Source organism: Ailuropoda melanoleuca, chromosome 7, assembly GCF_002007445.2.
Source record: "Ailuropoda melanoleuca isolate Jingjing chromosome 7, ASM200744v2, whole genome shotgun sequence".
NCBI lineage: Eukaryota > Metazoa > Chordata > Mammalia > Carnivora > Ursidae > Ailuropoda > Ailuropoda melanoleuca.
In genome coordinates, this window is record NC_048224.1 from 139,049,598 (window position 1) to 139,105,713 (window position 56,116).

At 49.6% G+C, this 56,116-nt stretch overlaps 1 protein-coding gene across 1 annotated transcript; it reads right to left on the minus strand.

Moving 5' to 3' along the window:
- Positions 1-24,554: 24,554 nt before the first annotated feature.
- ANKRD10 (ankyrin repeat domain 10) lies at positions 24,555-53,584 on the minus strand (the record flags this gene model as incomplete). The annotated part of the gene is made up of 5 exons (XM_034665483.1): positions 24,555-26,130; positions 29,441-29,536; positions 37,801-38,036; positions 49,066-49,157; positions 53,375-53,584. Coding segments are annotated over 5 exons (1,110 nt in total), but the record flags the coding sequence as incomplete, so codon positions are not given.
- Between the last annotated feature and the right edge of the window lie 2,532 nt (positions 53,585-56,116).

Genomic DNA, 56,116 nt, shown 5'->3' on the forward strand with positions numbered 1-56,116 from the left:
AGCACAGATGACCGGCGCACGGATGGATGATGAAGGAGCCAACTTTTCTTCATGTATTTACCACAAGTTAGAGGGAGGATTGCGTCCTGACGCCCCAAATCCAGATTGCTTACCCCTTGGACTGAAGGGTGTTCTAGCAATCACACCCCCCCAGCCCCAGCAAGGTGGACAGAGCTGAAAGAAGGGGTCGGGCAAGCTCGCATCCCCTGAGGCCCTGAGCCAGGACCTCGCCTGCACGAGCACACCCAAGTTTCACGGCACACCTGGGACGGGCTCAGCAGCTGTGCGGGCGAGCACACCAGCAGGGCTGGGATGACAGAGAGCGTGCTTCATGCTGGCCTGTGGGTGCTGTGACAGGTCAGTGTCCCATTTGTGCACGGTGCCTGAGGTCCACCAGTGGTAGTCATCCAGTGTCAGGACCCCAGGCCGTGGGGTCCAAACCCATCCCATTACCTAAAATGGGGTGATGTTGGGCAAATTCCTCTTCTCTACATTCCTGATCTCTGAGGCCACTGCCTGCAGTCGCTGTAAGAACTGAGTTCGTACGGTGACGCTGGAGAACACAGCGCGCCCATAATTGCACGATAAACAGTGGCCGCCGATGTGTCCGTCTCCCCAGGTGAGCGAACGCGGAGGCTGACAAGGTCAGAGATCTACCCAAGGCGACACCTACGTGCAAGGAAGCAGCCCCATGGAGTTAGACCGAACTCTGGGACCGGTCAGACTGCACAGACCTCCCCAGCCCCCGCCCAGGAAACAGCCCACCGCCGCGGCCCGGACACAGTGCCCGACGCTGCTGTGCGTCGTGCCCGTGCTACGGCGGGGCTGGCGGCTGACAAGCGCCCAGTCGGGAACACATGAGGCCGTGGGTCCAGCTGGAATCTTAACAATATTTAGGCCAGGGACTGGCTGGATTGCCTCAATCCAAAATTAGGTTGTTTCCGGATGAGAGCATTATTCTAGGATGTCTTCCTACAGGTCACATAGACACAAAACAGAGGGTTTTTTCTTTATACTTCTGCTATGTTTCTGTCTCCCAAACTTTATGACATCACCCACCATAGCGGGTGGAATAGTCTTCCCCTCCAGTCATGTCTCCCCAGAATCTCAGGATGTGACTTCATTTGAAAATAGGGTTTTTATAGGTATAATTCGTTAAGAAGAGGTCATACTGCATAGGATTGGCCCTAGATTCAATGACGGCTGTCCCTAGGAGAAGAGGAGAGGACGCAGAGGGGAGATGGCCACGGGACAGTGGAGGCAGAGACTGGGTGGTGTGTCTGCAAGCCGAGGACATCCAGGAGCGCCGGGGCCACCAGGAGCTGCAGAGGCAGGAAGGAACCCCTGACCCTTCAGGCGGAGCTCGGCCCTGCAACACCGTGGTCTCAGTACCTCTGGCCACAGGGCCGTGAGAGCGTAAACCCCAGTTGTCTGAGCCGCCCGCTGTGTGGTGCTTTGCTACGTGCCCAGGGCACCTGGACACCCACATGCACCTGTCAGTGGGTCGTGAAGGACCCGAGACACCTGTGTGGGCTGTTTCCCCGAATCGCCTCCTCAGGCCGCCACAGGGCTGCGTCAGACAGGATGGAGGCCACCGGCTTCTAAGTGTCTCTCTCCTGCTGGGACCACGTGGCAGCCACCACAGCAGCCCTGCCATTTGTCAAACCCTGAAATGCTGGACAGTTTTATCTCTTTCAAAGAAAGAGTGAGTGAACCTAGTGTTTGAGGCCCACAGCCAACCTCCTGGCAGGTGCACGTTGCCCAAGGGGGATTTATGTCATTGTAGGCAAACCTGTCCATCCTGGGACACTTGCTCCGTGTCTCCTGCTGGGAGTGAGAGAGCGGGAGGCACAAGGATACAGGACGCTCAGAGCCCCGCCAGGCTCCTGGCCATCCCGGGCCTGCTGTAGGAAGGGACCTTCCCCAGGACAGAGAGCCTTGCTTGTTCCCCTGGTGGACACCCCTCTCTCCATGACCCAGCACCAGGTACTAACTACACACTGACCTGGATACAGAAAGCTTTAGGCCAGTCCTGAACTGCACCCCGCACACACATGGGGAGAGTGTCCTGCTTCCCTCACTCCTGGTGGGGCCCCGGTGCACCCCCCACCCCCCACCCCATCCCCGCTATGGCTCCTTTTCGGGTCTCCCTCACTGCGAAGCCCAGCCCGGCCCGGCCCGCAGCCCGACTCCAGCACCCGCCCGTGCCATCCCCCCACCACCATGGGAGGCTCTGCGTCCCCTCCACCTGGGCAGCAGGTGCTCCCGCTGTGCCCCTTTCCCATGACCTCAGGTGCTCCCAGACTCCGCGAGGTGCCTCCTGTGACCCCATCCTCCTGGTTTGCAGCAACAGCAGCCATGCACAGCCAGCTTCTCTCGGGCTCATAGACGTGGAGGAGAGCCTGGGGTCCTGGCCCTGCACGGCTGGACCACCTTAGCACCAGGCCTCCCTGGCACCTGGAGCCCCAGATGGGCCGCAGGAGGCGAGGTGGCAGGGTTGAGCCACTGCGGACACAGTGAGGGCGTCATCCAGAGGCAGTGAGGCCTGGCCTCCCCGAGGGGCTGTCATGTCTTCATTCTCTGTATTAACCCAGCTGGAATTTGGCTCTGGGGCTTGCGTAGTGTCCTGACCACGCAGAAAATCTCTTCCCACCCCAGGGCCCCAGGTGCAAGGGGGTGACAGAGGGCCGGGTTGGAGGAGCAGAGCAGAGCATTTACGTGAACCAGCCCGACAGCCCTGAGACAAGAACGCGGAGTGGCTTCTGAGGGAGCAAAGACGGGGCAGACATGGCAAAGGTGTGGGGTTTGGGGGAGAGAAGAGAGGTTTCTGTCCGAGTGAGGCTGTGAACGCAGGAAGCTTCTGCTGCGATGGAGAAAGAGCTCCCCTCTGGCGTTCTCCGGCCCTGCGAAGGCACTGTTGCCAAGAGGAACCAGACCCCGCCAGGAAGCGCAGGATGCAACAGCTGGGCTCGGGGAGCTTGCACGTGCAACCCGCAAAGGCCCAGAGTTGGTACGTGTTATGGGCGAATTGTGTCCCCAAAAGGATATGTTGAAGTCCTAACCCCTGGAACCTGTGGGCATGACCTTATTTGGAGACGGGGTCTTTACAGATGCGACGAAGAAAAGATGGATCAGCGGGATGGGCCCTAATGCAACGTGACTCGTCCTTGGAAGAGGGAAAGGTTGCGTGAAGACAGAGCCACGGGGAGAATGCCCTGGGAAGATGGAGGAAGACGTCGGGGTGATGGATCTACAAGCCAAGGAACTGTAAGAGCGCTGGTCACCCCCAGAAGCCAGGAGGTGACGGATTCTACGGAGTCTCAGAGGGAGCTCGGCCCCACGATGCCTTGGTTTTGCCCCTCGGCCTGCAGCCCTGAACCAGTGGGTGGGGGCGGGGGAGGGGCACCGCGATGTGCAGGAGCCCTGGGAAACCAGCGCAGCACCAGCTGGGCGGGAAGGGGTGCTTAGCAGAAGCGCAGGAATCGAGGCCTCCGGCGGGCTGGGGCGAGGGACACCCGCCAGGCCCTGCAGCCCCCAAGGCAGAGGGCTCAGTTCCTCTCAGGCACCAATGCGGCCAGCTGAGCCGTGAGCACCTGCTTCCCCGCTGTGCTTCCAGCTTGGCTCTGCAGTCCCCTGGGGGCCGCGGCGGGGCCGGGGCCTGGAAGGGATCTTCCAGTTACCCCCATCCTGTGCCCGCGGTAGCTGTTTGGTTAGGTACGACGCACAAGCACAGGGATTTGGCCCGTGTTTCTCTCGTTTAGGTGAGATGATCGCCCTGACACGAGAGCCCCTGCCCTTGCTGCTTAACCGCGGGAGGAGCGGTGTGGAGCAGCGGGTCCAATGGGGATCCGCACAAATCGATGCCTGATTCCATGGCCCTCACAGGACTCAAACCCAGACTTGCGGCAGTGGGGGAGTTGGGGTGCCCCGAAGCCCTGCTCACGCTCCCACACCTTCCACAGGACTGCCGTGCCGGTGCTTGGAGACGCAGCCGAGCCCTGCTCCCCGGGCACATGCATAGTCCTGTGGCAGCCGAGTGCCTGTCCTGCAGGGAGTCTACCGGAACACGGGGGGCACCGGGTGGCTGCCTCCACTCGTCCCTCACGGGAGGTGGGTCAGCGGACAGCAATGTGCCCGCAATCGAGGGCAGGCACTCACACCAGCCAAGGGAGTCTCACGCTGCTGAGGATGCCGTCAGCCGGCCAGCGCTGGAGGGGAGGCCGACAATTTGACTGGTTGTTAGTCCCCACGGACGGTGTCACGGCCCCGGGGGGGGGAACAGACCCAGCGCCTCCCACGGGTCCCATCAGAGGACATTTGAGTAGCTCTGATGTCAAAAGTGTTCAACAGTATTTCCCACAGAAGTGTTACAGGCAAAATGACTCTACGTGGCGTCTGGAAGCAGTGTAGCATAAAGTGGGTCTTTCGGGCACACTGAGCTCTAACGGATACAGAGAGACGGCTATTTACCAAGCGACTTTGTCTACACCTACATAAGGTTCCTGAATCGTTTGATAAAGGATCCAAGAACCGAAACGATGGGAAAAAGGCAAGAACACTTATTTGAACAGGATTTTCATCTCAGGTCCAAGTGCAGATACATAGCTCGGGCGACACGACGCTTCGGGGCCAAGCCCCACGGCGACTGCGCTTTCCAAGCAGCTTCTCCACCAACGTGCGCAGCATTTTGCCAGAAACATCTATAACCCAAGATCCAACGACGACAGCTCAATGTGTGATTAGCCTCACAGTGAAGAACAGAGATGATGATTCGGAGAAATTGTTCCAATTACAGACCCTCCGTTGGTGGATCAAAAGCTTATCAGACATTTTCTTTCAAAGACAATGTAATTCAAGATAACGGGGGAGCTGCTTCCACTGATCGTGCTGGGGGCTCTCAGAAACCTCCAGGCCAGGGAGAGGCCGTGTGGTGCAGCCAGAAAACACGGCGTCCTTGTTGTGTGTGTGGTCTTGTGTGTATGTGTGTGCTGTGTTGTATGTCTTCTGTGTTGTACGTGTGCTTTACGTGTGTTGTGAATCCGGTGTGTGTGTTGTGTGTGTACATGTGCGCACACGCATCTCAGTCCAGCTGGGTTACAGGCACAAAGGCTGCCTGGGAAGAAAGGGCAGAAACTGGAGGTTTTTAATCATCGTAGACCAGTGCTAGTTGTGGCCAGCGAGGCCCGCCATGCACCCCACGCCCCACGCTGCAGCGGTGCCCACGTGAGCCCAAACACGGGCCACGCCGGAGCCGACGCCCTCCGTCCCCAGCCTCCCCATGGCCTCTTCCTGGTGGCGGAGTTTGGGGGCACAAGGAGGCTAAGCAGAGACTGAGGACGCCTATTTCCCGTCACCAAGAGTCAACCTTTGATGGAAAGTCACACATGATAAACAGCTGCAAAGACAGAGCTGGAATCCCACGACTCGTCTTTCAATGACAACTACTTTGGTTTCTACAAACGATAACAGGCTCTGTGTTAGCCCCTCATATTTCAATCCACCCACCCATCCATCCATCCATCCTTCAGCTTCACGGCAGAATGGGACCTCTAGAGCCAGACAGGATTTGGGTTATAAAGTAACAGCAAGTTCCATTCGGGGCTCCCGTCTGTAACTGTGGGCCTGCTGCTCGCCACACAGGGGCAGGTGCTTCTGAAGGACCAGCCGGGAGCCCGGCCCCCGGTCCCGGTGCTGAGGCTCTGTCCTCCACCCACCAGCCCCAACACCGTGCCGCTGGCTACTCCGGTGACCTGCCTTGAATTGATTACGAGCAGAATGAAAGAAGAGGTAAGCTGGCCGGCAGTCTGACCAGGGGATGCCTGAGGGGGCCACGGCCCACGCACGTCTGCCCAACCGCACGGGCCCCAAATCTCTCTTAGCTCTTTCTTTATATCAAACGTCAGCCCGATCACTGACAACAGCAGATACTGCACTTAGATGTATGTCTGATTTCCCTAGTTCTGTCTTGTTTCAAGATTTTACTTTTAGGTAATCTCCATACCCCATGTGGGGCTCGAACTCACAACCCTGATATCAAGAGTCACACGCTCCCCTGACTGAGCCAGCCAGACACCCCTGATTTCCCTAGTTTTTAAGACCTTTGATCTGTGGGGCATCCCTTCTGTCTCCTGTGCCTTGGAGTCCTTCCCCCTGCTAACCTCTCTCCCCTCGAGTTGTCGGCATGCCCCACATCCCAAACGCCCCAGGGACACACAGTCGTACGCACACGCGCACACTACGTCATCATTCTGGCCACCGTCCCACCCACCTCTGGAGAGCTGGCGGTGATGGGCGTGGCCTAAAGTCACAATTCCCTTTACCTTCGCTGCTCGTCAGCCGCACCCCCTGGCGTTGGTCCCCTCGCTCCACTAACCCACATTCGCGACGCCCCCTTTGCTGCCAGGCTGGGCGGACACTTTTCCAGTTCTTACCCTCCTCCGTGTCTCCGCAGTCTGAGCTCTGGTGAGCACGCCTTCCTTCCCGAAACCCCTCTCACGGTGTTCCACCTGCTCCCGCCCCCAGCTCCCCCCACCCCCTGACACGTCTGCTCCTGTCTTCCCACTGGACCCCCCACCCTGCCACCTTCCTCTGGCTGTCCTTCAAGTGACACTCCTCTCCTCCTTTCTGTCCACACCAGCTCCCTGGGTGAAAGCGCCCGTGCCCAGCACCATCCAGAGCGGACAACATCTACATCTATATGCCTTCTTAGGCCATCTCGAGTCCCAGACCAAATACTCCTGTATTCAGTGGCCAACCAGACATTTTCGTGTGGGTGTGTTATTATGGGTTAAATTGTGTCTCCCCTGAAAGATGCTGCTGCCCTGACCCCTGGAACCCCCCAGAGAAGGGACAGGCTGGCCTGCCGCCTCAGCTTGGCAAGGATCTCCCCAGCATCTGGGGCTCTGGGGTGCCCCACTTCTTCCATAGGGAAAAGGCGGGAGGCGAGTGTGAGGCATCTCTGGTCCGCAGGTGGACTGCCGGGTTCTTAACAGGGAGCACGTGTCTCCTGCGTGCAGGGTGATCTGCCTCAGGATTCAGAACCACGGAGGCTCCCTGCATTCCAAACGGGCCCCCCTGCCCTCGGGTTCACGCCCCGCTCCACAGGGGCCCCACCGGTCTCTCAGCAACTCCACCCTCCCTTCTGGAAAGGTCCGCGGAGACACTGGCAGTTCCTTGGACCCTCCTTGCCACATGCCGTTTCTTGGAGCCTCAGGCTTCCCGTGGACAGAGCCTGTGGCCCCTGAAGGTTTCCCTGCAGCCCCAGGCACAGGAGGGGTGGGGGTGAGGCCGGGCCCGGGAGCCCAGAGAACACAGGGTCCCCCTCCCGCTCTGCTCTTCTAGCCAGCAAGGGCAAGGGCCCAGTGGCTCCTTCATTGCGGGGGGGCTAAGCCCACGTATCTCTCAAACACTATTTGAACCTTCACGGAAGAAAGAACAGCCCTCGCGGGTCCTTCCGTGCCCTGTCCTCTCGCTGAGTAAACGACGGGACGCTCCCGCAGCACCGAGGGGCCGGGTTTTCGCCGCTCTGCTGGGGGAACTGGCACGTGCATCACAGGAGCCCTGTGCCAGCTTTGAGCTGGTGTTACCTTTCCATCGGTCGTGACACATTCACGGCAACACGCACGAGGCGTGAGAACAATCAGAGTGAGCACTCTAGAAACCACTGTCCTGGTCAGGAAACAGCATCGCCCCAGAAGCACCCGCCTTCCCTCCCAACCACTCAGCTTAGATCAGACAAGACAAAACAAAATCATTTTTATGAGACAGCCAAAAATATATAAAAGAAATAAAAGAACAGGCAGATGCAAAACAGAAAAGCAGGCAAAGTGGAATTTGGGGCCTGGAGGAGAGTTAACAGGAAGCAGAAGGCACCCTCAAATCCAGGTAGTTTGAGGGGGGCGCAGTGGCAGGACTGTTCACAAAGGCAGGTGGTGTCCCGGCTCCCGGGCACGAGACTCGGGGGCTGGTGACCACAGGGCTGTTCTTCCTCCAAGATCTGAATATGTCGGGAGGGAGTGGTTCCTGGACCCAGAGGGAGAGAGTCGGCGGAAGGGCCATCATGAGAGGCAAAGCCCGGGACAGGAATAAAGGCGGGGCTTCCCGGTCCAATCTGCTTGGCCCTCCACTGGCTGGGACTGACCTGAGGCCATCCCTGGTGGGTCTGCCTTCCAGAGAGCCGCCAGGGGGCCTGGAGGGACCAAGGTAGCTATCTAGGCATCGGCTGTGCAAAGGGACGTGTTGCAAAATGAAAATGAACAGTCCACATAAAAACATCAACAGTCAATGTACCAAACCACACACAAGGCAAATACATCAAAAATACAAGAAGAGATTGTTAGAATCCCAATCCCAGGGGGAAGCTTTAAAATCCCTCTCTCGGAATCTGACCAGTCAAGAAGGAAATGAAGAAACAGACATTCAGAATTCAAGTAAGAATTAAGTGCGTGCATTACACATTCTATCCTTCTGAAGACGGACATTTCCCCAAATTTCGTCATGTTCTTGCCACTCCCGGGTTAAACTGTAAACAGTAGAGTTCTTACAGATCATACTGCTTGGTCTGGAAATTAACAATAAGCAGCCAAAACATCTCTCCACTTGGAAATCTGAAAACACTTTTAAAAATGGCTCTGAGATCAAAAGACATGTAACTTGTACGTGACCAGTTACGTACAAGTCAACAAAAGAAGCAGGCTTCATCTTAAAGCCTGTAAGACGGAGTTTAAGTCACAGCCAGAGGGAAATTTGTACTTTTACCCATAATTACTTTCATCGTTGAGCAAGAAAGTCTGAAACAAACAAGTGAAGCGTTCAATAGAAGAAACCGGAAGAATACACAAAGGAGAACGAGGGATAAAATTAAGAGTGATACAACTGAAACTAATGAAGTAAAATACAAAGACATTAAACCAAAAATAATGCCAAAAGCTGGATATTGAAAAAATAAATTTAGGAAAGCCAGGTTCCTGGCAAGGCTTTTTAGGAAAAGTGAGGGGAGATAGGGACACCCAGATTTCCGCAGGAGATAGGAGATGGAAGTCATCGTAAAAACTGGCTGCACAACTTCCGTCAATCGATGTGAAACTATGGATGAAATTCATGACTTTATAGAAACATCCACCCCCAGGTGAGCGTGGCCTGAACAGCCCGGCAGCCACTGAGTCGTGTGACGAGGACGGCAATTCTCACCCCTACGAGAAAGATGCAACCTGCCAAAGCCAGACAGCTTTTCAAGTGATTTTACCAAATCAGCAGGGAACATGTAATCCCTATGTACACAAACTGTCCTAGAACAGAGAAAAATAGAGACAAACCACCCGTGGTTTCATAAAACCTTCGCAAAAGCCCCAGTAAAATCCCTCCCCACGTGCAGCCAGTTACAGACGTTCCTTCTGGATGAGCGGAGATGCGAGGGCACCGGGGAAGAGACAAACCCAGCCTCACAAGAGACACGTAAGCTGTGGTCAAGCCAGGTGTACCCCGAGCACGTGGAGATGCCGCGTCAGTGAGAGGTCCATGCACACCATTCGTTTCATCCCGCGTGCCAAAGGAGAAGGTCATGGGACCGTATCACCCCGTGACCAAAAGGCACTGGGTAAACTCCAGCACGAGCTCGCTGTAAACAGAAATGGAAGAGAGCTGTAAAGAACATAACGCAGGTTGTTTTCCAGAACCCGGCAACAGAAATGCCCGTTCTGTAATATTGCCTCCGACAGTTCAATCAAAGCAAGAAACCCACAGAACAGAGTGTTTAAATATTGCCAAAGAAAAGCCAAACTAGCATTAGTTTTCATTTTTTAAGTAATCTGAATAGAATGTTGAAGCCAGGCAGGCCGGACGGCGGTGGGCATCTGGGGTAAGGAAGAGAAGCCCCAGTTGCCCCAAGGCTTTCTGGGTGGCGCCCTTCATCATGACGGCGAGGACACCCCCACTGCTGGGTCTTGCCCTTGACTCCGCTCCCGGAAGCAAATTCTCTTGGCTCCATCGGGCCCCAGACTTCCTATGAAATGCTATCCTTCCGTCATCCTTTTCCCTCCCCTGTGCCGGTTTTCCGCATCGCTTCCATGACTTGGCTACACATTTTTCATTAGATGAGCCTATCGTGTTTGGGGAGGAACAAGAGAATCTCAGCCTCTCTTTAAACCCCACATATCTGTAATATGCCCATTCCCCGAGTCACCTCATTTCAACCACAGACACCCCGTGGGCGCGTGGTGGGAGGCGCTGGGCTCCCGGTACCTGAGAGAGGACCCAGAGAACCTGTGAGCACAAAACTAGCCTTTGCCTAAAACCTCCTTCTATGCTTCCCACTGAAGTTACCTGCCCGACGCCTCTGTCCCCGGTCCCTTCCCCGCACGAGCATGCAAGGTGCTGAGTGTGCCGGAACGGATGTGCCGTCTTCCTTCCTTCTGGACATGGAGCCCGGCAGACATTCATCAACTGCGATCTAATTACTTTTCCCTGGGATCCTATCTTAAGGAGGCGATACAGAATCTGCAAGAAGCCACACACTCTAAAATATAAATGCTTCACTATTTATGCAGCAAGAGGGGACTGTCCAACCTCCTTCCCTGTCTACGGCAGTGCACGCGCCCACGCGGCTACCAGAGATCCGGGTCACACTCCGAGAGAGTAAGACGGCCTCCGACCCGGGATGGTTCTGCTGTGCGATGGTGCGTCCACGAGAGGCCGTCCTGGGCCTGAATTTAGCTCTTGTCCTGGGCTGGCGGGTGGCGGTTCATCTTCTCTGGTGATGCTGGGCAGCGGCCAAGCTCCCAGGCAGCCACGCAGTCACGGGGACAAACAGCTCTTCTCTCCCACAGGACCATTCCCAGCACAGAATTCAGTGCGTCACACGAGCTGTCCCACACCCTACTGTCAAATAGGCTTTCTGTGGGATGATGGGCCCGAAGGCTGGCTGATGTCGGCGTCCTGAGCACGCATGGCGTGGGGCTGGTGAGTGTGTGAAATGTGTTTGTGACTTTCCGACTTTCCCCATCAGGATGTGATGTCCACGAACCATTAAATCATCTCCGCGGCACTGCTGGGCTCGTGAGCCTGTTGCTTTTCTCTCTTTTTTGAAAGACCCCGTTTTACTCCACAGATCTTCCTTGGCTTACAATATGGTTACGTTCAACGTTCACGACAAAAAATATCTCCACGACCACTGTCGTTTGTACGTCTTGTACGCACGAGGGAATACTTCGCAGAAATCTCCTGGAAAGGGGTTGTGGTTCAAGGCTCTGAGCATCGTAGCTGGCCACAGACGCTGACACTCTGTTGTCAAAGCAATTAACTTCGCAGCTCCTCCCCTCTGTAGCGTCCGCTTCCCACACCCGAGATGCCGTGCTGCCGAACGTCTAAACATGCATCTCACAATTTTTAACATTTAACAAATTCACACGCGCAACTGGTGGTAAAGAGCACAGACGCCTCCACCCTTCCTTGGACTTTCCAGGCATCTTATCGTCGTTCCTGCTTCTTACTTCCATCAAAAAAATAGGGGTTTTGGGTCTTTTACGGTCTTTATCTCTGTTCCTTGATTTGTCAAAGTCAGACATCATCTCTTCACGCTCAGTGAGGAAGATGAGGATCTCCCCCATTCCTGCCACTCGGTGGCCCCTCCCCTGCCAGACCACGTCGTCCCTTCTGTCAGTCACTCTGGCGGACACGGCTAGTGCTTTCTCAACAACCCTCCCACCTCCCACCCCGCTCAGCGGGCACCCACAGGGACTCTGGACAGGACGGCAGGCATGTGCACAGGCAGTGAGGTGACTGAGGACCTGGACCCCATCACACCAGGGAGCATTCGTGCCTGTCCCGTGCCACCTTCTCTCAGACTGGTTTTACAGGAGAGAGAAACAAACATCTGTTTTAAGATTTATTTATTTATTTGGGAGGGAAGGGCAGAGGGCGAGAGAATCTCAGGCAGACTCCCCCATGGGCACTAAGCGTGGAGCCCAGTGCGGGGCTCGATCTCACGACCCTGAGATCACGACCTGAGCTGAAACCAAGAGTCAGACACTTGACCGACGGCACCACCTCAGGTGCCCCCAGACGTCTATTTTAAATCGCTCTAATTTGGTGGGGTTTGTTACATTTCCCCAAATCGAACCCTACCTGACATACTGCCATGGTCACTTCAAGCCGTAGACTTCGATTTCTACGGTTCTCTGCTCCATTCCTCCTCCTCAAGACGGCACCATTCCTCTGCTTCTGTCAAGCACCCACAGCCCCTCCATGTCCTGCCATTCTCCTTACAACTACAGCTCAGTCGTCCATGCTCTGTCCACAAGCCGAGTCCAAAAACATAGGGACACCACATGCATCATTTTAACCTTGTTTTTCTACCCATGTCTGGAGAGCTAGCACCCCCCGCCAACCCCCCAGGTAAGAAAGTCAGCGGGAAGGAACGCTTATGACACTCGTTATAAATTAATGGGAGATTTTGGTCACACAGCCATAGACTGATGAACCATATTTACACAAACAACAATTACAGGGACCACATCAAATGTCCCTTGTTTCTTCACTCATACTGTTGCTATTATGGATTTTTTGGGGGGTACAGTGTCTGGCTGAAATGAGACTAAACAATTCACCCCAGTTTGACTGGGATTCTCCTTGTTTTAGCATTAAAATCTTGTTAGCTTGGTCGGTTAACAGGATTCTAGGTGAAACATGACTTTCCTTTCAAACCTTTGGAATAATTCATTAGTGGGAGTGTCCGTTACCTGCTGGCAGGTGTTCCTGACTGCCCCCCAGTACGAGGGTCCACAGGGTGGATTCCTACACCTCCCTCTCGGGAACCTCAGGGTCAGTCCCGATGCCCACCTGGGTCACATCCTGCAGACGTTGGCAATCTTTACAGAACCCACTTTATTTGTTTGAACAGTTTTGCATTCACAGGAAACTTGCAACAATAGTACAGAGTTCCCATATAACACTTCTTTTTTTTTCTTTGAGATTTTATTTATTTATTTGAGAGAGAGAACACGAGCAGGGGGGAGGAGGAGAGGGAGAGGGAGAAGAACAATCCCCACTGAGCCGGGAGCTGGATATGGGAGTTGATCTCAGGACCCTGAGATCATGACCTGAGCTGAAGGCAGACGCTTAATGACTCAGCCACCCAGGCACCCATCTCAGACTTTGTTTTGACCACGGTGACAACCCTGTGTCCACTGACGCACCTCTTGGGATGCCCTCCTGTTAGGTCAGTGAGGTCAGAACGCTTTTGTGTCACCCAAGCCACAAAACTAAGTCTCTTAGCAAGCATGACTCAACCAGGTAAATTTGGGTAAAACCATGATTTCCCTGGATCAGGACAAAATAAACCCCCCCCCCCAGAGATGCTTTACATCTCTGCCACACGTTCCTCTGTCTGTCGTGCGGAGTGCCAGCCCACCGGCGACGGCTAGCGCTGAACCCTTCTGCCTTGAAACCATCGTCTGGTGCCGCTCGCAGTTCTGTCTTCTTCCTCTTCCTGCTGCTGCCCTCACCTGGAGCTTCAGGTGTGACGGTGTGACCTCCCTGCCCGGGGCCCAAAGAGAAAGGCTGTGCAGCAGCCATGACCTCAGGTTCAGGGCCCCCGACCGTGGGCACGGAGGCCGGCGTGCATTGGGCACGGCGCTCGACCGATGTCACATCAGCAAACCTGCGTCTTGGTTCGAAGCTGCCATTCCACATGGAACTGAAGGCAGCCTGTCGTAGCCTGACAGGCCGGGGGCTCGGGGGATGCCACGTTTCTGGAAGGCCAGCCTCCAACGCGGGTGACAGCAACCTCGCCCGCTTTATCAGTCAGGGCCCGCCGGGAGACAGAGAGCACGGAGGAGCTTCACGGAAGGAACGAGCGCAAAGGACGCTCGCCAGGTGGGAGCTGTCTAGACAGCAGGCGGCGCCCGCGGAGGACTCTCCGGCCGGGTCTCCCTCTGGCAGTCACCAGCCTGGCGTGCCTTCCTTTACGTTCCTGCCATGGGCACCTGCGGCTGCCCACTCGCCCCACACGGCGAGCCTCGCTGCAGCACGAGCGAGCGGCGTCCGCTCTGCTCGCCCGACCCTCCGCCTGTCTTCCCTCCCCACGCAGGCGCTCAGTCCCCTTGGCTACAGGATCTTGCCGTCCTCCCTCGCCCGGCTGCCCGCGGGACGTAAAGAAGGCAGTGGGCATGGTCAGCGGCCCATTACGCGAATCCTCTAGAGCACGTCAAACACTGTGGTTTGCATCCTGTTCTCCCGCCTCCCGGCAGAGGCCCCGGGCTGCCTGGGACGGGAGCCGTTCCCACTTCCCTCCTCCTCCTCTTCTGGAGAGAATTTCAAAACTACTCAAAGAAATCAAGTGTCACTGTTCTGTATGGAAACGTCATGTGCTATTGGATGCAGCGGTCCACGTTGTTTAGCTCACAGAATCGGCTTCGATTGTCTTGAATTGTATGAACTGTCAGAAAAGCCGTAGCAGCAAACGACGTGATGGAAAGCTATCTTTTAGCAGAAAGGGAATGGGACTGACTCACGGATACATGGGAGCCTGCGATTTTGTAGCTGTTTCTAAACACATGTTAATTAAATTCACTGGTGAGAGCCCTGTGGCAGTCATAAATGGTAAACAGCAAAACCTAAGCTGTGTTCCCGCGGTGCCGGAGCCCGAGGTTCGGGGGCCACGGGGGAGTGCAGCCAGAGAAAGCCAGGGCCCTCCGCTTCCCCACACAGGCTCGTTCTCCTCCCATCTTCCCTAGTGTGTCCTTACAATGTTTTCACTTCAACGTGTTTCAGATCTACCCTCCAACAAACACACAACGGGGCAGACGGAGAAGCTGACGTCTTGGGGGCACCCTCCCCGTGCCCCTCCCGAAGGGGGTGCCGTGGCTCCTGGCCACGCGGTTCTGCGGTTCCGCCACATCTGCACAGACAGCACCCACTCTGCAGCCGGGGCCGCCCTCCCTGACGCTCAGAGGCCTTGCGTGTCTGCTGGCGGCTCTACGGCCCAGCATTCAGGACCACGCACGCATGGTCGCACCGGCCCCACTGGCTGCGCATACATCCCGAGTCCGCTCCTTGCTGCCACGAGGCTTAGCCCCGGACGTGGCCGTGGGGGGCCGTGTCTGAGACGCCCGAGGACCCAACTCCTTCGTTCACACCCCTGCACTCAGGATGGGCTCGATTTAGCCACTGGCTTCCCAGAGTGGGACAAATACCGTGACTCCTGACTTGGGGCCCCTCCGGCATACCCCCTTTACCCATCTAGAGGGGAGGCAGCTCCGTGGAGGGAGGAGCGCGGGGACCCCCGGCCAACAGCCCTGGGGGAGCGGGAACTCCCCCACACGGTGAACGGACCTGGAGGCACGTGGCTGACGGCGCCCCGCAGGCCACACGGCCCTGGTGCTTGTTCTCGGATGGCTCTGAGCTTGGGGGCGCCATGTCATGCGGAGCAGGTAACTACCGGACGTCACAGTGGAAACGCGGGAGCTTCCCAGAGCCTGGCCTACCCCGCTCCTGCTCTGGGCACGCGCACTGTCTCCAGGTCACGGTCAGGAAACTGCGCGGAAACATCACAGTTACAAACGCGGCCAGGGGCTAGGACTAGGGGGTCAGTCTCGTACCAGGAACCTTGTTTTCACCTGTGCACAGACAACAGTAACTAGTATCACTCCCTGCATTCCCGGTGCCCCTCGATGCTGCGTTCGTGCGTGCTTGCGGGTCCCCAGCGCGTCCCTCTGGTGAGACGGGGACTCCCGCTGCTTGCAGTGCTCCGCTCCAGCCGAACCAGCCAAGGCTGAGCCGCTGCTCGGCGGGGAGACCGAGTCAGGTGCCTGCAGGCCTCTCTCTGCTCACCACGTTCTCCCCAACGACAATCCATAAGCTTGTTCTAGGTCTGTCTCTGCCTAATAAACAGCGTCGGCTCGTTATCGTGACCTCACGACACAAGCGGTTTCCTTCGTCACGGCCTCCCCGCACTAGGGGCGTGGGATGAGAGTCAGCCCGACACCTGTGGGCCACTTAGTGAAACCACCAACGAGCAGTCCAGACGTGGGAAAAACGTGGCACTAAAGAGGAGGACCCCTGTCAGAGTCTGAGAGCTGGGACTGGGGCGGGGGCGTCTCCGCCACCTCAGCCAGCAGTGTGCGCGCCACCATGGGACCAAATGCACCACCGCCACGGCGCCATGCGTGGCGATCTGGGGGCTACAGATAAACGTCAGCAAGGGGGTGAATTCACAGATACGGAGCCTGCACGTAAGAGGGCTGACTGTCTACGTAGGGCCCTGATTCTGAGTTCCAACATAACACGGTGCCCCAACCGAACCACTTCCCGACTTGGGCTAGGGGCGAGTCTCCTATGGCCTTGTCCTCCAGAGAGGGTGCCGTGCCAGCTCTTGCCCAGGGGCTTCTCAAGCCCACGCCATCCTTCCGCACCGTGGGGGATAACCAGCTGGGCCCCGAGCGTCCCCCCTTCACCGTGGGCACGGCTGAAGCTTTGTCAGGGCAGGCGCTGGGGGACGCCGCAGGGGAGGGCTCTCTGCCTGGTTGGGCTGTGCTGCTCCATGTGGTCCAGCCCCGTGGCACACCCCCAACAGTGCGCGTGGGGAGGCCGGAGGCACACGCGGGGGTCTCTGACCCACATCAGCCCCTCAGTGACACTGCGAGCTTGCCAGGGCCTGGTGACCACCTCGCCGTGACCCTTCTGGGGTCTGTGGCCCCCCGGGGGCCCCGCCAGCCTCGACCTGCCTTCATCACAGGGACGCGTCCCTGCGCACCGGGTCCAGGCCCCCGGACACGTCTTCATTGGGGGGGGGTTGTGACCATCGCTCCCCCGTGAGGCCCTAATCGCAAAGGTCTCCCTCGGCCCTGAAGCCCCGTCATTATCCTCCTACCCAGTTTTGGGGTTTTTAGAGCAAGTGTCCTTCTAAGTTTCGGCGGCCTCTGCCGAGCCCCAGTGGGCCATGGTCCTCGCATCGCCCGGGCGGCCTCCTGACCCCTTCAGCCTAGCAGCTTCTCTGTTTCTAATCTCACGGTCACCTCTGAAATAACCCCCAAATCTCAAATCCCTAACTTCAGAATTATCCAACAAAGAGGTCTGTTTCAGGATGGTTTCGAAGACTTCATCAAATCTTAGTTCCCTACCCTACAAAACCTTTGAAGGAGTCGTAGAGGCTTGCGCAGAAATATGCGTTCCCCCATTACCTGTCACTGAGGACAACAGGACACCACAAACATCCCACTGACCTGAATCCATTTGTTTGAGTCCTTTCTCACCAGTCGGGTGATCTCAGGGCATCGTGACGAGGCCATCTGGTAAACACACATCTTTAGGCCTTAACATTCCCCCCGGTGTCTCCCGATGACCCCCCTTCCCCTCACACCCCACTTCGGTTCCACTGCCGTCTGCACGTCCCTTTCGCCCTCACCGCCCCTGCACCCTCTGCACCCCAGTGATCCCTTCCCACGTGCCCCAAGCGCACTGGCTGTCCTCCCAGTGCCACTGCCTTCCCTCCCGCAGGCCAACCTCTCCCGCCTCCACACTGCCGTGCGCCCTCACCGCCGATGCTGCCAGCCGTCCTCCGACCATACACCGCGCCCTGGGCCCTGGGGTTTGCGTGCCTCCCTCACTCTGGTGCTTCGTAGCTGGGGCCGTAGCTCGGGCCATGTCACCATTCAGAGCTCCGGTCCTTGAGCCCCTTCACTCCACTGCCTTGTCCTCCCCCCCGGCCTTCCACAGAGCTCCTATCGCCGTGACCGGCCACGTGTCCCTCACGGATCACAGCCCCGCTCTGGTGCTGCTCTCCCGCCTGCTGTGCCGGTGCTTCACTGTCACCTCCACCATCATCCCCGTCACCTCCACTGTCACCTCCACAGCTGCTCCATTACCTCCACTGTCACCTCCACTGCCACCTCCACAGCTGTTCCATCACCTCCACTGTCACCTCCACCATCACCTCTACCATCACCTCCACTGTCCCGTCACCTCCACCATCACCTCCACAGCTGCTCCATCGCCTCCACTGTCACCTCCACCATCATCCCCGTCACCTCCACTGTTACCTCCACCATCATCCCCGTCACCTCCACTGTCACCTCCATGGCTGCTCCATTACCTCCACAGTCACCTCCACTGTCACCTCCACCATCATCCCCGTCACCTCCACTGTCACCTCCACAGCTGCTCCATCACCTCCACTGCCACCTCCACAGCTGCTCCATCACCTCCACTGTCACCTCCACTGCCACCTCCACAGCTGCTCCATCACCTCCACTGTCACCTCCACCATCACCTCCACTGTCCCGTCACCTCCACCGTCACCTCCACGGCTGTTCCATCACCTCCACGGCTGCTCCATCACCTCCACCATCACCTCCACAGCTGCTCCATCACCTCCACTATCACCTCCACCATCATCCCCGTCACCTCCACTGTCACCTCCATGGCTGCTCCATTACCTCCACCATCACCACCATCACCTCCACTGTCACCTCTACAGCTGCTCCATCACCTCCACTGTCACCTCCACCATCACCTCTACCATCACCTCCACTGTCCCGTCACCTCCACCGTCACCTCCACGGCTGCTCCATCGCCTCCACTGTCACCTCCATCGACACTCCACTTTCACCCCCACTGTCACCTCCACAGCTACTCCGTCACCTCCACGGCTGTTACATCCCCTCCATTTAGCTGCCATCTTCAGGGCCCCTAGGTTCTCTCCTTGGCTGCACACTAGCCCAGTCACCCCAGCAACCATCTTTGCTTTGCTGTCCCTGCTTCACGGAGCCGTGATGCAGTCCAACCTCTCCACCCTCTGCCCAGGATCACTTTGACTTGCAATTACTGAGGTCGGGATGCCAGGCCCTCCTCCTGGAACAGGTGTCCAGTTGCTCCCTCACCTTCCTCTCCCCCAACACCAACTTGTAGCTTCCAGCCCCCCAGCACTTACCCCTCAGGGTGGGAGGGACCTCACCTGGCTCACATCCTCACGAAGGCCCACTGTCCCCCACACTGGCAGGGTCCTTTCCTCCCAATCTACCATCCTCAGACTCTCGCTGGAAGACACGGCCCTTCTCCCTATTGCCTATCCCTTAGCTCGTTCAGGAAAACTCTTCGAAGTTTCTGGTTTCCATCTCTGAGTAGTCTACTTCCATTCTGTTTCCTCATTAAAACAAATTTCAGTCTATAAAAAGGTTAAGGGGAAAGCAAGGCACAGCTTTCTAGACTCCCCATGTTTACCATTTAGTCCCTGAGATCTCAGGGACTNTGTTTCCTCATTAAAACAAATTTCAGTCTATAAAAAGGTTAAGGGGAAAGCAAGGCACAGCTTTCTAGACTCCCCATGTTTACCATTTAGTCCCTGAGATCTCAGTGCCCCAAACACTAAAGGCATCGTTATTCCAACAGGTTTTTTTGAAAATAACCTCTCTACCCAACGTGGGNTTTCTAGACTCCCCATGTTTACCATTTAGTCCCTGAGATCTCAGGCACCAAACACTAAAGGCATCGTTATTCCAACAGGTTTTTTTGAAAATAACCTCTCTACCCAACGTGGGGCTTTAACTCAAGACCCCAAGATCGAGTGGGATGCCCCTCCAACTGAGACTGCCAGGCGTCCCTATTCTAGCAGTTCTTAAACTGTGATCTGCAAGCCCCTGGGACGCTGGGACCATTTCAGAGGACCCAAAAGGTCACGGCCATATAAGCAAGGAGATGGGACTCTTTCCCTACATTGACAAGTGCACTGATGCAATGGTGAAAGTCTTAGCACCGATTTTCCTGGTTGCTCTTATATGCTTCAGCACCGCAGTTTTTAAAAAGCCAATTCCGGGGCGCCTGGGTGGGCACAGCGGTTGGGCGTCTGCCTTCGGCTCAGGGCGTGATCCCGGCGTTGTGGGATCGAGCCCCACATCAGGCTCTTCGGCTGTGGGCCTGCTTCTTCCTCTCCCACTCCCCCTGCTTGTGTTCCCTCTCTCGCTGGCTGTCTCTGTCTCTGTTGAATAGATAAATGGAATCTTTAAAAAAAAAAAAAAATTAAAAAAAAAAAAATAAAAAGCCAATTCCATCTAAGAACGTCCTTGATGCAATAAAAATAATTTTATTAAGTCTCAACCACCAAGTACATATTCTGCGTGATGATACAAAGTGTGGGAGGATTTCTGCTGCATACCCAAGCACACTGATCATCTCCCAGAAAAGCCTTGTCTGGTTGTGTTATAATGCAAATAGCTGCTTTTTTTCTGGAAACATTGTTTTTACTTGAAAACATGACTGGGGAAACTAGTTACTAAGACCTGGGTGTTTGGCAGATATGATTTCATAGAATTTCATGGAGTAGCCAGCCTGTTGCTTCAAGGGGAACAACTGACAGTATTTGTCTAATGAGAACATTTGAATTTTCAAGCAAAAATGACAATTTCCAAACTTGGATCCACACCGTGCACTTGACAATTTCCAGCTTCGAACGTTTATGAAATTGTTAATGACATTAAGGTGATTTTTTATAACAAAATGTTTCAACATTTGGAAGATGTGCAGAACTCAGTTAAATATTGTCCTACTAGTTAATGCGTGATGTTGTACAATCATGCATGGATTAGAGGCCCATTTGGTGGGTAAGATAAACAGATTTAGTAACCAGGTATAAAATCCATTGATATGGCCTGACTCAACACTGCAACTCGCCTTGAAGAAACTACCACTGTAGCGTTTCGGTGTTGTATCAAATGCCCACAATTGACTGCACAGGCTACTAAAATATCCCCCTCTTCTCAATTACTTATCTGTAGGAGGCCAGATTTTCTTTACATACTTCAACCAGAACACTTACTTAAACTTTTCTTTCTCTTTGAGATGTTTTATAGTTTTCAGCGTAGAAGCCTTAACAGTTTCCCTTTTCAATGCAAACAGAGTTAGCCTACAGTATTGTGTTAGTTTCGGGTGTACGATACAGCGATTCAACGGTTCTGTACGGTTCTCAGTGCTCATCGTGGAAGTGTCCTCTTAATTCCCTTCATCTGTCTCACCCGTGCACACCCACCTCCCGTCGGACGACTCGCCCACCAGTTTGTTCTCTGTATTTAACCATCTGTTTTTGGTCTGTCTTTTTTGTTTCCCTTGTTTCTTAAATTCTGCATGTGAGTGAAGTCATGCGGTATTTGTCTCTCTCTGACTGGCTTACTTCACTTAGCATAATGCCCTCTAGATCCACCCGTGCCGTTGCAAATGGCGAGATTTCATGCTTTATGGGTGAGTTCTATTTCATCGTGTTTACACCGGCTCTTCTTTACCCGTTCACCAGCCAGTGGACACTCGGGCTGCTTCCATAGTTTGGCCATTTTAAATACGGCTGCAATAAACACAGGGGTGCGTGTGTCCTTTTGAATTAGTATTTTCGTTTTCTTTGGGTAAATACCCAGTAGTGGAATTGCTGGATCATATGGGAGTTCTACTTTTTTTTTTTTTTAAGATTTTTTATTTATTTATTGGACAGAGAGAGAGGGAACACAAGCAGGGGGAGCGGGAGAGGAAGAAGCAGGCTCCCAGCAGGGGAGCCCAATGTGGGGCTCGATCCCAGGGCCCTGGGATCAGGCCCTGAGCCGACGGCAGACGCCCAACGACTGAGCCCCCCAGGCGCCCCGGTAGGTCTACTTTTAATTGAGGAACCTCTGTAATATTTCAGTGGCTGCACCAATTTGCATTCATACCAACATACAAGAGGGTTCCCCTTTCTCCACGTCCTCACCAACACCTGTTGTTTCTTGTGTTTTTGTATTGTATAAGCTATTCTGACAGGTGTGAGGTGATACCTCATTGTGGTTTTGATTTGCATTTCCTTGAGTGATAGTGGAGATCTTTTCATGTGTCTGCTGGCCAGCTGTATGCTTTCTTTGAAAAAATGGCTATTTGGGTCCTCTGCCATTTTTGTTGGATTATTTTTTTGTTTTTGTTTTGTTTTGGGTGTTGAGTTGTATAAGTTCTTTCTACATTTTGGATACTGATCCCTTATCAGTTGCAAATATCTCCTCCCATTCAGCAGGCTGCCTTTTTGTTTTGTGGTGGCTTCCTTCGGTTTTTATTTTGGTGTAGTCCTAATAGTTTAATTTTGCTTTTGTTTCCCTTGCATGAGGAGACATACTGAGAAAAATGTTTCTATGGCCATTGTCAAAGAAATTACTGCTTTTGTTTTCTTCTAGGAGTTTTATGTTCTCAGATCTCAGATGTAGGTCTTTAATCCATTTTGAGTTTACCTGTGTGTGTGCTCTAAGAAAGTGGTCCAGTTTCATTCTTTTGCATGTAGCTGTCCTGTTTTCCCAACACCATTTAAAAAAAGACTTTATTTGAGAGCGAGCGAGCATGAGCAGGGGGAGGGGCAGAGGGAGAAGCAGAGTCTCCGCTGAGCACGGAGCCCGATGCGGGACTCGATCCCCTGGTTAAGGTAGCCGCTTAACCAACTGTGCCACCCAGGTGCCCACCCCGCTCCCCACAACACCATTATTTGAAGAGACTTTCCCCCATTGTATATTCTTGCCTCCTCTGTTGTAGGTAACGTAGGCATGGCTCCGTTTCTGGGCTCTCTATGCTGTTCCATTGATCCGTGTCTATTCTTGTGCCAGTATCCTATTGTTTGGATGACTACAGCTTTGTAGCATACCTTGAAATTTGGAATCGTGGTACTTTCAGCTTTATTCTTCTTTTTCAAGACTGCTTTGGCGATTTGAAGTCTTTTCTGGTTCCATACAAATTTTAGTATTATTTGTTCTAGTTCTGCGAAAAATGCTGTTGGTATTTTGACAGGGACTGCATTAAATCTATAGGTTGCTTTGGGTAGTGTAGACATTTTAACAGTGTTTGTTGTTCTGATCGACATGCATGGACTGTCTTTCCGTTTGCATCCTCTTCAATTTCTTTCATCACTGTTTTATAGTTTGCACAGTAAAGAGCTTTCCCTCGCCTTGGTTAAGTTTACTCCCAGGTACTTTATGATTTTTGGTGCAACTGTAAATGGGATTATTTTCTTAATTTCTCTTTTTGCTACTGCAATAGTGTATAGAAATGCAACAGATTTCTGCATATTAATTTTGTATCCTGCAACTTTACTGAATTCATTCATCAGTGCTAATAGTTTTTGGTGGAGTGTTTAGGGTTTTCTCTGTGTAATATCATGTCATCTGCAAATAGATTTTCTCAACCAAAATGTTTAAACCTTCTTTCTTTCTGAGACGTTTTATAGTTTTCAGTGTAGAGATTTTGAACATCTTTTAAGGTATATTACTAGATATTTTATGGTTTTGGTGTTACTGTCAAGGGACTATTTAAAGTTGCACAAAGTACAAGTACGGTTTAAAAACAAAGCACAAGGTTGCACCTACCAGGGTCTTCAGGCCAAAAAAGAACCAGTGAACTATTATAATAGTTTAGTATGCACTCAATTTTGATGAGATATGCAGAGCAAAATTTCAGCTTATTCTTGGGTCAGTGTTAAGATGATATCCACGTTTCTGAAGTACTAGAACTGTCAAGTCCTAAGTAAAAAAACTTCCCCAAATATATACAGAGTAGAACCATGAGCTTTCACGTACCCAGGCAACATGAGCTCACACCCAATCTTGTGTGAGTTTTGTCTCCAGTCTACCACTCCTGTGTCATTTCCAGGCATATTCCAGCCATGACAGAATCCTACTGTAACAATTTCCTTACGATCTCTAAATGGGACCTTCATGTGCCTGTCAATGCCTCTGGACGACAAGACAAGGAAACTGCATCCATCACCATCACGTGTGGCCGTTGACCTCCTCTGGGTTCTATACAGTAGGTTTACCCCAAGAAGCCGTCATATTCTGTCCAAAAAGTCCCAAGACTAAATGAATGGTTGATCCTCAGGGCATCTTATGAGATTCACTTAATGTTTTTCGGCAAAGATTAACTCACTGTGTAGTCTCTGAAATACATCAAGGACTAGTCCAAGCCAGGGACGGCACGGTTTCCCTTCTCCTGAAGACCTACAGCAGCTTGGGTGGCTTCTCAGAGCCGTAGTTTAGAGGGCTGCCGAGGCCATCTGGGCTCAGAGCTCGATTACTGATGCCTGCTGCGGGCACGGGATTCGGCAGCGGTGACACGGCAGGGGCATTCGTGCTTCTGTTCTCAGCCTCCAGTAATTTTTGTGACACTTCCAAAGCCTAATGCCCCCTCACTTTGGTCTGTTAAGTTTTAAAATAAAATGCATAAAGAAACCAGTGTTTTAGGAACATATATAGGCATGCCAGAATGATTATTTTGTTGGCATTTACTAACTATAATTTACAGTTTTAAAAGGCTTAACGTTCGTAAGTGTTTGCTGGCCCGATGTTTAGCAAATTATGATTGTTGTCTTTTATAAAAATAAGCAGGCAGGGACAATACTGTTAGCTGAGAGCAACTGACAGCCCCCAAGAGAGCTCCAGGAGGCAAAGTATCTGTATCAAAAGTGGCCAGAAATTACACGGGTAGGATCAGAGGAGTAAAGCAAAATCTAACAAGCAAAATAAAAGGCGATCCCCCACTCCTCACACCCTGGAAAGAAAGCACACCCCAGTCATGAATCGAGTGTGAGAGTTTTTTATTCAATTTGTAAAGTACAGTTTAAAAACAAGATGTTAGTAACACTCTTAGAACATTGGCTTGTTCATTTGACATTTTCTCTATCTTCACCAATTTTTATTACAAAAATCAGAAAAGTAAAAATTCGTTACAATATTTGCACAGTGTGACCACTAGTTGCTTAAACAAAAGCTAATTTCTATAAAACCATAAACTTAGTGCAGTTTTATTAAGAGAGATCCAAAATTCTCTCAGTGGACTGGATATACATAGTGGTATAGATTTTAAAGCAGAAAACCCCCAAAAACAAAAACAAGGAAAAAAGAAAATATAAGTCAAAATAGTCAAATATTCTGACCTGACAGTTCCTACAAATAGTAATTTCCACTACATATAAAGGAAACCGTTATCTGTGGTAAAAACTGTAGAGACAAAGCAAGAAATGTGGAATAAAATCACAACAGGTCAAAAGTCAGTCCCAGATGGCAGGTGTTCTCAGTGAAACCCAGGGCAGGGAGCTACACCGTTGAAGAAGGGGCCATGTGCACCCCCAAACCGCCACGTGTGCCTGTAAGCAAGACCCCCCCCTCACGGCAAGTTGCAAAGTTTCAGTGAAAAGACTTTGAAAGAATCAAATGTTCTTTTCTTCAAGAACTCTTGGTAAGGCTGTACTTTGCATAGGGAAAGAGCTGTCTTCTGTCATAAGCTCTGCGGGAAAGAGTAAAAGCAAGCTTTTCAAAATGACCAAGTGCAGGGAGCTGAGTCACGAGGGACCTCGTTTACTGCCTCTCATTTATCCTGATGTGATGTCATTTTACTTGACAAGAGGAAAGATGGCATTTTATGGTGATGGGATTCAAAGGAAAACTAACTTCTGAACGAGGCTCGCCACCCACAGGAGAAACCCCTGTGCTCTACGTCAGCCCTACTCGTGCACACAATAGGACTCACAAGGAACTTTCCAAATAAAAGCTGACTCTTCACAAAGCTGAAGTATAAAAACAGTACAGGTCGCGGCATTCCCTCCAACGGGTGCTCCGCGAGTATTTGGAGTCGGCTACTGGGGGGATGGGCGCGCCCCGACACGCCGGGCCGCTGGTCTCTACGAGCCGTGGTAGAGGTGCATGGCCCCCAGGGCGGCACCGCCGTGTCTCTCTCCCCCCTTCGCGGAGCTGGGGTGCTCCGCCACGCTGTTAAGCTCGGGGATGCTTTCGGCGGTGTCCCCAAACCCATGGTAATGCCCGTACTGCAGATTCTCCGCAATGTCCTCCACCCAGGAAGGCCTGTTAGCTACGCAGCTGCTCGGACTCCCGTTCAGGTGTAGAGAGCCGCACATCTCTGCGTTAACGCTCATGGTCTTTTCTGGCTCCTCGGTCCCATTAACACAAACAGAACCCTGGCTACTTGGAAAAGGCCGTCCTCCAACTAATCCATTGCTAATTCCATTAGATCCTGATAAGCAGTGGTCATTCCTGCTCTCCATCCCATTGAGCTGTGTCGTGGAGGGGAAGTCCAAATGTCCATTGATGACACATCCATTTGTCAATGTATCCGACACGGGGCTACTGTTTTTCATATCTGCATTAAGAAATACACCTGTCACCAAAATTCAGAACCAGAGGGGGAGGAGAAACTAAAAATGTTTCATTGCTGCTACAATTTTAAAGGATTTATTTAGCTTCTTTTTTTTTTTCTTTTAAACAAACCAGTTTCTTTTCCAGAAGTATAAAACTGCATAGGCAGATTTAAAAATAGAACCAACGGCAGCATTTGCCCGGTAAGACAGGAAACATCTATGACTTTCAGCGGCACTGAGTGGCTGAATGTAAACACCTAAGTGGACAAATACGTGGTGTGAAAAACACCAACAGTCCTGAAAAGCTGTCAAAAAACCCCAAAATCAAAAAACTGCTCTCATTTTAAGACTACTTTTGGGAAAAAGTTTTAAAAATCACCCGTGAAAAAGTCCAGCAGAACAAAGTGTGAGGTTTTCCACAAAGTTAAAATAAAACCCCACACCTCTCCAGCTCTCAAGAAAAGGGAAAAAGAAAGGCGGCCGCTGAAGCAGGGGCCTGCGGAGGCTCCTGGGACCAGGCGAGACCGTGCCACACGAGCTCCGGGGAGGCGGCCCGCCGCTCAGGCCAGGTGCGCGGACGCAGGAGTTCAAATCTTAGCGACACTCGCATCCACGTGGCACTTCTGCGACTTGGCCCACGGCGGAGCGGCCGGTGGGAGAACGGGGCACTAAGCGCTCTCACGCGTGCGGTCTGGGGCCGGCAGCGCAACAGCACGAGCTCTGGGAGGGTCTTCCGAGTTCACCAGTAAAGTGACTACGATGTCCGAGGCTTCACCTAATTAGGCTACTTTAAAAAATCACTTAGGTTGGAAAAATGTTGCTTGCTTAATCCGCATATGTAGACATCCATCCGGAGGAGGATGTCTTATGGGGAAAAAAAGAGTCAATCACAACACATTCAGGCCCATGGGACAGCGATTACAAGACAGTTTTCTGTATAAGGAAACTGGGGATTCAACATTCATGTTCACAGGAATTCACAGAACAGTACAAAAGACGACCGAGAATTATGTCTTGCTTGGTAATATGAAATTTTATCTCAATGTTCTGCGCTGTTAAAGCAAGTATGATATTAAATACAGAAGAGCGGAGTCCCACGACCGTTCGAACGAGGACACGCTTCCGCACCCCCAATCATCCTGACACACAGCGTGGCCCTCCCCCGGAAGGGCTTACTTTCCGCGTCACCATCTATGTGCCTCTGATTTGCACTTGGACATAGGTTTCTGTGTGTCCCGCAAATCTTCCTGCCAACAAAAAATCACGGCTTGTTCAATGAACAAAAACACCTTCTACACATTCCATTAATCACCCATTTTTCTGGCAATTTAAGTGATAATCATAGTTTGTTTAACTGGTATAAATTCTTCAGAGGATAAGGGATTATTTTTTTTCAAATTAAAGGACAGCTCTTCTGTTTAGTTAAAATTCAAGATTAGAGAACAAATATTTCAAGAACCAAACATGAAGAAGAACAGAAAGAAATAAAATAAGCTATTCCCAAAGAAATACTTTGATCAGTTTTTTTTTCAAAAATAAAGTATACACAATGTTCCCTGGGTGGTAAAATTCATGACTACGACGGCGACCGTGACAGTTACTAAGACAAATAACTGTGTACTATTATCAGATATGGAAACGACATTTCCAGGGGGACTGGACCTGAAAAGGTCCAGGAGCACTGCCTCAGAAATCGGAGTTGCTTAGACTCAGTTTTCGTTTAGCGTTCTCCGCGCGTCGCGTATGTGGTCTCCCCTTAGAGCCCGGGTGGCGTCAAAGAGTACCGTTACGTGATCTCAGAATCAGGGCTAGTTGATAACCTCGTGTCATTACGGCAAGTCTGATAAACCCGAGCATGAGAACGGCAGGCATCCTAGAGAGTGGCTAATTTGGGACCCCGCCTGGCCACCTCCAACACGGCCCTCAGTCCTTGTTCCTGTGCACCACCTGCCTGCCTGCTGCACGGCCCCCAGGGTTTAGCGCACTTGGTGGACACAGGTGGACAGCGTCGTACATGAGTGACGGGAAGTGTGCACCTGTTACACAGGATGAGTGGGGCTCGAAATAGAGTGTTGCCTTCTCAGCGCGACGTGACGCCCACGCTGGCTATTAAATTTGGCCTGAAAACGCAGGGAATTGATGCTTGAAGATTAAAGAGTGATTTCTTCTGCCTTTTTAAAAATATTTAGCAATGTTGTTTGTTTTGAAAAGCTTTGAGTTTTGTTATTTGTCTTTAGCCAAAGTCTTTAAATGAATTATCCAATCAGAATTTCCCTTAGAAAATCTACCCATTTAATTATTTGGTAAAAAGGCGACTCCACCCATAACAACCTGTAGCTTCTAGAAAGATGTGCACACTTTCCTTTCATTTTGGTAAAAAGAAAAGATTTTTTCACGTATGTCTGGGAAACGTAATGCATAATCTCTTACCCCAGTGAAGAATTTAGCATAGAGACATAATAAAACCTTCAAAGAACCAGTATCTATTTCTACATATATTAGTAAGAAAATGGCTACGATGTTTTCACGGTCACCTAAAGAAAAGAATGGCAGAGAAAAGTGTTAACTCAAAGGAAAAGTCTTCAGAGATTCTAAACGCTAAAAGAAACAGCCTTTGACTTTAAAAAAAAAAAAACCTCAAAATGACTACCAACTGTTTGAATATATTAACACTTTGAGCATGTAAAACGTGTTTCATGAGACGCGGTGCTCAGCGTTTGGCTGGACTTGGAGTTGATGTCCCAGAAACCACGGCAACCAGCAGTGGCAAGCAGGAGGCTCCACGCTGGCGAGACCGGCCACAAGTCAAAACCACAGCATCCACCCATCCTCCGTGTCCACAGCAAGGCATCCTTCTTGCTGTGCACCAGGCCGACACTACTAGCAACAGACGTCTGTCTGGCATATTCACCCAAAAGTCACATGTCAGGAAAGTAAGCATGCGAAACCTCGTTGAAATCAAACAAGGCACGTTAAGCGGAAGCTTCACACCAAAGTAGGAAGATTGCACTTAAACTCTTCATATCTATAGAATGCACCCAAAACACTGATCCTTGTATCTACAAACTTGCCCAAGATACGCAAACTGTAGTGTAACGTTCTTTAAAACACTGGACAACAAGTGCAAACATCAGGAGAGAAACTCAGCTTAGAAATAATACGCATACTGATTCTTGCAACGACAGGGGGTCTGCATTGCTGAAACAGTATAGATTTCTATTTCTTTTGGTCCGACAGAACCACCCTCCTGCTGTTTGGTGTCTTCGACCATGGGGCTGCTGCCGCAGCTAACGGGGAACTGTCCACTCCCACCTGTTACAGCAGCAAGCTCTCTGTCGACCAGCATTTTGTCAGCGTCCTCATCCACGTCGACGTTCCCCAGCAGCGTGCAGGGACCCGAGCTCCGAGCTGCACAGAACACAAAGACAATTTTAGATCCCTGCGCCTACAAGCTTTTGAGACAACTGTTTCTCCCGCCTTTTTCCTCCAGAGCACTGAATGCTCCCCAACTGTCAAAACACCGTAATAATCTACAGACTACCAAGGAGCCTAGTACGCTATTGGGAAAGTGACTTTTCCATGGTAAAAATACTTCCCGAAGCGTGCAGTTTCGGTGAAAAGTCATGGGATTTCGGACACATGCTCTACATACACTCGATGGCACAGATTCTCCTTTGTGGCTGTTACCTGGACAACATAAAGCAATTACACAACCCAGAGATGTTTCTAAGTATGTTTTTAAGTTCAGTGCACTTAGTATTATGCCCCCAAATGTTCCTTCCGTTGTTTTTCATAAAGAAATACAAAGACGATTCTTGAATAACATAAAAACCATTAAAACTATCCTTAAATTAAAAAAATCCACTAATTTCAGTAGCAGAAAATAAGGTAAAAGCCAAGATTCAATACTGTCCTGGGGGCGCGGGCCCATGCACCAAGACACAGTAACATGGGAAACAAACATTAGTCTTAGTCCCAAGATCTTTGGAGCTGAATTTATACATGCACATTCCTCAAAAAAGGATCGTTCTCTGGATCTTGAAGAAAACAAACATGCCCATTTGATCACATTTCCTGCAAGAATCACATTCACAGTGTGGAAACATTCTCTCTATGCACTTTCCCTGGGAGTCCCCCCGCCCTTCTCCCAGCAGCCACTCACTTGACACACGGCTCTCTAGTCTTAGCAAGCATGTGCTACCACCAAAACGGACCCCAAGGCACTTCTATGCCTTGCTTTTCTCCACCTACCATGGCATGAATGCAGCTCGTCAGCAAAGCTCAAAAGAATCTTTTGAAGTCGAGTCAGAATCCGCTGCAGGGCTGCACCATCACTCACACCTCCCCCCAAACTCCCCACCTCGCTTTCCTTCCTATCACAAATACCACGGTCAACATCCTTATCAGTGCACCTTTGTTTGTATTTCTGGTTCTTTACTCAGATAAATACGGAGAATTATTCCTGGGTCAAAGGATGTACACGATACACAACTTCTGGTGCTAAATTTTTCCAATAAACGTTTAAAACCAGACACGAACTCTGCAGCTTTAATCACTTCTAATTTTAGAGGCAGGAGTCATTTTCAATATATGTAAAGGGAACGGGTGTACCAGTTCCAGGTGATCACTAACCCTAACCCAAACTGTTGAGACCAAAGATAGTGCTGCATGGTCTTCCCCAAACAGAAGCACAAGGACTGAATGGCTAGTATGTGGGGAAACAGAACAGTGTGATTTGTGTAGCTGGTCTGCAGAGGTACGAGGCCAAAAGCACTCGGCAGGACAGGTGGTCTTAAGCCAGAGGCATTAAGCCGTGGATTCCAGTCTTCCCCACTCAAGGCTCTTCCTATTCCTTCATGGGCCCCACATCCGCCACAAGCAAGGCGCGATCTTTCCTGTGAAACAGGTACTTTCAAAGAGTCCGTGGCAAACAGGCCACCTTAAAGAGGGGGTAGGGGTGGGGCACCCAGGTGTCAGCTGGGCAAGTGCTCAGGACCTTCAGGGAGACCTCAGCCAGCCGTTTCAGAGACGAGGAGCCTGCAGTCAGCGTGGGGTCACGTTCTGCCCCTTCCTCTCCTACGCCTGGGGAGCCAGGCGGGGAAGCAGGTAGTTCGCGGAGCACTGGCGCACGCTAGCACGGCACAGCCACGGACGCCTCTGCGAACAGAGACTCCACAGAGATATGACGCGGCTTTGTGTCTGCACTTCTAAGGTCTGCTTTTCAGGATTCAGGGGCCAGTGTCCGTCAGGAAGGTGACAAGTAGGCTAAATGTGCAATCTCACATCTCTGAAAAGCAAAGGTTAGCAGGTTATTTAAAAAAAAAAAAACCGACGGGACACATTTAAAAAGTGCTTCCTGAGAGCTGAGCTACTTGTCTTTCTGTCCCCTAAACACAGTGCCCAGAAGAGTGGCCATATCTGTGCATGAAGCCCGCTCTCTAGCCTGAAAAAACCCAAACACAGAAAGCAAACAAAAACGATTAGTAACTGCAGTGAGCAGTAATAAAATCGGGAGAATCGCCTCCAGAGAATGTTGGCTGTGAAGTGCAGTGGGACCCAGGGCAGACCTGCCACTAGGGGGCCGGAAGGGCCGGTGACAGAGGAGTTTGGGGACATCCAAGGTCAAACCAAGAGGAAGAGCCAGGGCACAGGGCCACTTCACCACGTAGACGACTCCCTGAAAGAGAGACCCATGCAGAGTACTGGGAACTATTCCGAAACCTTTCCATTTCGCAGCTAATGCTGGTGGTTCCTCATTAACAGAATAGGATAAAAACGAAATAGACCAAAGGCTCTCCTATTTCTGTAGTCAAGAAACTGTTTCATGTGGGAAGCATATCCTAATGCAGTCAGCCCAGAATTTTCTTTCTCAATAGATTGGCAATCTTTGGAGTGCACTGTTGCCATGAACTATCTGCAGGGGTGTTTAACTCCTTGGTGGGTAACCCACCTGCCCCAGAACCTTGGGAAATTCTAGCACCTGTAGACAGGAAGTGCTTAATTACCCAGATGGAGGCATTAAAGGTCCAATTTACTTTTTAAAACTGTTTTTTATGAACCATGAGATTAACACTAGCCTCTCAGAATTTTAAGAACATTGGATCTGACTTGACTCCTTTCTCCCACACATACCCATTCGTCTTTGCCAAAGGAGCCACTGAAATATTGCACATTGCATCTGAGAAAGGCGGTCTTGCAGAGAGAAAACGGAATGTCTTTTCCAATTTATCAACTTTGATCCTATTTACACTTTGGAGAAGCATCTTCCCATCTTCCTCCTGACTTCCATGGTTAAAGGAAGAATCACTGAACATTTTGTAAGAACTGTCCTTACCTTTTACTTGGCCAAAGCAGGCGTTTGTTGAGGAGACAGGATCCTAGGACACGTTAGATGCTGAATATTTATGATAGAAAAATGCCTAGGATTGGCTCAAAACGAAGCCTCCCAGCTTCCTTCCTGCAGAGGCAAGGCTGCAACCAAGCGCGACTGACACAGAAATCTGCATTTGTACTTCCATCTGAAACCCCCAAAGCCAGCTCTTAGCAAGATTCTAAAACCACATATATGCCTTATGACCAAGCAGTTTACAAACATGCGGAAGGCATTACTTGGCTTTTGGAAGCCGGGGCGCATCTGATGCATTGGAAGAGGTGCCATCAGGAAGCTGACCTCCGCGCTGGCTCCATACGGCCGGGAAGGTGCACACGCACAAGTTCTTTTTTACTTTTTTAAAGTGAACTCTACACCCACCGTGTGGCTTGAACTCATGACTCTGAGATCAAGTCACAGGCTCCAACTGAGCCAGCCCGGCGCCCCCAAAAACAAGATCTCAATTGCCAAGGACACCTGGAAATTTACCTAGGGCTTCTGAAAAATGCCCAATCGGGCTTATTTTAAAGGGAGAAAAATCTCTTAAAAGGCAAAAATCAACCTCTATGGTCACCTACTTGTGCGACACAGGTGCTCCGGCCGGCTAGCAGGGCGCTAACCCCAGGGCCATGCCACACAGGAGGAGCCCGCTGACGCCCAGATGCTGCCAAGCAGGTTCACACGAGGGGCCTCAGTGAGGCTGGGCTCCTGCCGCGGATTAGTGATCTTCCTTTGTGCATCTTTAGGGTGCCAGTGTGGGGGGGTCCCAGGTGCTGACCACACCCTGGGGGGGGCTGGCCAGGGGCTCCAGGACACCATGCATGCCTGTGGTCTCCCCGTGGAAGCGGGAACGCCGACCGTGGGCAAGCCCTCAGGTCCCCTTCAAAGGAGCCGGGAAGGAAAGTTTCCCCTGGTGGCTTCCCACCGGCCTTAATCAATCAGAACTATTTCTCATCCACTCATAGAGCACATTTTACCCAAATAACTGCTTTTTTGAAAAAAAATTCTGTTAAAATCAAAGCAGGACCTGAGGCCAAAATGAAGGCCGTTCTAACACGTGGGAACTTACACAGACTCTAGCTCCCGCCACGGCCCCAGGTGCAGCAGTGAATTCTAGAAACACCACAGAGGGCCTTGGGGTTTCGTGAAAAGGACGCAGAAAGGAAGGTGCATGGACGGCTGACTCCTGCCACAGCCGCTCCACCGCTCTGAGAAGAGATGAGGCTCGGGGGTTGGAATTCAAGACGGCGACAGTGGAATCACAGAAAGCGCGTGGCTCTCCACTGCATTCGTTCATCACAGTTACGCCATGCTAAGTCTTCAGGGATGAAGACAAAACAACCATTTGTTGCACCAACGCAGTGTTCTCTGACTCTGGTCAAGTATTTAAAAACAAGCCATCATTGACCTCACCTAACGTCAGTCGTGTGCACATCTCTAACGTATGGGATCAAACCAGAAGGGACTACATTTTTAATGGGGGAGGTAACAGATTTCCTGAGTCTCAGGCTCGAATCACTCAGACGCATCACTCAACAGAAGTCACATCCCCTCCCCCTCCCCCGGGTCTTTCTGTGTGGTCAAGACGCATAATGAAGACCAGAAAGTGGAGACTCTCTAATGTGGAGTTCATCCGGGGAAAGTGTGCTGAGAAACTTCTCATTGCTAATTTTAAACGGAATCATAAAGCTGTAGTTTTCTGAAAAGGTGTTTTTATAAATTAAATACCTATATGGTATGTATGAAATTCTAAGATCAGGAATATATCCATTTGAATTAAAAACAAAACTGTGAAGTCGATTTAACAAGAGATCTGGTATCAACACAGCCTCCTTCCTACGGCAGCTGGTTCCAATGACAAAATCCTGGGCTCAGTCTCTAAGTCACACTGCCTCTCCCCACTGCAGACTCGGGAGCTGTACCCAAACAATCACTGATGACAACAAGAGGACACTCACCCCCGGATGGGACGGGCATTCTTTCCCAACCAGTCTCCTGGTAACCTGGACGGGTTTCCAAGGACTGCACACATATACGGGTAACTGTACTGTTATTTCTGAAGGTTAACAGAGACACTAACAGACCTGAACCCTTACAAAGCCGCTGAAGGACACCAGTCATTCCATCTCGAGCCAACGGTTGAAAAATGGGGGGAAAACACCTCAAAACCCACTTACATACTGATGCTTCCTTGTGCCACCCCAAATGAACAAAACCCCATTTTATGCCAAAATACTTTTAATCAAAATCAACCGTTTAAGTGACTTTGGATTTGACTTTATGCTTGAGTTCACGGCCCCATGGCCCACGTCTGTGCTCTGAGCAGAGTGGACGGGATCCTGGCATGAATGGTGGGGCGAGGGCATCTCAAGTAGGACTACGCCCCAAGTGCAGCCTGCTACCCAGCGCAGTGCACTGTCAAGCAGCACAGAAAGGCTCAGGCATTATTAGTCCTTCACGTTCTTTTCCATTGGCAGTTTCCAAGGGAAAATCAAGCCAACTACCTTAAAATATATGAAAATAGTTTACTGAAAGCAGAGACAGAGGCTACTTTCTGTGGAGAAGAGTAGGGAACTTCCAGGATTCCAAAGTTAAAAAAAAAAAAGAAAGAAAAAAGTTAAAAAAATAAATTTCACAAGGCACACTTTAAAAAGTTGGCTTAGACAGAAAAACTTCTGGAAATTAACTGCTTTTATGAACATTAATTGCACACTAAAAACACAAGTGTGTGTGATTCTTAAGATGTAGAAAGACCGAACTGAGTTGCGTTAATAAGGTCCAAGCTACGCATTTATACAGCCCGGGTAGTATGCCTGGCGTCTAAAAAAAAAAAAGGCCTAACTTGTACTGGGGGAAGAAAGAAGGGAGACAGACAATTTTAAACTCTTTTAAATACTTTTACATATGAAGTTATTCAAAAGTATTTTATATGCATATATTATATAAGGAAAAATACTTATTTTTACTCTAACATGAGAATCAGAAACATATCTACAAAATGAATAATTCAGAATGAGCAAAACCTTAAGCTCACACATTTAAATAGCAAATCAAAATGAGATGCCAGAAATTAAGTGACGATGAACCATGGCAACACATCCTCAATTGCACACCAGAGCCCGATCCGAGAAGTACGTGCACAGGCAGCATAACCTCCTTCAGAAAACTCAGGCAGCTGGGGAAAAATCCTTAGTGAGACCGACCGCCCCGCCTCCACTCACAGCGAGTACGTAAAGATACAACGAGGGGAATCACCTCCGCTTCCCCCCAAGAGGCACAGGATGAAGGCACCTGTCCGTGCTCACACAGACACGACTGGATACACACCCATGCTCAAAGATACATGGGACACTGCCCGGGACCAGCACCGGCTGCAGGACGGGAGTGAGGACAGTCCGGCTGCGTGCATCCGGTGTCGAGCCCAGGTTTCTCCCGCGGTAGTGACAGTGGGACCACTGCAGGTGTGTGGAGCAGAGCCCAGTCTGGGGCTGCGTGACTCAAACACCAAGCTCCAGCCACATCTTCTTCTAACCTGGCGCCCGGGCTGAGCTGCTCGGGGAGTTTCAGGGGCAAAACGTGAATCTCTCTCCCGGTCCTACCAAAATGAATCCTTGTCTGGAGGAGGGAAATCAAATCCCCACAACGTCTATCTACCCGCACGGTTCTTCAAACCCAGCCTGTGTGGTAACAAGGTTCAGGAAACTGAAATTCAAGTCTGAGGAATCCTCGGAAAGTCTTTCGACATACTTCAACAATGAGAATACTGGCCGATCCAGGGGCCCGAACACCTTAAGAGACTGGTTTTAAAAACTCTTTGGTACATGTCTGAGTCTTGTTAGAATGTTCAGTGACATCCTTCTTACCCTACTGAACAGAATTTAAGATTTATGCTACGAACCAACACGCGTGGACATGGGAGCATACAGGACTCCTGCCTGAGGGCATAACGAAGCTAACACTTTGCATCATTCCAAAATATTAAACCAGGCATTAAGTGGATGAAAAAAAGAGTATTTTTAAAAAATGGATGCTCCTTAAGGGGTTTTAAAATACATTAGAAAAAATACGCTGGAACATGGTACAAATAAATGACAGTGAATATGTCACTAGAAACACCACCTGTGAGGTTCACGCGAACCTTCAAGCTGTTTGTGCTTCTGAGCATTCCAGCACCTTTAGACAATTATATAATTTATCAGTTATGAGTTTGATAAACTATTCCATTTAAGTTCATACATTCATTTCTACAAAAAAAGTCAAGTGTTTATAGTGACTAAGTATTTAAAAGTAGGTAATACAATTTAATCAACTTTATAGTAAAAAAAAAAAAGTCCCTGTTTTCTTCTGGATGCCATCCCGTTAAACTGAAAAGTGCAGCGCTGGAGGTCATGTTGGCCACACGAAGGGCAGTCAACCACACCTGTGGCCATGCAGGTTTCTCTCATACTTCACTTGTATAGCTCTTTTTTTTTTTTCTATCAAAGGGCACAACTTTGTATTTAACGCTCCGCTCTCCTATCTGAGTTCATACTTTCAATGCAACTACTTTTCACCGCCATCTCTAAGTGTCCCTCTCGGTGTAAGCTCGTTACATATTCTTGCCCAGCTACTAATCTGTCTTGTAAGCTATCTCACGTACAGGTACACACACAGCTCTCTTTCCTAGAGGAAGGGGAGGTGATTTCATCCGAGAGTGACCAGGTGGCTCTGCTTCTTCGCAAACTCAGAAGTCACCTGAAGATAAGGTGGGAGAATACTTATAGGAAACTTACCTTACCGACTTATCCTCACGTCGCCCCAACACCCCTGGTCTCGCTGTGAAACACACACCACACTTTGGGGTGCGGAGACCAGCCGAGGTAAACCTCTCCTTCCCCAGACTTGAAACTGTGTTTTGCTACCAGACCACCAATGTTATTCATAAGCTCGGAACGTTCACAGGAAACAAACAAAAAATCAGGCACGGTGGCAGATTTTTTTAATAGTTGTATTTCAAACAGGTACAAGAAACGAGAAAAATCTTTCTAATTCACGGCAGAAAAACCTGGATGTGCAGAAAGTTATATACACATATTCCATCTGAGCTGTCAACATCGCCCTCTTATCTGCTCCCCTTTTGTTAAAGGGCCAATCTTCCAAGGAGCCAAACAGGGGAAACGCCACCACCACTGCACCAGGATCCTCTGGGCACAGTACCCCTCAAGTGAAGGTCTCATCTCGAAGGCGCCTCCAGCCATAGAAAAAGAGCACACGTTACAGAAAAGAGGAGAGGCTGCCCCTCCCGTCCACCAAGGGGTCTCACCTTCGGTTCTGGCCTTCTTCACTCCAAAGGGCTCCGGATCTTCTAAGCACCTCTTGCGATTTGCTGCCGCACTAGTATGATTAGGGAAGGGGTTCTGATGGCCCCCGTTTACGGTGCCGTTGTCATAGAAACGGCTCAGGCGACAACTCTGCAGGTTCAAGAGAAACTGGGTGCACTCTTGGAAACCCTGGGTTTGAGCAATGTCTGCTGCTGTCAGGCCACTGGCATTTCTCAGGCTGCGTGACACAAAAACACTGAATTACAGCCCGCCGGCACCCTCACCTGCTCTCTGCTCCTGCCGACCTGACTGACTATCTCAAGGGGGCAGCAAGAGGATACAGACGTACAGCGAGTCTCCCTTACGGGGGAGCCCTCGTCCTGGCTGCGTAACTAACTTTGCTCTTGCGCACATCTGATTACTAAGCAAGATTCGGGAGATAGGCATTTAAAAATCAACACACTAAACTTTAAGAAAGGCATCTTCCTATTTAACTTCTCAACATCATTTTTTAGGTCAGTCTGAAGAACCTAAATTTATGCTAACTTCAGACTGAACCTGAAACTGAATTCTACGTTATCTGCATAAGTGTAATAATCCATTCCTTTAGCTTGAGTAAAATCATAACAAACAAACATGTACTGAAATTGTCCATGGCATTCGTAATGATCGGCTTCCTCAAAACAGCACATCGACAAGCCAGATTGGACGCCAGCACGTGACACTGTAAGCGGAGGCTAGAAGGATGTCCTGACGCCAGAGGAACTTATCGTCAGGGGAGATCTGAGAAGCCAAGTTTTTGTGTGTGTTTGACGGGAAAGCCTGCAGTGGTGGGACTCTGGCATTTGAGAGCATGTGCGTGGGGGTTTCCTGGGAGCCCATCCCTGGGGCGGGAGCGCCATCCCCGCTAAGAGCCCACGCCACAGCACCTGGCGTGGCCGGCGGCAGATGAAGGCCGGGGTCTCCTACAGCAGCTGAGACACAGACTTCAGTAGGAAGTGCTGGCAGAATGTGAAGTGAACCATCTCAATCACACGAATATGAAAGAGCCACCCTGTAAACCTCAACGAGGAAATAATAAATGTTAAAGGAACAAAAGCTACTCCCTGTTGAAGTTCCCCTGAAAGGCAAGAAAAATACCCTGCCCTGTGAAGACAGGCTGTGAACCACCAAACAGGCTGATAAACTGAGAACTGAGCACCAGACGGGGGCGGCTCCCCTGCCTGCTCTGCCGAGCGAGGCCAGCGGTCTTACGGTGTCACGAACAGCCAACGTAGAAGGGGGGGTGCTTGCTTCCAGGGTTAATGTTACCACAAAACCACATCAGAGTAACGACTACACATCAGAGGCAGACAGGGGTTTTCACCGTAAAGAGAACAATAAGCCTTGTGTTCCTATCTCCAGCCATCACACTCCTAAAGCTCCAACCTCAGAAATGAAAAACTTGTACATTTTTGGATAATCGCTAAACATGTCTCTGCTCTTTAAAGCCTAAGATAAAGAAATGTATCATACGTTTCAAAGAAAGGTGAAAGCCCAAACTCAGTTTGATCAGATATAAAAAAGACAAGATTTGAGAATCTCAGAAACCAACAAGTTTCTTAAAAACATATGGCATTTGTGTGCAGAACTAAGGGGAATAAGCCTGCCATTCTGATTTCATGGCTATGAATTCTGATGAGTATTCTTCTATAATTGGGTATTATTTTTATTGTGATGTATGAATTAAATGGAAAAGAAATGCCAACGTTTGGACAGTGTGAACTACATTAATCACACGTATATAAAATGATCATACACTTGGTTTTTGAGATCATCATGCTATTGGTATGACAACAGTAAACTAAGTGTTTAGCTGGGTGGGTTTTCAAATTTTTCAGGGGCTGCCCCAAGTGTCGTCACCCAGAAAGACCTACTCTATCAAGAATGTGAACAGAGTAATAGGTAGCCACGTGAAAAACCACCAAACTCTTCAAAATTTAGAAAAATGAAGACCTAGAACATATGCAAAGTTTATAAAATGATGATTCCTATACAGAAATATGGGCTTCTCTCCAAAATCAGAGAACTTTTGCAAAGCCAAGCTGACGGTCAAGAGGACTCTCTAGGAGCTCAGAGAATGATGGAGAACAGCACACACATTTTTAAGTGGCATTCAATGTTGTAAACTTCCCTGAGGAAAACAAGAGAGGCTTACAGAGCAGCCAACATTCTCGAGTCATGCCAGAGAAGAATTTCCAAATACACTTTCCAAAAAGTTTACTGTTTTCCCAAGGAAATACAACAGCCTTAGAAAAAATAAGCAACAAATCGGTGTCGACGTCCGGAGACTCTGGAGACGGCCCCGTGTCTGAGTGGGGGTGGGTGCGAAGACCTGAGACAGAAAGGCAAGGTCTCCCCCCAACAACGTCGTCGAACACCCGCACATCACATTTCCAGACGGCATGAGGTATTAACTTCAAAACTAAACAGATGGACTGTGGCCAACGCACGCTACGCGCTGCCCACGTGCGGACCAAGCAATGAAGAAGGACCAGTCACGGCTCAGACTGAACAGACGCTGGTTCCACACATACCTTTGTGGGATGAGAAGTCAGAGGGACCCAAAAGGGAGATCAAAACATTCTAGAAGACGCAGGGGCAGAATCCGGGACATAAGGTGACTGTGGAAGAATTAACTGGGAGCTAAAAATTCTGGCGCTATTCCTACAGGGTTATCAGAAACAGGGACACACACACTTTCTTCTCTCTGCTCCCAGTAAGCTACAGATTTTGACATGAGCGGACCCTTGAACAAGGAGCGGCTGGGGGTACCAATCCCTGTGCAGTCGCAAACCCACATGCAGCTTCTGACTCCCCAAAACTTTACCACTGAGATTTTACTACTGTTGTCCAGAAGCAGATTTACTGACAACACAAAGTGGATTAACACATATTTTGTACATTATATGTATTATATACTGTATTCTTATAATAAAGTAAGCCAGAGAAAAGAAGTGTTATTAAGGAAATCATAAGGAAAATACATTACAGTATGTACCATATTTATAAAAAATCCATGTACGGATGGACGTGCACAGGTCAGGCCCGTTGTTCAAGGGTCAACCGTATAGTCCTTCTCTCGTCACGTAGCACTGAATGAACACAACAGTTTATACTCCTCTCAAGTCAAAGGATCTCTGAACACCTGATTCTGGCACACACCATGAGGACGCCCCTACTTACGTACCCTCACCCTTTCATCTTCTACCCTGCCAAATGTCTGACTCCCTAATTCTGCTCTGCTGACACCGAAACGTGGCCTAGAGGCTGCCCCACTGCAGAGTGCTCGACAGAAGCTGCCTGGACAGGAACACCGGGGCGCAAGGATCCTGGGCAGGTGCTTTCCCTACGGAGGGCCAGACGCTACCGACTGCAGGCTCTCCAGTCCACACCCCTGAGCACAACGACTCAGGGCTGTCCTCTTGGCCTGAAAGCAACCACGGACGATATGTGAACAATAGAGCATGGCTAGGTTCTAGTGAAAATTCACTCGTCGACATTAAAATGAGAATTTCATATAATTTTAGCTTGTAGAGTCTTCTTTGGATTTTTGTTCGACCATTTAAAAGTGTACAAATCATTCTTAGTTTATGGGCCACACAAAAACCAGCAGCAGACTGGATCTGCTAAGTAATATGTAACCAGCTAACTAGTCCTCCATTTTTATAAAACATATCTGTCCATGGGTTCCTCGAAGCCGTCTTTCCAGAAATTCTATGTACTACTCAATTCAAACAAACAACTTTTAAAAAGTTGCCAAATCGGTTAAATCACAGAATGTTAAGTACCAAGAAAAATATCTAGAGGGAAACTACAAGCCCCCGAGAGCACGTGGAAAGAAGCAGGATGGTCACCCCATTCCACTTGTGTGTTTTCTGTTAAAAGTTCTGGTGGTCCTACAGTCAGGCAATGTGCTTACAATGAGGGAGGGGAAAATGCCCTTTCCAGGTCTGAATCCCTCAAGCCACTTTTTCACAGTTCAATAAGCAGAGGGGACTTTCCAATGTGCTAGAGGCTGAAAATCACGTGGGTTTCCACGCCAAGGATGAGAATAAAGAGTCATTAAATGGAATTGTTCTCAAAACCTGAACTTTTAACAAAAGAGGCTCAGGTCTTTCAATCCTTTTTCCACATACGCTTTTTCTGACTCGTTCAAGCGTGTTTCAATTTTGATGTTGTAAGAGCTGAAACAGTGATCCTGGTGAAAATGTACCATCAATTTATTAAACCTGCAAGCTTTTGCGTTCCAAGGTGAAACAGAAATTAAAGCTAGGCTCCCTCCCTTCTCTTCCTAACAGTCGGGGGCCTGACTGTGAACTGGAAGGGGGCAGGACGGCTCCCGTCCCTGTGCTGCACTGGGTCTGGAACGGTACTTCTTGCTTTATTTATTTTAGAGAGGATGACACAGCGTGTGCTTGAGCAGGGGGAGGGGCAGGAGAGAGAGAATCCCAAGCAGAGCCCCCTGTTGAGTGCAGAGTCCATGCGGGGCGGGGCTCATCTCATGACCAGAGCCAAAACCGAAACCAACAGTCGGCCGCTCACCTGACTGCGCCCCCCAAGGCACCCCCCCCACACACAGTACTTTTCGAAGAGCCAAGCCTCCACCCTGCAGTCCGCAGACACTCGGGCGTGTGGGGGGCGTGGCTGCACGGCACCCCCCGTGGAGAGCTCCTCCAGCTCAGGTGCGATGCTGGGACAAACGTCAAATCTCAACTGCAGTCTAGACAGGCTAGTCCCCAGGGGAAGCTCGGAAGTATCTAAAGATCTGTATTTTACATGACAACCGGGGAGGTAATGGCAGCATACAAATTGTTTTTAGCCTAATCTTTTAAAAAAACATGCCTTTGAATTAAGCATCTTCAGTGTGATACACCTGGGTGAATGCGGACTATGCGTGATCCAAAATTCACCCCTGTCCGTTTCGGAGGACGAGAACCCGTGGATGTGCTGTGAGGCTGTCTCTAGAAGCTCTCTGTTCACCCACTCTGATACCCAACTGGAAAATCTTTGAAGCAGGGCAGAGATTGTAAAAATTAGAGATCCATCAACCTGATGTTCAAATTGGGTCTAGTTTGTTGAACTTTCAGAGTCAACTGTCAAAAAAAGAAAGAAAGACAGAAAAGAAAGAGAAGAGAAGAGTTGACACGATCAGATTTTGGGGGGGGGGGGGGAATCACTCTGCCGCCAGCACTGGCACCTGCGGGTTCTAGCTCCTGTGACAGTCACCGAAACTGTGAAAGTGATCTCGGAGCAGCCCACTCATGTCCGCCCAGCGGGCCTAGTATTCTCTCCAAAGTGCAATGTGCAAATACGGAAGACATCGAATAACCCTCACTGTGAATTATTTCTTCCATTGAATAACTGGCTAAGAAATTGTTATTTTTTTTAAGCTTTACTGAAGCTAACTCGTAAACGCTGGGATACTGTGTTTTCTGTAATGAAGTTCTGAACAGAATATTAAAGTGTCTTGTACCGAGGGACCCCTCCCCAACGCACTGGAAAACAAAAGTCCACTGTGTGGCCCGCTAGTCCTCCATCTATTTTCCACTTACAGTGTCACGCCCCTGGAATAGACGAGAAGCTGTTCTAGTAGGAACAGTTTTCTCTTTAATTTGAAAAACCACGGATCAGGAAATCACGGGAATACAACGTTTAGCATCTGAGCTGTCACATCTCCTCCAGGATGTTTTCTTTTTGTTAATGCCATGTGACAATAAAAAGATAACCACAATTTTTATATAAATATTTCTGTTAAAATTCTGATCTCAACTTAACTATTGTTAGTTACAAATAAAAGGTAGATATCATAAATTAGGGTAAGCAAAGCATGCAAATCTAAAGAATCTATATCTGAATTCCTAGATTAGCATTAAAACCAATCACCGCAACAAATACCTCAACAGTATGCCTCGTGTGGAGAAAGGAAGCCATACTGAGCATTCAATGCCACAACCGTAAGGTTTTCGGAGAAGCACCTGTGGCAGTTCTCAGCAGTTTCTATATGGAATGCTCCCCCTTTCTAGGATTACTTGAAAAAATCAAGTCAATTCGAATTACGTAGCTGTAAGACATTGACACGTGTAGGTTTTACAGATTCAGAATCTTCTCTGTGATTTAAAACGGGCAATGGTTCATGACACAGGACACTGAAATAATAAGGGATCACATATTCGCAGGCAACATTTGGATTAAAAATACATATACACACGCGGGGTGCAGAGGCACGGTTAGTGAGCGCGAGCCACTGTCACGTGACCGCCCTGACCGGGAGCCCTGCGGATCCGCGACGCTGCCTTTCCAACCACCTCCAGCCACTTTCAGCATGAAGCCAATTTAAATATGTCAATATTTCAACAAAAGTTTAACAGTATGGACTAAAAACCATTCACTCACGATTCTGGTTACTTTAAAATTTGGTATGCTGTATCTCAAATACATTAGTAACTATTCCTAGATGGAAATAAGCAAATACATGGAATCGTTAAAAAAAAAAAAAAGATTAAAAAAACATCACTAAATGTCCATTTGTACAAACATTAACAAACATCTGAAATTTCTTCAGTAAAAGAAATACATGTGTATTTTTAACCCTTTGGTATCCAAACTCTTATGTTATGAAGACTTTCTTAAATACCGTCTTCAGATAATAAGAGGAAGAAACTATTTTTTAAAGTATTTACCTGAATAAATTTGGTGCCAAGTTTTCATTTCAAGGTCCACATCACTGAGGGCAGTTTTACATGGCAACTGAACCCCAATCATGTTTGCATACGTTAAATAAGAGTGTCATTCAGAGAGTCTGATAAAAGGCTTCACGTGCTCCCACTATAATTTAGCAGAGGAAAAAGATATTTGGATTTGGAAATCACTGGCTATTTGAAAGCACTATTTAGAAAGGCAGTGATTAAACAATTACCTGAGTCTGTTATTCAAGGTGTTATGAAACTGATCACAACTCTAAACTAAACGTGTCGGCAGCTCTGGGTACTGTCTCTCTGCCTCTGCTCCTGTCGGCAGGCAGAAAGAGCTTCAGAACCGTGCAGGAAGCACCCTCTCCACCAGGCCGGCAGCTCTCCAAAACCGGGGGAAAAGAGCCAGACACGAGCAAGATCGGACAAAACTGCTGGAGTGACAACGAGGCAAGGGAAGCAAGCAAGACCAGGCACGGAGGACGGTGGGAACGCAGAGGGAACTCAGAGTTACAATTCTAATAAATTTCATAGACTATTATTCTTAGGAGCAAATATGTGAACCAATGAAAAGAAACCACAAATTTCAAACATGAATGAATGAGCGGCTACCAGAGTAAGTCTGGGCTACATTCTGCCTCCAACAGGAGCTGCGAACAAACTCCCAAACAGCAACATGAAATATGCTCGCAGCACAAATGTGCCCTAATGGGAATTCTTCTTCCAGACAGGGCTCTCTGGGTAAGCGCACGAGGCTGGGTCATAAATGTGACCAGCAATGATGAACCAAACTAAACCAAACTAAATCAACTCCATTTCAATTAACAATGTCTCAAAGTTCAGTATGTAGATGTTTTCGCAACATTAAAACAAAATCTATTAAGATCCCAGTTCAGACTTTTGTGACTACGGCCAACTGTGCCTGTTTTCTAAATTAGGCAAGAAGGATTTTTTTAGAGTGAGTCACTGACCTTGCTTACATAAGGCTACTGGTGCTTCTCCAGTTATTTGATGACTGCAGTTAAGTTCTTGGTGGGATCAGAATAGTTCAGTTGGAATATACGTAGCCCATCTGAAGATCCAGTCACTACGGAATCCGTGGCTTCCAAAGAAATGCTCTCCTATCGGAAGCTACGGGACTCTGCCATGACCTCACTGAACACTAGCACCCGTGTGGCGGGGCACAAAACAGGCCAGCAAATCTGCCCGAAGCCCCAGCAACTGCAGTTTCACTCTAAATCCCACTGAGTCCCTGTATTTCCACTCAGAGGCATAAAGAAGGCTATTACAATATCTGGTTGATATGGAAACGTTCACTTTACCTCTCAAGAAAATAAAGTAACTGAAATTAATTGGTGCCCAAATACTGAAAGTAAAGATAACCCAAGGCTTTAAACCTACAGTTTACAATGTCAGTAGTTAAAAGGTCTTAATTATCAGCAGATAGTCCGCAAGTTTTCTTGCTTTCTCCAAAATTACAGGAAGACTTCATCTTACATTGCTACTTATTTGATCATCAAAAAGAAAAAAGAGGCAATGGCAGTTCACAGGTTAGTCCGTGCCTCTCCTCCGATGCAATCCCCTCCGAGTGGGCAGCATTCGGTACCGGCCGCAGTGACAGATGGAACCGTCACACAAGCCAAATGAAGGACAGGGACAACCTCACTTTTGAGAACTCCGTAGCTGCTGTGCTTGAGAAAAACGAGAATGAGAAGAGCGTACAGAAGTTCAGGTGATTTAAAGTACGCAAACAGTGAACCTGGTGTCACAGAATTACCACTTAATCCTATGTATTTTTACTTTTGGATGTAAACAATGGGAAATGATAATGACCATCGTATAAGCCAGAAACAAAACCTCATGAGAAAAAGAAAACTTGGCACCAAAACTCAAGATGTAAAATAAGAGAAGAAAAAAAAAAACTCCATCAACATACTCACGTGTGGTGCTAGAGAATGTTATACACGGTGCCCAGCGGCTGACATGCGTTATCGTACAGACGCGGCCTATATTGACAAGTGAGTTACACAACAAACCGCTCTAGCCACAGACGTGGGGTACACTCGCCCTCATCATTATCTACCCAGTGACCAAAAAAACAGCAACTTAAAATTTTGGCCACTTTATGCAGCTGATACATTAAAAAAAAAAAAAAGTAGGAATTAATAACAAAATTAATGATCACCACCAAGTGTGACAAAATACTGATACGAGACAGCTTTCAATCCCTTCACAGGAAAGGAAAGGTTCATATTATAGCATATAATATGAAGAATTAATAATCTGGCCCATTGTGAACTGGAAAAAACATAAATCACTTTACGTAAGTAAATTAATACGGTGCCCCTCGATCCTCTTAAAAAACAAAACAGAACAAAACAAAACAAAAAGCATTTTATTTGCTAGGACTACTCTTTACCATGTGAGCAGTACAAGTAAAATAGATCTAAGCACTATAATCTGGGGGACTCAAACTATCATCTGTCGGTAGGCTAAAAGTGTTAAACTCATAAAAATGTGCAGAAGAGACATCAAAAAACAATTCACATCAAAAAGCTTCCCAGCAAAACTGGCCATTTCTCCAGATGTTAAAACTAAATAATCACATATACAACTGGTCCTTTGTGCTCTATCTCCAGGCCAAAGACTTAGAATTTTAAGAATCGCTTTTGGCTAGGTGGCTGGGGCTAAACATTTCTTCTAAAGAACATCTGAAGGTTCAGGCAAGGGAAATCACCATAATGCAGGGTCTCGAGAGAGTGGCTCTTATACTGAGAAGGAAAAACAGCCTGGCACCCGAGGCCAGGCTCAGTCACACTTGGTGGGAAAGACAGACTCGAGGGTCCTGTAACCAAGGACAAAATTGTAAATAAAAGGTTCTCATTTTAGAAAGACACCTATTAAAAAAACGATATAGAGATAAATATTTATTGGCTCAAAGGATTAAGCTATTCATTGAAATGAAGAGAACTAACACCTTAGTAATAAAATGTTCAGGGTCAATCAGACTATTGTTTACAAAAATAAGTCATTAAAGTTCAACTTCTAATTATTATTTCAATAAATGACAAGCAATTTAATCATTGATTTTATATGACTCTGTATTTCATAACCAAAGCTTCTGTTATTAAAATTAAAGATCTGAGTTTTTAATCTAAACACAGCTAAAAAATGCATATATAACTTCACTTTGAAGCAATCCATTAAGAATCATCTCAAATTGTATAATATATATTCATCTTATCCATCGTTTTTACATTACCTGAAATCATAAGTATATGAAGTCACAAGGTGCCCTGCAATGTAACAGTTAATACAGGGCATATTTATAACACTAAACTTCTATGGAAATAGAAGATCCAAGCCCAAACTAAGTATTCTCTTAACAACAGAATACTTAAATCAAACAGAAGCTAAGATCCTAGGAGCCAAATGACAGCCCGGTATCAGGCTTTGCATTAATTTATATGGCTTTGCTATCCAGGATCTATTTTCAATAAATTTATTATACCACAGAGTCAAAACAACGAAGTGGAAACCAAAGGGTTAAACTAAGTTAGTTTTGTGGGTTTATTTCTCCCAAAGCCTAGATTTTCACATTTCCAATTAGAATAAAGTGGTTTGTAACTAATTTTTATGAAATATTCAAGACACTCAAAACAAAAATGCTGACTTTATAGTTATTTTGGTTATTATAGCTCTATAGCTTACACTCAACATTTAAGGGTGAAAACCGCATCCATTTTGTTAATGCTGTGAACTGCAGAAGAAAAATTTTTACAATATAAATCTTTCAGAGAAAGTTAATACAAATGAATTAAATATCTAAAATAAACGTTTAATGCCATAGCTAGCTACTGACTTTTGCATATAAGATCATATCTTTAAATTAATACACTTAAATATTAATACTGTTCTATCAAACCACGAATAGGCTAGCTCATGTAAACTGAACTAAAACAAAATTACAATGTCACCGGTATCAAGAGCTCAGAGTGAATCTGAAGACTTTAATATATACGGTTCCATTTTACAAAAAGTTATAAATCATTAAAAGTCAAAAGTAGCTTTAAAACATAATGTTCTCACATCTGCTAAAAGATAAAATCACAACTTAGAAAAGCTGTCTATCAGAATTTGGGGGCCAGAGAGGCCTGAAAACATGTTCTAATCCAATTCAAGGGCCTCATTTCAAAATTAACACTGGCAAAGTAAGTCTGATGACTTGCCCGTGGTGACACAACTAGTTAGCGGCCAAGTCAACAATGCCAGGTTCCAAATGTAATTAGTTCAGTGCTCTTTCCGTCCTCGCATGCTGTCATGGCGACAAGCCTGTGGCCACTGTGATGCCGCTCCCTCCGCTAGTCGTCAACCCGCACCAGAACCCTGCCCGCTAACGCCAACTGACCTACCAAGCCAAGTTCCGTTGCTAACAGAAACACAACCTCAGGACCGCTGCTTGCTCCCAGTACATGCTGTCTGTAAGCACAGCGTCCTGACTGCGTCTCTGCGGGACGAATAAGCCAAGGCACTTACTCGATGTGGGCCCCGTTGGCCACCAGGGCACGGACGCAGTCCAGGCTCCCAGAGCGAGCCGCCTTGTGAATGGGGGTCTCGCCCTCACAGTCCTGAAACAACAGAAGGCACACACGACATATCAGACCCAACAGGACTTGGACATTTTCAAGTAACATAATGGACACAGACCATGCACCTCGTTCGTCCTGGAGACCAAACAACTCGGCGAGTAGATCTGACATGAAACACACAGTACTGTGGCCAGAGACGTGGGAGAGAAAAGAAAAGTCGGCCATGGAAGGGGGCACGTTCTCCTGAATTCCTGGGCTGAGAGCAAAGAGTCGTGGGGCCTCTCCAGCAGGGACAGCACGGACACTCCACATGGATGTCAAGAAACAGTTTTATGCTGGATCTCAGCACAAATGCATTGTACATAAAACCCAGAACAATTATCTTCTAACAGGTTAAAAAGGAAAAAGGAACCAAGGCCAAGGAACAGCACACCCCATCCAGCGTCTGGTCTACCCACGCGCATCCACACCCACCCCAGGGTGGGCCTGAGCTGAGACATCGCCCATGCCCCCCTGCACCTCGAATCCAAATTACTACTACACTTTAGACAAGGAGGGTTGAGGTGAAAGGGTCAGGAATGATGAGGAAGAGGACCCGGGGCCACACACAGCCAGCTTCACGCAAGGACCGTGAGAAAGGCTGCATCAGAGCGGGATTCACCCTTCAGAGTAAGGCTGGAGAAGGCAAAGAAAGTGAGCTGACACTGGGAATGACAGTGAGGATGATGAGTTAGTTTGCAGTGTATGAATGGGACACAATCTGAAACATGCTTCCATTCACAGGCTCTCTGGTTGTAGGAGGGAAACAAAGGTGCAGCAGTCAAGAGGAGGAAGTCGTTTCTGTTGGAGACACCAAGGCAGCACCTCCTGCCTGGCCAGCAGCACGTTCCCCAGTCCTCCTACCGCCCTGTCCCTGGAAGCCGGGCTGGCGGCAGAGCACTCCCGAAACAACGGGAGGGGCGGTGGCGCCCCGTGCTTGGCACAGGAGGACGGTCCACTCATCGATCAGGACACACCCAAGCTCACAGGCAGATCCCAGGGCGCAAGCCAAAGTGAAGAGCGCCAGAGGCTTCCAGAGCAGCCCGTGATGGCAAAGACGCCGGCGTGGAGTGCAAATAAGTGTGAGCACTGACTGAAAGCGAGCTCAGAGGTGATGTGAATAAGCCCATTTCTGAAGAAAGAAACACAGAATTCCATGTGGCTACCGAGGGAGCCATCCAGTGAACTCAGATTTTTTTTTAAAGGATTATTTATTTATGAGAGAGCGAGAGCGAGCGAGCGCACAAGCAGGGGGGAGGCAGAGGGAGAGGGAAAAGCAGACTCCCCACCGAGCAGGGAGCCTGATGCAGGACTCGATGCCAGGACCCTCAGATCATAACCTGAGACAAAGGCAGATGCTTCATCGACTGAGCCACCCAGGCGCCCCTCAGCTTCTTAACAAAGCAAAAACCTACCCCCCCATCCTCCCAAAAAGGTGGGGAGGGGAGACAGGAAGCATGTAATCAGGACAAGCAGCACTCGCATGGAAGCACTGCCAGGAGGAGTGAGTGGGGAGGGGAGGGGAGGTGGTGCCACCCCTGACCACCCCGCCGCCCCCCCCCCGCCCAGAACACAAAAGCAGGTTTTTAAAGCTCTCTTTGGAACAAGGAGAAAAAGTAAAAGTCTGCACCATCACTTTAGAAGATGGTGGGGCAGTAACAGAGGACAGAGGAGGAAGCAAAACCAGCTCCCGAACTGGGTCTTCCAAGGACGCTCCCTCAGGCCGGGAGGGGAAGACCAAACACGAAAATACACTGGCCCAGACGCTAAGAGGAGGAGCCATTTTAATTACTCACGTCTCCAGCTCAGACAAGTCACATTCCAAAAATACCAACTATTTAGTAGTATGATTCCAGAACGACTGTGGGCAAACTGAGTAGTGGGGAGTGGGAGCAGCACCACACGTCGGAAGACAAGTCACCTTGAACGGCAAGTACAGAAAGGCCTGGTTCTAGTCTGGCTACAAGAAACTAGAGCTGGTACCAATGTCACCAAACTCCAGAACAGGAGTGAAGGGACGGCTTGTAAATCCTTGCAGAACGTGACGCCCGTGGGTCGTGGCCACAGACCGACCGAGAATAAATCACCTGGAAACGGACTTCCTTTCTCTCTGGGTGAACGGAGCCTCCAGGCGGCACACGTGAGTCTCAGTGACCCCTCAAGCCAAGTCTGTAGACTGCAAACACGGCCTCTGTTAGACTCGAGGACAACGAACTGACGACACTTAGTAACTAATATGCCAAAATAGAGGCCAGAAGGTGGGTGGAAACTAAAACAGGAGTAGAAGAAATGCAGGGCAGGTCCGGAAAAACGGCAGGCACACAAACAGATTTAGGAAATCCTGGATCTGGTTCTGTAACAGTTTACATGGGAGACGAGAAACTACCCACCTTGGGATGAGTCAACACTGGGGGGGAGCTAACACAAGAGCTGCTGTGACCCCCGAGGTCAGTGGATGCCTGTCCCAGCAGGCCCGCCGCCACCCCCCACACAAGGCGACAGCTGACGCAGACTGCAGCCGAGACCCCGTCAACAACCATGCCAGCACGCCAGTGACCCCGGGTGACAGCCTCGGACACGAGAGGGCTGGGGGTGCTGCAAGGGGTGGGGTCTGGGGACTCCTGCCCTGGGAGCAGAGCCCAGAGGGCCCCACCCAGGACGAGGTAGAGCAGCAGCCCTTCGTCCAGGGCAGAGACTGGGCTGCTGTCCAATGGCATGTGAACAGAGCTTCTAGATTTACACCGTCTGGAAGGCAGCGCTGGACGATCTCTTTCGATCTCTGTAAATCAGATGCTATATAAGAGCTGGAGGAAAACCACCAGAGGGGCACCTGGGGGCTCAGGTCCTAATCTCAGGGTCCTGGGATAGAGTAACGCAAGTTCTTTGCTCAGCGGGGAAGCTGCTTCTCCCTCTGCTCCCCCTTCCCCTCACCCCCACTCATACTCTAAGTAAAACCTTAAAAAAAAAAAAGAAAAAAGAAAACTAACAGAATATTCGAAACTAAAGTTCCATATTAATTATTAATCACTACCATTCGTGGATTATCCATATTCCATTAACAAGGACACTGAGCACAAGGACTTGCCCCAGGCCAAGGAGTGGAGCAGAGATGGAGCGTGGCACCCCCAGGGTCCCCAGGTGTTCTGCTAGGACAACGGGGCAGAGAGAAGGCAGCACCAGGAACGCGCAGCTGGAGACAGGCATGCCTGGAGCAGTAAAAGCATGAGGTTGACATTCCGTAGCCCCCGAACACGCAGATCAAAGCAACACGGAGAGTCACTCCCCTGATCCCTGTTCTAGACCACTCCTACAAACACCTGTCCTTGATTCCTGCCTCGTAGGTGGTCAGCTGAGTTACTGGTGAGGGAGGGGCCTGGTTATCAGCAAAGGATGAATCTTGGGAAAATAGCAAAGCAGAGAGGAAATAAAAATTGTTCTGCACACAGTAGCCCCTTGAGGATTATTAATAGAAAAAGCAAATAAAAACAGGAGAAAGGGTAAAGAGGAAAGTGGGAAGGCATAAAGGCACCCCTACGGAGCCCCAGGCACAAGACCCTAGACAATCCACCCTCGGGGTAGGGTCTCCGCCTGGGAAACCCTCTGGCCAGACTATCCCGAGTCATCTATACCCACACACCTGTCCACATAAGAGTCCCCAGGAACCGAAACTCTCTCCTTGAGGTTTTTTTCGAGGAAGTGAAAGGAATACTGAAAACACCCCATGAGAAGCTGGCATGCATGCCTGGGCTTGCACACTTCCACACCAAGCCCCTGGCTCCTCCTCCGCGTCCGGTCAGAGGCCACGTGAGCCCACGCCGGTCAGCCTGCTAGTGCTAACTAGACCACACCAACGAAGTCACCGCCGTTCTTCCGCTAGCACAGATGTGTCTCACGGTTCTGTGTGGAAAGGAAGCTGAGGCCACTGTCGGCAGGGGAGCCAGGAAATCCGGGCTCCAGGCCAGATTCCTTCAGTTACCAGCTGTGACGTGGGCAAATCACCTCGGATCGCTGTGGATCTCGGTAAGTCACGTAACAGGTAAAAGCACTGCTATGTGAAGGGCCTATTACCCACAAATAACTCTGTACACATAAATCCCAGTCAGCCCAGAGGTTAACATATTAAACTCTAATTAAGGCCTCCATTTAAAACTCAACACCATGTAATTATAACTGGAAAAAGAAAATAAAAATCAAGTTAATCATCGGCACGCCCTTACCGGTTTGTTAATGCTGGCTCCTGCTTGAATCAACCAGCTGAGGCACTGGGGGTGTCCCCCAAAAGCGGCGATGTGGGCTGGGGTCTGTGCGTAGCGTGTAGTGGAGACGTCCAGCGTGGCCCCAGCTCTCACCAGCTGGATGAGGCACTCCAACTTTGAAAACGGCAGGAGGGGGATGACACACGTGTAAATGTCGTATGCTATTTCATGTTACACAAACAATTACAATTCTATGACGCGGGTAAGTGGCATTTTTTGTTACCCAGCTTTTTTTGTTTGAGGGAACAACAGAAGTCATTCCTTCACAATACAAATTTTAAAAAAGCTTTAAAAGAGTATTTTTCCTTATCCTGGTTAAAAAAAAAAAAGCTGGTACACAGGAATAGAAACTCAAAAACACTGACGCCACACGAATTTATTCTGTTTTTCCTACAACTGAAAAAGCCAAAATCAGTAAAGACTGCAATATTCAAAGACTTCTCTCAAAACTGGGTCTTGCCACTTTCACACGCCTTTTTACATTCTACAAAACCAGTGACTGGTCGTTTCAGAGAGGTGCAGCCACAGTACACACTTCATAGTCAAAGACCATTTCCTGCTCTACACCAGGGCACTCTGCGGACCTTTACACACGCCGCATTCGAGGAAAGCTCGGCCGCGGCCCATCCTCCAGTCCCCACGTGCAGAGTGAGTGTTTACACTGTGCACCCCCCCCACCCCGAGTCTGGGGAGGGAAAGGCCTACAGCACACCCAAGCAATGGCCTCCCAGGGGGCTGAAAGAGGACTACACATGCAGCAGGACGACACCTTGCAGCCGGGCACCGGTATCATCCCAGCCTCTGGCTGGAGCTCATCACACTCCGCACACACTCCGCAGGTGCCCACCGCGAGCCAGGCGCTGTCCCACAAGGGCCGCGGTCCAAAGACTTACCCTGCTCCACCTGTGTGTCCTCAGTTCGCGCTCGGCCCACTTCCCCTCTCGAGGCACAGAGCAGATTTAGTGGAAAAGCTCCAAGTGCCAGCGATCCTCTTCCAGAGGACAGAGCTCGGAGGAAGAAGAGTCAGCCACACCCTGATGTCACCCCGCATCTCTTATCCTCTGTCAGCAATTTAAGGCTTTCCTTGCAAAGGACAGGTCACTGCAACCCACACTTGTGGGAGATGGACTCTCACGCTGGGAGCACACAGATTTAACACAACCTCGGGCTTCCAGGAACTAGAATCTGGGAGTGGCGGCTGATAAAGACACACCTTTGGTGCACTTCTGCATATCGCCCTTATTCATGTACCATGGGAAAATGAAAGTGTCAAAGCTAGTGATAAGGCCAAAGGGTTTCTAAACCAAAAAAAAATGAACCAGGGATCAAAATCAGCGGGCATGCCAAAAGCTGTTACTTATTAAGATAGAGTAAGAACTCCCTCGCTTTAAATCTATTACCTGTGGGTTCGCTTTAGGAAACGGGAGAGATACTATTCCATACGGCAGCTTGTAAAAGCCAAGTATAATTAGAGATTTTAAATAATGTTGAGTTCTCAAGGAAAACTAAGCTCTGTGAAAGGTCAGGTAACGTGCAGTTGGCACATTTCTAGGAAAGCCAGCTTGAAAGATGGGAATAGTTCATAATGTGCTAAATGCCAACCTGGCTCTTGCCCAGGCCCAAGCACAGGGCAGCCTTACATGCAGGTAAAAACAGGGAGCTGATGGCCAGGAGGCGGGGAGAGGCTGCACCGGGAACTCGGAGCCCCCCACTCCTGGTCTAGTTTCCTCCCCCACACGAAAGGAACGAACAGCCTCTGGTTACATCTGGTATCCAAGGCTGACCTACTACTTAACGTTCCACAGAAGTAGAGACTTCCAAAAAGTGAATTCAGGGGGGCTTTACTTCTTCCTGTTCCTAAAATATACAGAACCTGAAACGTACCACTGAAGCGTGTGAAAGCCTGTTCCGGCTCTTTCTAATCCCGAGAGGTACCTGGAGGCACCCCTGGGTTGGTAAATACCCTGAATGAACACTGTAATGAACTCCGTAATGAGGTTTTAAGCGCTGGACAGAATGCACCAGACTGTCCTACAATACTGTGTCATGCTCAGCTGGAGGCTCAATCAACAGGGGAGCCTTTTCAAAAACAGCCGTCCTTCCCTTCTCGCAGGCTGTCTGTCCCCAAAGCACGTGGGGACCGCAGAGGCCGAGGACCCGTGCTCTGAGTTACCCACGGTTTAAGGGACGAATACGCCGGAGCCAGGCTCACCGGACAGGGACGCAGGGCTTCAGAGCACGGCTGCCTGGGGCGAGGTCCAGCGGAGGCCGAGAGCGGTTCCAGTGGCCCCGCCGTCCCGCCTCCCTGCCACGGCCTCCACTGGCACGAATGGGACTCTAGCACTGTAAGAAGCGTGCACGCTTCCCGAGACACACGGCAGCACCGACCGTGCCGAATGCAGCCGCAGCGAGAGCAGCCTGTGCCTGGAGAGACACGGCAGCAGGCTCTGCGAGACCCCTTCTTTCCCCCCGCCCCGGCCGCACCGTTTCCCAGGGACAGCGCTGTCCAATGTCCACAAAGCAGAGCCACAATGTCAGCTGCGAAATGCGGCGGAGACCGCGTTCTAGGACGAGGAACGCGTCCCCAAATCCTCGGGGAATGGACGGTGGCGTCCCGTCCCTCCTAGATACCCAGCATTCCTAAGACGCGGTGGACAAGGGATCCACCTGCTCAGGAGGGCGACCCTGACTCCGGCGGCCAGT